This window comes from Dermacentor variabilis, chromosome 9, assembly GCF_050947875.1.
Source record: "Dermacentor variabilis isolate Ectoservices chromosome 9, ASM5094787v1, whole genome shotgun sequence".
NCBI classification, from domain to species: Eukaryota; Metazoa; Arthropoda; class Arachnida; order Ixodida; family Ixodidae; genus Dermacentor; species Dermacentor variabilis.
The window spans coordinates 25,001,293-25,073,147 of record NC_134576.1 but is presented as its reverse complement, the minus strand read 5'-3'; the positions used below and the strand labels follow the sequence as shown (position 1 = coordinate 25,073,147).

At 48.5% G+C, this 71,855-nt stretch overlaps 2 protein-coding genes across 2 annotated transcripts; both read right to left on the bottom strand.

Moving 5' to 3' along the window:
- Positions 1–16,001: 16,001 nt before the first annotated feature.
- Positions 16,002–61,872, bottom strand: LOC142592561 (uncharacterized). Its single transcript, XM_075704079.1, has 4 exons — positions 61,652–61,872; positions 61,160–61,323; positions 60,219–60,318; positions 16,002–18,409 (listed from the first exon to the last, which is right to left on the bottom strand). The coding sequence occupies exons 1-4, from the start codon at positions 61,827–61,829 to the stop codon at positions 16,362–16,364; spliced, it is 2,490 nt and encodes an 829-aa protein (XP_075560194.1). The 5' UTR covers positions 61,830–61,872; the 3' UTR covers positions 16,002–16,361.
- LOC142557874 (uncharacterized) lies at positions 45,850–49,786 on the bottom strand. The gene is made up of 3 exons (XM_075670087.1): positions 49,543–49,786; positions 47,114–47,280; positions 45,850–46,285 (listed from the first exon to the last, which is right to left on the bottom strand). Exons 1-3 carry the CDS (start codon positions 49,726–49,728, stop codon positions 45,850–45,852), a joined length of 789 nt encoding a protein of 262 aa, XP_075526202.1. The 5' UTR covers positions 49,729–49,786.
- Positions 61,873–71,855: the final 9,983 nt, after the last annotated feature.

Genomic DNA, 71,855 nt, shown 5'->3' with positions numbered 1-71,855 from the left:
CGCATTTTGGCTTCACCTTTACGCTTGATCAAGCCCATACAGTTGAGGCATTGGTGAAGTATTCGTAAACTCACCGCAAATAGTTTAATTAGCGAATATCCCCTCCGCCATTTGAGGAATGCAGTAATACTCGATCCGTTATTAGAAAGCTTAAATTTTTGCAGGCCTCTGAGGCCGCCGTGATGTACGTGTCCCAATTAATAATTCTGACCAACTAGGCTTCTTCAAACTTATATGCATAGCTCAGTACACGAGCGCTTGCTTTTTCTTCCGCCCACGCTCATCAGAATACAGCTGCCGTGGCCTCGAATGGAATCCGCCAACTCGGCAGAAGGAAGCCGTAACCACAGAGCTAGCTTACGTGCAGAAGTTCTCAGCCCTGTCATGAACCCTATCGTTGAGATCGCCCCGCTCCTGTGTGCGTACACAGAATGAACAAAGATCACACAACTCGCTACCGCAAGATTTCCTCATCTGCGTTCACCCACTTCCTCACCTCTGATCTTCAACCACTGACCAGAGAGCGCCAAAGCCCGTCCGACTTCTCAAAAAAGAAAAGAAGTTTCGCATTAAAATCGCGGTGAAAATCAACGCAAATTGTACTCCAGAAGAAAGCCGCGGCAGAATGCTGATCCATATCTGACGCTTTACTGCAATCACGTGTACTTATATACACATGGACTGAAATTTCCACTGAAAACGCCGATGCAGCCTCCGCAGTTAAACATGCAAACTGAATTGAGCTCTTCTTTTTTTTTCAGCGCAAGAACACAAACTCGAAGTTCCTTCGCAAGCCAGCGTATCAGAAGAGGACACTTGGCAATATGCCGTTTCAGGCTTTCTGAGGGGGAAAAATGTGCCTTCGCGATATTGTTCATGCCTTGCTGGTGGCGAATTCCGGAGACATCGTGCAGTTTCTGTCAGAGTCTTATCCTTAAGGATGTGGAATGTTCGGTATCGATAACGAAGACACGTATTATTTCGTGGATCATTGTGATGTGATGAGGTCTATTGAGCTGTGTATCACAGAAACAATGCCGAGCAGCATTTCATTTCGAAGTATGCAATGTCTGTTGGCTCCTTCTTAGGGCTATTGTCTTTATACCTCATGTCTATGCTTCTCATTTGGAGGGATGAACTCCGCACACGAAAATTGGGCGTTTGTCCAAAGTTGCTACAACCCTAGCCAACGTTTTCTCGAGCAAGTTTGATCGGATGCTAAATAAGGATGTCACAGGACTGGTCGTACAGTTCTTCCTTTACTTAGATGAGTAGCTCATTTTTGTGGAAGTAGGCCTGTTTCAGCGTTGATTAGTCGGTATACTGAAGCTGTTCAAGGAAAGGGGAGCTTAACTTCACCATCGAGGCTCTAAAAGACGGGGAGCTGCAGTTTCGAGACCTAAGGCTATCACTTCAGGAGCAGCAACTGCGTTGGAGGTACAGTCCCAGAAGCGAAAATCTTTTACTGCCTTACATCTCGGGGCACTCCAAAATCATCAAGGACCGCATTGCGGTTGCTTGCCTGAAAGCTGCAGTGTCTCGAAGGTGCAATGAAGCCATATCGCATAGACTGCAGACCCCTCTATAAAAGCTGTTAAGTGCCGCGTAACCACGTCACGTCATTGCCTGGATGTGCGAAAAATTAATTCGATGGGTAAAGCCGGCGGAAGAGAAAAGCTGTACGCGTAACAGGTCAGATGACAAAGACCGGCCGTGCTGCCTAACGTTCATGGCATCCCTCGCGGTTTGAAAAGCGTGGGCAAAAAAGCGCGGGTCCTAGGTATTGCTTTTCGGCGCCTGAAAAAGGTGGACAAGAACAACCTATAAAGTACGAAGGCGCGCCGGAAACGCAAGTGCCAGCAAGGGTTGCGCTGTGACGCATTCGACCCAGTTCGCGAATTGCAGAACAAGTGCGGCATATAGGCTGCCTTTGTCACGTGGCAAAATCCACAATGGCCAGGCAGGTCGGCGCGTAAACGTCCGCCTGTGGGAGGAGGAGTAATAAACTTGGCCCGTCATTGTAAAGACTGTTTGCGCCAACCGCCGTTTAACGAAAGAGATTCCCGCCAACTCCTTCTTCATATAAAGCTAACACATTTTCTGGCTCTGGAGTCTTTTGTCAGAGGCCCGCTACAACTTGTGCTACGTTATGGCAGTGAACACGAGCAAACAGCTCGTTAGCAATCAAGATCCGACACTGGCACGCAACGTTAGGACACCAATGTCGAGAAGAGCCCTCGTTATTAAAGGTTGCAGCTAAAAAGACGGGCCCCCGGGCGTTCGATGCAACCGGGAATGTAGGACTCCTGTTTAACGAAGTTGAAAAAGTTGTTACGGTTAGTGATGAGGGCAGAAAACGCAGCGATATTCTGCCGGTCGCGATTACGCCTCGTGCATTTCTCAACAGATCTCTTTCGCTGCCTGTCGTGTGTCGCCTTCGCCAGTAAGTGTTGGAGGAAACACGGGCGCTTCTCCTTTGCTCCGCCTGCCCCACGAAACGCAAGGACGGGACTGCGGGACGTGGAAGCACTGGCCGGTCGACCGGAGGGAGGACAGGATCCTGGGTCTGCCGCTGTGTGGAACTAAGGACCTGTCAGCATCCCTAGGTCATTCTAGAATGTCCTTCATTAAGGCCCTCTGGATTCATTTATCCGTCCAAACAAAATGACGAGAACGACCTTAGCGATTCAGTTTCATTGCCTCTCCAGATCATTTGGGTATGCCTTTAGGATGTGCATGGCGAACACATGCATCTCGCACTTCGCTGCAACCGCGTGGTCTTTTCTGCTGTTTACTGACTGAACCCACGTGGCAAATTACCGTACATTGGTGGAGTCACTGGGTCAAATTCGGTGATGGCGTTCCAGTACGAGGCATGGAGCCTCAATACAGGAGGATGTGCTCCTGGGCTAGTTCGTGCTTGCTGAAACACGTGATTTAACTCGTAGGCACAAGCACGAAAACACATCCACGCGCTCGCGCACATTCACCCAGATACTCGAAACTGGCGCTGTTCGGTGTTTGTATGTTCTGGCGTATGTACGTGCTTTTCTTCTGTTTGTTTCCTCGTGTAGCATTAAATTCATTTAAACGGGCATCAGTTATAGCTCAACAAAGTGTGCTTCCGAACACATTTCGGTTATGCAAGTCCTTCATACGTCTCCAGACAAACAACAGGTCTGCCAAGGTAGACATCGCAAAGATAGAAGTATGTGCCACCGTCGAGTTCGTGAAAGTAATATGTCTGCGTTCGCTGGTACTACAGCAAAATTAGTGAAAGAATGAGTAGTATCGCAGCCAGTCACCAGCGCGTCGATCGAAACACTTTGCAGATATTATCATGTCAGATATTATCAATAGACGGGCCAACCTCGTCTATCCTCCAGTGCTCCAAAATCGACGCAAGCGCCGTTGACTATACTGCGCCGCACCGCCTTGGAACGGAAATTCACCGCATTTATCGTTTCCATGCCACCCTGCCTCAGCCGACGCATCGACACAGACACCAACCTTCACGCTTAAAACACGTCACCCCCTCGCTCTCGTCAGTGGGCTTGGCAGCACTCGGACAATGCGGTTCACTGACGCCCGACGCCTTTTCGCATTACAGGTAACAACCAAATGCACTATTTATGCGCGTCGTTGCCGCTGTGCCGCTTTGCTGGCGCTGCCAATGCCAGGCTGCTGCATCACCATTGTTAGCGACTACACGTCTGTCATCCTACAACTTCTTGCTGGCGACGTAGAATCGAACCCAGGCCGTAACAACCGTTTCAGTTCTACGCAGGCATCCTGTGGCATAATTGCAGCATTGGAGGAAATATGCTCGGCTCAGGCGTCTCTTCTAAAGGAAATGAAATCAATTCGAACTAAACTGTCGCAGCACGATAATATTTTTGACGACATTAAAAGGCGACTAACAAAAAATGAAGATGTTTCGTCCGTCTCTGCACTGTAGACCGAAGATAGTTGCATCAGGACAGTGGTCGATGCAAACACAAAAGCCACTTCCGACATATTACAACTAAACGATTCAGAAGATAGGGCTCGTCGTTCCAACCTTGTGTTTTTGGGGTAGCTGATACTGGGCGGAAAACGTGGCAAGAGTCAGGTAACAAGATTGCGGAACTTTGTACTTCTAAGCTTAGCATCAAGTTAGACCCTTTAGATATCGAGCGCGTTCATAGAATTGGCAATACAGCTCAAATGGAAACAGACCTATAATTGTCAAATTAGCACATTTCAAAGTAAAACAACGTATTCCTTCAAATGCTAACCAACTAAGAAGGTCCAACCACAGCATATCAGAAGACAACTCAGCTAACACTCGCATGCACGTAAACAACTAATCGAGTTCGGCAAGTCGCAGCAGAAGCCTTCTAAACTTCGGTATGATAAACTAATCATGGAGAACAGAAATTAAAAGTATGATAACACTACAAATAGAGTTATGTCGACTTCATAGCTACTATCACTCACTACCGCAAACCAGATAACATCTCTGTATCATTTGTTTATGCTAACATTAGAAGCTTGTTGCCCAAACGCGAAGCACTCTGTATCCTCATCGATTCTTCTGATTGTAAGCTTCTCCTAGTAACAGAAAATTCCAGCGTCGATAACGCAGAGCTTAATTCATTCCTCCCTCATTTTTAGGCGGGATCGTATAGGCCAACGCGGAGAGATGTTCTGATAGCTGCTCATCGCACCCTCTGTTTCTCCATTGGCAATATCACTTCAGCTCTAGAAATTTTATTCGTATTGTGTAATTCTTCGTACCTTCAAATTATTATCGGTGTATGCTATCTACCCCCGACTCAGATGCTTCCTTCACTATTCACTTCCACGAGGCGCTGCAAACTGCTACGACGTCATTTAGTTATGCGCCACTACTCCTCTTAGGTGACTAACTTTCCTGATATAACATGGCCTGAACCAGCCATAACACTGTCTAAGAATAAACTCTAATGTTCTTTTCTTAACACGTGCCTCACATTCGGTTTGACGCAGCTAGTATCTACGCCAACGCGAAAAGACGAACGGTGCTCTAACATACTCGACCTTATCTTAACATCCCATCCCGACAGGGTTTCTTCTGTAACACATCTACCAGAACTAATTGACCACTCAGTACCGTATGCAGAATTATCCTGGGAACTTCCGCAGAGTAAAAAAAGAATAAATAAGAAAATATGTTTACTATAAAGGTGATTCCATCAGTACTAACAATGCACTAACCGAATTTTACAGCTGGTGCATTACATATTTCCCGAAGCTCACAGTGCACGCCAACCGGACGCTTTTCAAAAATAAAATAATCGAAATCACCGAGACTTAGATACCAACTATCACCTTAACCGAGCGACCGTCGTCGCCATGGTTCAACAGCACATTAAAACGACTAAACAATAAAAAAAGATTATTTCGCAAAGCCAAGCATTCCAACACCACTCCTGTCTGGGAAAAATATTACGGCAGTGAAAAGGCGTTTGATTCTTTGGCCGCAACAGCTAAATGAACCTTCTACTTAACAACACTCCCTAACAGGCTGCAAAACAATCCCAAACAATTCTGCAAATGCACTAGCCCAAATAATCGTGAACCATTATTATTATATGATAACGACACGGAAGAGAAGACAGAGTTTAGTACTTCAGATACGTTATGGTCGTGAACATGGTTCCCGACCATGTTCCCGACCATAAAGTATCCGAAGTACTAAACTCTTCTCTTCCGTGTTCACTTCTGAACCTAACACTGACCTTCCAGACTGTCCTTACCTCAACCACCCAACCATGCCAGACACAACGCTTGAGGCATACGTGGTATCACCAAGCTAATAGAATCCCTCAGATAAACATCCTCGGCCGGCATCGATGGAATCAATTCCAAAATGCTTAAGAACAATGCGCACATCTCTAGTGTATTTTTGTGCCGTATCTTTCAGCGATAATTATCATCTGAAGTGGTGCCGCAAGACTGGAAAATAGGTAAGATAATTCCAGTACCAAAAAAAGGATCATCGTCATCGTGCCACAACTACCGTCCTATTTCCCTCACCAGTGTTTGCTCCAAAAACTGATTTATTCTCATATTGTAAAGTATCTAAAATCCGCTAATTTCTTTAATCCTAATCAACATGGCTTTCAGAAAAGCATGTCCTGCGAGACTCAACTAGCTCTCTTCGTTAATGACATCAGCTCATATCTTGATCCAAACGTACCCCATGGATGCCTTCTTCCTAGATTTCCAAAAAGGCTGTCGACAAGGTTCCTCATGAACGGCTCTTCCTAAAACTATCGCGTCTTAATCTTAACCATTGGGTTCTCCAATGGATAGGCAACTTTCTGACTAACCGTCAGCAGTTCGTTTGCGCTAACCAATGCTTGTCTAACTTATCACCCATTCGTTACCTCCGGCGTGCCGCAAGGCACAGTCCTGGAGTTACTGCTCTTCTTAATATACATTAACGACTTACCGAGAGGTTGTTCTTCCAAAATTCGTTTATTTGCTGATGATTGCGTACTCTATCGTCCTATTACTAATTCTCGCGCTCTCCAGTCCGAACTTAACGTCATTGAAACTTGGTGTAACAATTAACTAATGTCTCTCAACGCCAAAAAAAAAAAAAACGTCACTACTTACTTTCCACCTTCGCCAATCATTTATTTCAGCTAATTACGTTATCACCATTTCTGAAATATGTGCTGTGACTTCTTAGAAGTACTTAAGAATTAACTTGTCCAGTAACCTCGGTTGGTCCTCACACATTTGCAGCATTAGCAATGATGCCACTCGTGTACTATGCTACCTGCGTCGTAATCTACGTCTTGTTCGCCCCTCAGTAAAACTACTCGCATATTTCATTTTTGTTCGACTCAAACTGGAATACGCATGCTCAAGGTGGAATACGCATGCTCAGTGTAGGACCCATGCCAATATAACCTGGTAACAACACTGTAATCCATACAGAATCGTGCAGCAAGGTTCATTCATTCTGACTACTCCTATCACACAAGCGTCACTAAACTTAAGTCTTCTCTGAACCTTCCAACATTCGAGCACCACCGCAAAACAGCAAGAATGTGCCTCATTTACAAATGTTATCACTCGCTGCTTTACCAGACCGACATGACGCCTGCGCATCGCTCTTCATCCCGTCACAGCCATTCAAAGGCTGGTTATCCCCCTCCAGCTTGCACCATCGATCATCTTAACTCTTTCTTCGTTCAAACAGCGAAAGACTGGAATCATCTACCTGCTGAAGCGGTGCACCACTCCAGTCGTTCATCGTTCGAGGCATTCATTGAAAAGGTGACCTAAATATGCCCACCCCTCATGTAAAACCCCAAATTGGGTATTTGAGGTATGAATAAATAAAATCATATATGGAAGCGTAAGTTCGTTCCTCTGGTCGTAGCATGGCCGCAGTGCTACATAAATATACAGAATCTGTCAGCTTATGCCAGGTCAAACGCCTTTATGACAAATATGCGCGTAATTAAACCGGATTGTTAAAAAAATTATGGGGACGTGCCAAAACCACTTTCCGATTACGAGGCACGCAGTAGTGGAGGACTCCGGAAATTTCGATCACCTGGGGTTCTTCAACGTGCGCCTAAATCTAAGTACACGGGTGTTTTCGCCTCCATCGAAATGCGGCCGCCGTGGCCGGGATTCGATCCCGCGACCTCGTGCTCACCAGCCCAACACCATAGCCACTGAGCAACCACGGCGGGTCCGGAATGTTTCGGCGCCTTGGAAATGTGTGTGCATGCGTGAGCGCAAGTACATGCGCGGATGCAGTATATAGACGTGAGCACCATAGAACCAACCGGTGAGCGCAACAAAGAGGTTGCGTTGTTTTAGGGATAACGTCGACGCGACTGCTGTTCCTGAATGCGGAATAAGGCTGCAGCACGCACACCCTGAAAATGACGCGGTGCCCTCTGTGACGTAGCAATCCCGGAACGTCGCGCTCCACATGCCGGTCAGGTAAAGGGAGCGGAGCCACGTCGGGCTCGGTGGGTCTTTGCAGAGGAGTCTCTTGTGGAGCGTCGAATGCACTTTTGCCGCAAAATTCAAGCGCCCGCCTCCAGCGATGAAGTTACGGTGTTCGCGTCAAGTGCCCCACAAATACGCTCTCGCCGCCTTCAGGGATCCCTTTTCCCCTACCTTGTGCTGCTTCTGGTAGGATGGACACGTGTGTACGGGCAAGTTGCATGCCCTGTTATGGGCCTTCGCTTCTCTTAAGGAAGACATCGGTCACGCTTTTCGTGATTACTTCCATTGCATAATATATAGTCTGGACGAGGTACAGCCTAGTCGCTCATGCATACAAGCACGCCCTTTCGCGGTAAGGTAGCTCCCCCTAGTCTCGGCGTGCGGACGGGACGAATGACTCATTGCGAGTCGATTAACTTTCTTGCACAATATCCCTTCTTAAGGTTTCACGATAGTACTAGGCGGCATTTCGCTTAATGTATGACCACGCTACTTGGAACTTCAGTTATATTGACTTTGGTTAATTCGGCCGACTGTATTATTCGACTGACTTCATAAGCCCCAGAAATTGGATGCATCCCTCTAGTCCGACCAGTCCTTCACCGGAGATAACGTTGCACAAGAGCGCCGGCGTATAATTGACGTAAATCGACAGCGCGAACACGTGGGCAACTTGTGGCCACACGCATCCGGAACAGATATGCGCGCCGGTGACCCGCGAAAGTGATGGCCGGTGAAAGCAAATTACTGAAGCACCCGAGTCGGTTCGGTGCTCCGAGTCGCCCACGTGAACGGCGTAAAGGTCGCCGTTCTCTGGTGCTCACCTCATCGTCGCTCTCCAGCAAGGACGACCTCCCTCGGGCGACGCTGGCGATGGGGGCGACCGCGCGGTTATATCCGAGCACCGTGGAAGCGCACTGATCACACCGCACATCCAGACACGAGAACACTCCAGAAGATCCTGTACCACTGACTCGCGGGGTTCTGACGCACCTCCTGGAACCGCCGCCGACGGCTCCGGCAGCCTCTTCGTAAACTCACCGTGCCGTGGCAATGGAGCAGGTCCGAAACAATTCAAGCTGCGACGACACCCACTGCCGATTCACACACACGCACGGAAAGCAGGCGCGACTGTGGAAGAGCACCGCCGGCAGCGTATTCTGTCCTCCCCTCAGCGTTGCCGGAGCAGCGCCGAACCGAGTCCTCCGCTGCCCCCGGACGACCGAAGAAGACGAAGTGCTGGTCGGCCTTCGGAGAGGGCGGGGAGAGTGGGTGGCTGGCGGCCCCCGCGGCTTTCCACAGGAGCTAGTGGCGGCCTGCAGAGTCAGAATTCCGAGGCACCAGCGGCGCCGAGGAACCGCCAGCAGAACTACGGGCCGGAAAAAGGGTGGCCCGCTCAGGGCGCAAGGGGGGGAGGGGGGGTGCTTGCTCACCGGAGCACCGCTATTTTGGTTCCCTATACAACTCGGGCGCGAACGTCTTCTTCTCCCGCACCTCTTGACGCTCGAGTCACCCCTGTTGGCGAGAAGGCGCCCCTCTCCTCCTCCGCCTATTTGGGAGCACTGCCGGCGCCCGAGTACGGACACGACGGAAAGGCAACGACAGAAGAGAACGCAGTGTACACTGGGACTCAGTCCTAAACTTGTTGCGGGATGCACTGCTCTCAACGAGATGCATTATTATTGTACGCTGATCTATGTGTGTGTTATTTTTTATCCCGTGTATGCCGTTTCATGTATCATTGCATTCAGCCGTAGTAGCATGCAAATCGTTCCGCCAGGCAAACCTCTGGAGTTTTTATTAAAGTATATCCATATCTCCTCTTTCACTCGCACTCTCTCTCTCTCTCTAAGGTTCGGCCTGATGCTGGAGGAGCTGGTCCAAGGAAGCACGATCCAAGGAAGCCTCAGACCGGCACGTCCACTCTTTCCGAAGCCCATGGATGCACGGACGCGCCACGGGTCGGCTCCGCCATCTTCTGGTGATGAGCGAAACTGAGGCAGATTGAAAAAGAGGACAGCTTCCTGCGCTTCCAGCCACGTTGGCCAAGTCGGCGAAACAGTCGCAGGGGCACGGGCCGCCCTGCGTGTGACTTAACATGGCAAGTTCCAAGTGGGGGGTGATGCCGCTCGGTCGCCGAGTCTCGTAGAAACGTTGTGTCGACTGAGAGAGAGAGAGAAGAAAGGAAAGGCAGTGTCGAATTAATTACATTAAAAAGGATGGAACTGTTTTTGTTCTTTAGCAAAGCAACACGGGACCGGGGAGGTGGGGGTCCAGTTCCTTGCTGCTTCCAAGTGAAGTGAGGGTCTATGCCTTTCTTCCAAATCGCTGTTTGGGAGCAAGAAACAACAATAAAAGAAACCCTGATGTTTCAACATCCTACTGAATCTGGTATGTCTGGAGGAGGAGTAAAGAGAGAAGGCAGGATGATAACCAGAAATGCGTCTGGTTGGCTACACTACCCTGGCGCACGGGAGGGAATAGAAAGATGAGATAGAGATAGGGAAAGGAAAGACGCGGTGAGCTCGCGCGCGCGCGCGGAGGGCCTGAGCAAGTCAAAGGCGTCTAAATAAAACGGAAAGTTATACAGATGCTTGGCTTGGCAGAACAACGACGACCGGACTGTACCAGAGACAAAAGAAAGGCGCCCTGAGGAGCTACGTAGGTGATCAAAGAAGGTGGCGTCCTGTTTCTAGCAATTAGGCACCGCTGGCCTCCTTGAAGCCCTAAGCTTAGGTTCAACGAGAGCAGGGGAAGTAAACATGTCCGCAATAGAGATTAGTAAGAGGCGATTGGGAGATTGGTGGAAGAAAAGTAGGGAAACGACAGAAAATGGAGACGTACGCACAAAAGCAAAGTTTGCAAGAGGTGGTCAGAAAATTTGGTTGGGAGAATTCATATTGGTTTTTTTTTCTTTACTTGTTTTTAACCTAGGTAGGACATTAGGCAGTATAACAGCAAGAGCTTGGTGGCGCAACCCAACGCCCCGTTCCAAATGGGACGCTCATAACATCCATCCATCCATACATTGGTTGGCTCTCGAGAAAAAAAAAAATTCAGCAGATACTTACCGGAAGACTTGGTGCTTGTGGACAACCACCGTCCACTGCTGGATAGAATATAGGTGGTGAACCGTGTGAGCAAAAAAAAAAAAGAAAAAAAAACACGACAAATCAGTCGAGTGGCAACTGCTTTGACAGTATGTTCCTGGATAGATAAATGAAGCAGTCTTCGAAACTTCTTTTTCTTTTAGAGAAAACCGTGCGGCAAGCTCCATTTTCGACACCACTGACAAAATTCAATTCCTTATAGTCAGCTTATTCACAAATGTAAGGAAATGCATTTTGCACAACATAATTAAATGCGGCAGCATTTTTTTAGTACATCTACTAAGTTCTTTAATCTGGCTCGCTATACGAAGCCGTGCTGAAGTAGTCATAAGAGGTTAGGCAGAAACTTTTCTCAGAGTTGTCTAAGTGTTCGCAAGCACGGTGCAACTTGCTCATCTCCACGCAGCCCGGTGTCATCGCCAATGTTACGAAACCTGATCCGACCAGTACACACGACAGCGCTGCGGCGCCATGAACTGCTGCCGACGGCGGCGCACAGTGAATTGATGACGCAAGCAAACTACTGCACGTCGCGGCGCCAGGTGCGCTGCAGATTCGCGGTCCCTAAAACCCCTTGATACTGAAAGTAGCGACACTCTCCTCCACTCCCGCGCTTTCCTCCTCGATTCTCCTCGCCCACCGGCTGTGCGCGCTGCGCACGGCACGCTTCGCAGGCCGTCGCGCGCTCGCCGGCCCGATGCATTAGCTGGCACCCGTGATCGCACCTAACTTCGTGATTTTTTTCTCGCTCTATTATTAAACGAAAGCACTAGAAAGGGATGCAATGTGCTTGACTCTACCATGACCCACATTTATCACCTTCTCGTTTGAGCAATGAAAGCGCTAAACGTGCGCGTTTGCGGCATGAATTAACAATCGCAGCGTACTGTATATAGCCCACATTGGCTTTGATATCTTTATACTGGTCACGTCAACAGGGCAGAGCTTTTTTAACGCAGTATTTAATTTAAATTTGTACATTCTTTAATATTTTTCGACACAGTGACGCTCCGTTAAATGCAATTTCAACTAGCGCTGCATTTTCGCGGAAGTACTATTTAAGACACTATATTTTTGCAGTCGAGCCAGGCAGAGATTGCGATAATTTAGTTGGATGTCATTGCGTGCGTGAAGCTTCAGAAGCAGGACAGTGGCCGCAAAAATGATGCGAAATTGCTTTAACGTGATTATGGATATTTTTCTTTGGGGGGGGGGCAGGGAGGAGGGGTTCAGTCCTAAAAGGCTTGGGGCCTCGGTGTAATGCATATGCCGCGCATTTAATACCTGGGCTATAGAAATTTCATTCCTGCTTGAAAGAGAACAATTTTTTTCTAGTTTTTCGTGCTCTCAAGAGAGATATATTTTTATTGACTACTGTAGAAGTGAGCGTAGCCAAGGGTTGGCTTGAAATTTATGAATGATTGCTGACGGCAACGGACGACTAGATTAAGAGATGGGAAGGGGATGCTGTCTCTGTGACTTATTCAGTGTAGCCCATCGAATGCATTCAATTAGTGCCTCAGACGCCCGCGGTGATGCAATATTCAGCGCTGTAAAGGACGATAAGAAAGGATTTAGCCATTCTGTGACTGGGTCGGTTTCAAGGAAACAATTCGTACTATTTTAGAAACACAGAGCTTAAGAATCTGACGTTATTTTGATAGCATCACTAAATATAAATTGTAAAGATTTCACCTATGGCGAATGAAAGTCAGCCTTAAAAGGCATCTCTGCTGACTCGCTCCTCACGTGCCGCTAGACCTCGGAATCGCGGTAGACTTTCACAGTCGCGGCGGTCACACAAAAGCCTTCATCGCTCTAAAGATCCATAGCAGGCAAGAAGATGCGCAAAGCTTATTTGCGCGAAGTTTTGGTCCTCCTTTGCACATTATTCTTCCAATCTGTAGCATTAATGACTCTGCCAGATGTCATTCCTTTTGCAATTTGCCAATAAAGCTGTTTCGTAAGAGCTGGAAAAGGTGCCAGCCGCAGCCATTACCATAGGTCTGAGAGGGCGGCAGGGTTTTGCCAGTTTTTTCAGCTACTTACTGAAAACATCGTGCCACCCCAACGCAAATTTCAGACGCAGAGTACAGGTCTGGAGCATAGAATACACAGCCGCTGTGACACACCAGCACATATCTGGCCAGATGCAATTTTTATTGCAGGTGACTCCTGAAACGTTACACGGAAAACACAAAAAACATCCAGGATGGCACACACTTCGGAAAATAAAAATATTTATATAAACCCCTGGTTAGAAGTAGCATAAGCTCGAACCCAGTAACATGAAACATTGCATGGTGTTAGCCTCCACACGATATGCGTGAAAAAGGAACAAATATTATTCAGAGTAGCGCACCAGATGCAACATTAAAATTTTACAACATAACATAACTGAAGGAAACGAAGCAGCTGGTTTGTATGCTCACAAAGTTTTGGGCAGGTGGTACAACAAAAAGCCGCGCGATAACACTCATGTACAGCAAATGAAATAAACAAGATTATCACGCCAAGAATTAGAATATATATACAAATACGACATATATTACTAGAATACATTCAGGCAACACAGAAAAGCATTCAAGTCGGTGAAGAAATGAAAGCGTCATATGAATATAATATTAGGTCCCTTAAAGTAGAAATGCAACGAATCGGCCCAAGGACAGCGAATGCGCGTAAATCCTTGTAGATGCTGCCTTTATTACTTGTAGAAGCCTGGCTGATGACACGCGCCGTATTGCTGCCATATGCACCAGTAGCAAAGGTTCAAATATTTTACCGTATTCTGGATACCGCAGCATGCATGCCGACACTTTTGCTTCCACACTTGCTACTGGTAACGGTAAGTGCCCTCACAGAAGCCTCTGTTCGAACAAATATTTGCATTCGCACTCTTAAGCACTCTTGAGTTTATGCACCAATCAATGCACAGTACCTCGCAGAGGACAGTGTGATTCGTCGGAGTGAAGTCCTTACGTCCGATGTTGTGAATGCACTTTTTTCTGCGACTAATGTCGTTCTTCCCTCGAGGAATCGTGAAAAGCATGAAGGCATTTTCACGCCGGGTTTTGGACTGAAATGCGCAGCAACGCGGCATAACGCGGTGCGAAATGCAGAGTTCGAATTAGCTGAATAAAGCTCGACCCGCGACAGATGAACACGGCCTGCCCATGGCGCCGAAGAAAAACAACAACACAAGCAAAGCGACGCTTTCGCGCGCGTTTCCAAGGCGACGGCTGGGGCCAGTCGGAGCGGCCAATCATCGGTCAGAAAAGGGCCGAGTGGAGAGGCGGGAGAGGAGGATGTGCGAGGGTCGGCGGCGCGGCGGCAAAGTTCACAGAATGGCGCTACTTTCAAATTATCAAGGGGCTTTAGCGGTCCCCATTCTTAAATTAAATTATGGGATTTAACGTGCCGAAACCACTTTCTGATTATGAGGCACGCCGTAGTGGGGGACTCCGGAAATTTCGACCACTTGGGGTTCTTTAACGCGCACCTAAATCCCGCGACCTCGCGCTCGGCAGCCCAGCACTAAGCAACCACGGCGGCCGGTTGAAAGCAATCTGCGGTGGGGCCTCAGTGCGCCGACAGCTGCGTGCGCTGCGCGTTCTCGCATTGAAGCGAGCGGCAGCACGAAGGGGAGTTCGCCAGCTGCTGCGGGCGCCATCTTGAAATCGATCGTCTGACGGCACGGATGGACAGTTATCTCGTTGGGCAAGCGTAGAAATGCGTACGCATTAAAAAAGATCTGATTAGCTTGATTCGAAGCACGAAGCCCACGACTGTGATACGAGTAAAGTTCGCTGACATAAGCAACCTTGCAAGCTTTGAACGCAACCACGTTGGAATCCAGGCGCCATATGCATGACAATCGCGCTGGCATAGTTTATTCATGGTTATATTGCGCTTAGTTTTACACTGACGATATTAAGTGAAGGACAGGACGTGGACGTACGTAGCGCAAACTACCAACTGTTTAATACTGTTAAAGAACGCACTTATACACAAGGAGATATGACAAGGTGACGACATGTGACCATAGTTCGGGCTAGGCATGCATCCTTCCCTTGCGCCCGTTCCGGAGTGCACCCGTTCCGAAATTTCCGGAGTCCCCCACTACGGCGTGCCCCGTAATCAGAAAGTGGTTTTGGCGCGTAAAACCCCATAATTCATTTTTTTTAGTGCCCCGAGAGAGTGAAATACTGCAGTGTAATACAATATCGAGCGTGGGCTTTGAAACTTGGAAGACTTCGTTATCTTCCGCCTGCTTGGCGCTGCAGTCAACGGGAAGGAGTCACTTTTCTTAGACGTTCCGAGACGACGTTCGAAAACTGAGTGGCCCGTGGTAACAAGACATTCGGGCAAAGAACTGGTTACTGGAGCCAACGACATCATCTCATTTTGGCTTTTTAGCAGGGAATAGCTAGGCACTAGACTAGATGCGCGAATACTAAGGTCGCTAATAACCTAAAAAGTACATATTACTATACTAGACATAACGAATGCATTGGTGGGTTATACTATCTTGTTCAGATTCATTTCAGACTCACTTGTCCCGTGGTGACTGAAAATACTCTAATGGCGCATCATTATCGCGCACTTTTGCTGGTGCTATTCATAACTGTTCTGTCACAAGATGTGATCCGTCAATTCGACCGACAGTTTCAGACTTCGGGCAAACACGAAGTACATAACTTGATCGTCTGATATGACATCCTTCTTTATCGAGATGTATATGTAATTACTTTCGTGACTTTTCAAAGTCGACGTATGTAATGAAAACAATGACCATAATCATATATTATAGCAGTAAAGAATTGGTATAAGTAGCCACAGAAAAAAACGTGTCAGAAGCAGCATGCAAACTCATTTCCTTAACGCACTAGAGGAAATATATGTAACACCACAGTTAAGCCATATCAGATAACGAAAGACAGAAATGCCATATCAGTTGTACTAAAGCAATTCTTACAAAGCAGGAAAAATAGGTGATGACAGAAATTCACTACATACAGACACCGTAACATAGGCCGGCTAAGGACTAGCGCTAAACAGAGGTTCCTGCATAACCGCGGGTGCTCTGGAAGATTGCCGTGCTCCACAGTGTGATCCTCACTCAGCACTGTAAAGTATATCGCTAACAAAATCAGTCCGGCGAGAAACTGGGTGCGTCGAGAACGGCTATAACCAGGTTCGGTTTTGTACATTCACATTGCTTCCATTATTAGGCAATTCTTGTGCCTTCTACGATAAGGGGGCGCATTGTCCCCCCTTGTTGACTGTACATCCGAAGGCCTCGTAGAACTCGGGCGTGCTGAGGACGGGCACGAGGCAGGCGAGTCGCGACTCGCTGGTGTCGTTCTGCGCACTGACGCCGCACGACAGCAGACAGAACCTGCGGAAGAAAGTGCGCTGCGCCTTTCTCAGCACGTCGCCGAAGTTGCTCGCGTAGGGGTCGTAGCCGTAGTAGTGGTCCCTGACCGCCCTGTGGGCGACCTTGACCGAATACGCCAAGATGAACAGCTCGAGCAGCCGGCTATCCGGTAGCGCGTCGAACTGCGAGGCGATCGCAGTCGGCTTCGACTCCCTCATGCAGCGACCGAAGGCACCCACGTGCTGGTCGTACCAATCATGGAGGTCGTCCTCGGACGGCTCGTTAGCGTGGAACACTTGCGTGGCCAATAGAACGCCCACGGTGCCCATGTTGAACTCCCTGGGAACTTGGCCCGAATACAGAACTGGCGGGCGTCGCAGGGACGCGGGAAGGAAGACCTCGTTCAGCAGCCGCGAGTAGACGACGTCGTTGGTGAACTCGTGGCGGCCGAAGGTCGCCTGTCCCACGGAAGGCGGGTCATCGAGGCGTCTTAGGGCCTCGCGTGTCTTCAGGACGACGTGAATTCGGGGAAAGTCGGCAGGCGAGGAGTCGGCGGCCTCGTGCGGCTGCCAGCCCGACTCGTTGGGCCACACGCTGACCGTGGTCTTTAGGGCGCGCAGGTTGACGCTGCCGAGGAAGGAGGCCGCTTTCTTCTCGTCGCCTTCGCTTATGCCCAGCGTCAGGGGGTGCTTAGCGAAAACGTCCCGAATGCTGACGAAAACGGTGCCAGCTCTCGATGGGTCCGATGTCGTGGTGGCCGTCAAGTTGTGGAACACGTTTGACACCAACGGTGGTAAAATTTCCTGCGCCATTCGCAAACACGTCCTTGTCACTTGGCTCAATGGAACGATGTAAAAGCGCCCAATCTCCATTGCAACGTGGAGCAAGATGTATATGACTCCCAAGTCGGTCTTCTTGCGGAGCTCATCTGCGGCCTTTTTCACCCTGTCCGCCTGGGAGACGAGCACGAGTGACGCCTTCTTCAGCCGCGAGTTTTCCGGCAATAGGGAGTTCACGAACCGCAGCCAGTCACGGCCCCCGATGCACCGCGTCGCGAACTCGTCCTTCGAATCGCCGCTCATTTCCTCGTCCCTCGCGTAGCTGCTTTCCGGCGCGAGAGCCTCGTCGAATTTCAGCAGGCGCAGCACGGTGTCGTTGGCGTCGAGCTTCCGAACGTTCGGGGTGTTTGCGAACGCGTGATCGAAAAGCCGCGCCACGAACTCGCGCCCGGTCGCGCCGTCGGTCGGCTGGGCCAGCTTCTCGCTGAACGATTTCCCGCGCGACACGTGCAGGGCCAAGTCGCCCAGGTAGGTGACGACGCTCGCGGTGAACAGGGTGGAGATTCCTTTTCGAAGCGACAGCCGGACAGCGCGTCGCAGGACGGACACGGCGTCGGTGGTTCCCAGGATGTCCGTCTCGTCGGCGATGGCCTCCGCGAGAGGCGCGTCGGCGAGAGGCTTGGACGAAGTGGTGAACGCGTAGCAAGAGTGGAACGTGGTCGCCAGTTGCGCGAGGCCCGGGTGCTTTCCCTGGTCCTTGCTCTTGCGGCTGCGCAGAACCCGCTGAACGGAAATGAGCATGTCGTCGAGAGCCCGCGCCGTGATGACGGCGCCGCCGAAGGTCTTGTCGCCCGCTTTGCCGCACACGTGTAGGTACAAGTCGTCGCACGGGCTGACGTGAGGGTCCACGAGCGATATCATGTCTTCGACGGCCAACTTGCACTCGACGCTGGAGCAGTGCTCTATTACGTGCTTCCGAGAGTGCAGCACGTAAACAGCGAGGAAAATGCCCAGCGACACGGCCGCCACGATGGCGAACAGGACCAGCACGCTCGTTGTTCGCCACCCGAGCCTGCGGTCGGATGACGAGCTCTTGGTGAAATTGGTGGGCGTGATCGCTTGAAGGGTTGTTGCGCCAACTGCGACGGGAGGAGCGGCACGTTGCGCATGAGTAGACTCCGTGACAGTAAGAAAAGAAGAGAAAAAACATAGGACATCCTTCGCAGCACCTTTTTGACGGGTCAAATGATTAGATTTGACAGACTCCTCTGACGGGAAAGCGTAGGAATAATGCTACACTGCTTCTTACACCTATGAATGAATCCATACAATGTCAGTTAAAAGCCGGCTTAAAGAAATTTACTTTAAGCGGGTGGAACGTATTTTGTAGGGGTTTGCGAATATCAGAATCTTTAAAATGAAAAATCAGATGTTGCATTATTCTATTTGATCCTTAGATCGAATAATCATTATTCGCAAATGCGAATATTTTTCGAAAAGCTTTCCAATTGTTATTGCCAGCTCTGCCCGATTACTCATGAAACTGAAGAGGTGGGAGGGAGGTGAATCAGGTAGGCTGTACCAGGGATGCAGCCGCAGTGAGGCAACTGAAAAGTCTTGTGTGTGCTGCAGACGGCGTGCGGGTACAGAAATAGGGGACACCAAATAAAGCCACAGGTTACATTTATTCATGCATTAAAAGGTTTACCTGCGTAGCTTAATCTCTTGCAGCTAGGGGGCGCCTCACGGTCCAATTTTGCAATCGTGCTCGCTCCCTACTTGTAGTGGGGCCGTTTGTCTTGAAGAGAGTGTTTGGACACTAAGGTAAAGAAATGATCACTACTGGTGGCGCCTAACACGGTCGCGCGCCACTCGAGCCGGCCGCATTCGTGTGTTCTTGGGGCTCCTGCACCTCCTTGCACTCTCAGACAAAGGTGCACCCTTTGGCATGTATATCTGCCACAGAACAATAATCGTCACCTGCCTTCCTTGCATTTCCTTTCTTAAAACGCCACGCCCGCTACTTTTCTGTCGGGAATGCTATGTCATGCTGATAACGCACATGCCGTTCGTTACTGGGAAGTACCGGGCTCGCAGCGTTCAAGAAAGGAAATGCGGACAAGGCAGATGGCGTTTATTGTTGTGTGTCAAGACACAACCCAAAGGGTGTAATTTTGTTTTAGAGTGCAATTTACTGCGCTTGCGATCCCTATGAAGACGGACACATTCCAACATGATCAAAGGGGCTGGCGATCACTCGGTCTTACGACCCAAGTCACGTAAAGCTATTTCTGCACCGTACGTGTCGAACACAGGGAAGGCATAGCCGAGGAATCGTTAAATCTCCGCCGCAAATTTTAACGGCTGATAAGCACAAGTACGAGTTGGATAAATTATACCTGCTACGACATAGTGAGTTCTCTGAAACGTGACCATTCCAGCTCGGGTGGACAAACGTATTGCCGAGCTATACGCCTCTCCGAAAGCCGGGCTCGAGGTTAAATTTAGCTCCGATTGCGTCAGCCGTGGAGCTACAGCGGCGCCATCCGTGCACGCGACACGACGGTGTAATGGCTCCTTTGCTCTGCACGACGGTTACCACGCTAGGGCGCCATGCTGGCACGGCATAAGCGACAACGCTGTAACATGTTTTCGTTGCGAGGTTTAAGCGAGCGACCTCCTCTGGCCAATTTTGAAGACGTTTCACGAAAAAAAAATGACGCATATTTCATGCTTATCACAGTAGGCATGAAGAACGGGAAATTACATCACATGGCGCGCACGATAGCGGTAGTCTCACTCCATGGCGTTTTCACGAAAAGGTGGCTTCCAAATGTATGGGACAACCTTAATTGTATGTATACCGCGACAGGCGAAAGCAAGGATGCATGACTGGCAATGGTGAAGCAGAAAAAGTGCGACGGTGATTATGGTGATCGAGAGACAATGATTGGTGTTGCCATGGCTACTGATTTACCAGTATATAGGTATACGGATTCCTTTCACATTTTTAGTGATTCATTGATGAAGCTTCGGAATATAATGATTTCTAGCGTGTTCGAAAAAAAGACATTGGAACCTACTACTATTTGACAATTTCCTAGTTTTTCGACTTCTTTCTACCAAATCGACTACCTTTTCAATAGATAACTGTTAAAGCGCGATCACTTGGACTTCACATGAGCATACAGCGATATGTGCCGATCGCTTGTGTTTCGTTTGAGGCTTAAAGGGACTGACAACCAATTTTCATGGTACTCACTTTTTTTAAAAAAGTGCAATAGAAAGGTTATCGGCCAGAGCGTTTAATCATGAAGTAGTAACGCGGAAAACGCCGTGGAACATTTTTTATCAGAATTTTTCGATCTGCAGTGAGGATGAAGTCGTTCAGTAGAAGCATGCTGAAATGCGTGATAGCTAGGTGAGCGCGATAGCCATTATAGGCCGGCACTAATGCGGCCAATAGACAAGACAAGACAATAGACAAGTGCGGCCGTAGGTGTGAGAGAGCATTATTTTGTTTATCAAGTCGATGTTCCTGCGATTCATGTTTTCAAAGTGTTAAAGTATTTCTGCGATAATAGATACGTGTTTTTGCGGTTTACTGTCAAACTACTTTGGTATTTGACTGGTCAAAACGAAACCAAGCGCATCGAAAACGAAACGACGCTTTTACGCGTGATACGCGGTTCCTGCAGCTGTAGCTAAGCTTGCGCTTGTGATTTCCGATGTCGTCTCTCGAAGACCGAGCTGGAACAAAAAGATTGGATCTCGCATGCGCGCTCAGAATTTCGATCCTTACGAAAAAGCACCCGAACGCCATGCTTCGATGGACGAAAGCGGAAGCGACAAATCCGACTTGCACGATAGACCACCGTCCCCGCCACCAGCAGCGCGCCTTGAGAACGCCGACTGGTAAATGCTCGCTCACACAGGCCGACCCGACAACGATTTCGGTATGCCGACTGTAGGTGACAGCGTTTTTTCCCTCGTGTCGGCACCTGTCTCACACTACCGACGCCGACAATCTGCTGACGGTCGGCAGAGAGCTCGGCGTCGACACAGTGTGCTAGAGGCGCCGAGACGAAGGTAAAAAAACGCACCCACTTATGGTAAAACTGATCGATGGCATCTTGTGTCGCAGGGAGACTGCAGTATATCAGTTTGCCCTTACACGTCGCCAGTGTCGTCACCTGCATATATACGTGCCTCTAAATAAAGAGCGGCTAGTTCCGTTGCGACCGTGACTGTCTTCGCGGTTCCTCTGCGGCTTCCGCCGAAATGCAACAATGGCGACGAGGGTGCGACCTTTTCGAGGGGCGTAACCGCGCCCGCAACTTTTCTACGCCATGAGCTGTATTGGACTTGCTCCGCCGCCCCCATTCCTACCTGTACCCGTCCGCCCTCCTTCCCTGGCCGCAATGACACCGTATGTTCGAGAACTTCCTGCTGGAATCGGGAGCATCCGACTTCAAGCCCGAACGTTGCAAGGCCCTGCTTATACACAGCCTCGGCGTTGAGGGTCAACGTGTCTTCTCCAGCCTACTGCTTACATCGGATGCCGCCCAGAGCGGTAAGTTAGCTGCCGGCGGTAAACGTAGTGATGGTAGCGGGGACGCAGCTCAGCCTTCCGTTTACAGCGAAGCTGTCGAAACCTTAAAGCAACATTTCACAATCACAAGCAATGTCTTCGCAGAAAGGCACCGGTTTCGCTGTCGTACTCAACAACCGGTGTTTGGATCCGGACCGCTGGTACGATCTGTTGGGAACTCGGCGCTGACGCCCGTGGTTGTACCTGGGTCGCAAGCCCCAAGGGTAGCGTTGGCCTGGCGGCCTGGGGTACAACTGGAAGCATCCGAAGGTCCCGGCAAAGCATGAGTCGACTGGTAACAACGAAACAACTTGTTTATTTTAACATCGCAAAGAGTTGGCGGTCAGGTTTGACCGAAGTAGAGAGACGGGAGAGCACTTCACTCAACTGAAGAAATCGGAGCCCTCCTTTTGGCGTCCGGGGGCAGCTGTTTTTATACTCTCGCAGTTGAGGGCAAGAAGGAACCCCTCAAAAGACGAGCACGTGAATGTACAATGGGCTAATGGTGACGCACACTGTCGTGGCGCTGCGCACGATCTCGTAGCACCCTGTCGTGGCGCTGCGCACGATCTCGTAGCACCCCGTCGTGGCGCTGCGCACGATCTCGTAGCATCCTGTCGTGGCGCTGCCGGTCGGACACAATGACTGTAACGAGAAGATGGTCCCTGCTTTGGCATCGCCTGTTTCGGGCATAATGACTGGAACGAGATCCCTGCTTTGGCATCGCCTGTTTCGGGCCCAATAACTGGAATGAGATCCCTGCTTTGGCATCGCCTGTTTCGGGCACAATGACTGGAACGAGATCCCTGCTTTGGCATCGCCTGTTTCGGGCCCAATAACTGGAACGAGATCCCTGCTTTGGCCTCGCCTGTTTCGGGCACAATGACTGGAATGCGAGGAGGATCCCTAGGCGGTCGCATCGCCGCAGACGCGCCTGGAAACACCTGGCGATGAGTGTTGCGGCGACGACGATCGGGCCAAAATGTCTGCCGCCCCGCCGCAGTCGCGCCGGCAAAACCACGTGTCGCAGGCGAAACGCAACAGACCGCCCCGCCGGGGGAAGGAGATCCCGATGGACAGGGGACTGCATCCGCTGTCCGGAGGGATGTCGCTCGATGATGCTCATAACCGAAGTCGGGCGTCCCTTGACGTTTCTTGAGCGCAGCGCACAGAGAAGGCCTCGTTCTCTCGTTCAGGTTCGCACGGGACACTGCAAAGTGACTTCGGGAGAGTTCACATTTTTGTTCTCGTTCCCGGCAAGCGTTAGAACTACGCTGAAAACTCAACCGCTCAGTCAGCAAGCACGGCACAACCCTCACTAAGCCCTGCCAGGCTCTTTCCCCTTTTTATACCACTGCCTAGTTCCTTACAGTAGTCTAGCATCACTCAGAACGCGTCCACAAATTGAAAAATTGCACTAGAAAGCATATCATCACTTTGAAACACTAAACAAAAGCAATATGTTAAAAAAAATCCTGCCTCAGGAAGAAAAACATCAGTAACAAACAATTTTGAGGCTGATTCCTACGTTAGGGGCTTCGACTTAAGCCATCGGCGTTACCGTTGAGACTCCCCTTTTTGTAACGCACCTCAAAGGAATATTGTTGTAAAGCGAGGCTCCAGCGCAGGAGGCGGCCATTTTTGGGAGAGATGGTCTGCAGCCATTGGAGAGGGCAGTGATCCGTCTCAATGATAAACCTCGAGCCGGCTAGATAGCATGACAATTTCTGAACGGCCCACACGAGACACGCACACTCTTTCTCGGTGGCGCTATACGCCTGCTCACGACTGGTCAGCTTACGACTAGCATACAGGACGGGGTGTTCTACTTCTCCATTTTCCCGTTGGCACAGTACAACGCCCATGCCTCGCTCACTAGCATCGCACTGAACAATGAACCCTGTTGTATAGTCTGGCGATCGTAGCACAGGCTGGCTTGTTAGGGCACTCTTTAGGGCGCTAAAAGCTCTTTCCTTTGTCTCGTCCCAGACGACTGTTTGAGGCTCTGTTTTTCTTAGAGCATCCGTCAGGGGAGCCGCGATATCAGAGTACCTAGGGATGTACCTCTGATAGTAGCCGGCGACACCCAAGAACGACCGAATATCGGTCTTGGTGCGCGGTTGCGGAAAGTCTCGCACAGCGGCCACTTTTATTTCAGAGGGGCGGCGACGACCCTGACCAATCACGTGACCGAGGTAGACAACCTCGGCCTGTGCTAACTGGCACTTAGGAGCCTTGACTGTCAAGCCCGCTTCGCGCAGGCGGGTTAGCACTGCCCGCAAGTGTGTCATATGCTCAGACCAGGATGCGGAGAATATCGCTACGTCGTCTAGATACGGTAAAGCGAATTCTTGCTGTCCCCGCAACACTTTATCCATGAGGCTTGAAAAACAGTATGGCGCGTTCTTCAAACCAAAACTCAACACTTTAGGACGGAATGTTCCCATTGGTGAAATGAACGCCGCATACCTACTAGCCTCTTCTGTAAGTGGAACCTGCCAATAACCCCTGACAAGATCTAGGGTGGAAATAAACTGAGCGCTACTAACTTTCTCAAGGCGCTCCTCGATGTTAGGGATCGGATAAATTTGATCCTTAGTGATGGAATTAAGCCTGCGGTAGTCGACGCAAGGACGAGGTTCCTTGCCCGGTACCTCAACTAAAATCAAAGGGGAGGTATAGTCACTCTCACCTGCCTCAATAACACCGAGCTGTAGCATTTTCTTTACCTCAGCCTCCATAATATCGCTCTGGCGGGGTGACACCCGATACGCCTTGGATCGTACTGGCTCTGTGGAGGTAAGTTCTATATCATGAGTAAGTACAGAAGTCCTACCAGGCCTCTCAGAGAACAGACCTTGAAACTCTTGTAATAGCTGGTGTAGTTCGGTTTTCTGCTCGGGCGACAGCGGTGCTTTACTGATAAGGTCACTAATGACTTGACCGGTGTCTTCCCTGTTCGTCACTGAGCCTAGTCCCGGAAGCTCGACCGGAAGCTCTTCAGGAACGTTTACCATCATGCACACCACTGCTTCCCTTTGTCTATAAGGTTTGAGCAGATTACAGTGGTAAACTTGCTGTGCTTTCCGCTTTCCTGGCAGACTTACCACGTAGTTAACGTTCGACAGTTTCTGAACAATTCGCGCTGGGCCCTCCCACTGCACGTCTAGTTTGTTGTTTAGCGATGTGCGCAATATCATGACCTCATCGCCAACCTCAAAACGACGGGCCCTGGCTGTCCGATCATAATAAACCTTGGCCCTCTGCTGGGCCTTTGTCATTGCTTCACCTGACAACTCCTGTGCCCTTCTTAAGCGTTCGAGGAGCTTAAGTACGTACTCCACCACGACTGGGTCGTCGCCCCTACCTTCCCATGATTCTCGAAGCATGCGAAGCGGAGATCGAAGCGAGCGACCGTACACCAGTTCAGCTGGCGAAAACCCCGTAGCTGCATGCGGCGCGGTTCTTAACGCAAACATCACCCCAGGCAGACACAGCTCCCAGTCAGTTTGATGTTCAAAACACAAGGCTCTCAACACGCGCTTCATGACGGAGTGGAGCTTCTCAACGGAGTTCGACTGTGGGTGGTACACTGAGCTGTGTAACAGCTTTACCCCACACCTTTCGAGAAAAGTTGTCGTCAAAGCGCTAGTAAACACTGTGCCCTGATCTGATTGAATTTCTGCAGGAAAACCAACTCGCGCAAATATGGACAGTAGTGCATTAACTATCTCAACTGAGCTGAGTTCTTTAAGCGGCACTGCTTCAGGGAACTTTGTCGCTGGGCAGATCACAGTCAAAATGTGTCTGTACCCCGTGGCTGTTACCGGCAGAGGTCCCACAGTATCAATAACGAGCCGTCTAAAAGGCTCCGTTATGATAGGTACCAATTTCAACGGCGCCCTTGATTTGTCCCCTGGTTTGCCCACCCGCTGACAAGTGTCACATGTCCTCACGAAATGGTCTGCGTCCCGAAAACACCCTGGCCAATAGTACTCTTGCAAGAGACGGTCCTTAGTTTTCTTAACTCCTAGGTGTCCGGACCACGAACCCCCATGTGACAAGCGCAACAGATCCTGACGATAGCATTGAGGCACGACCAGCTGATCGAACTCCACTCCTCGGCGGTCTAGATACTTCCGGTACAGGACTCCACCTCTTTCCACAAAACGCGCAGTTTTCCTGGCGATACCTTCTTTGACATTGCAGCGCACGTTTTCCAGGCTGCCATCCTTTTTTTGCTCGGCTATCAAAGCCGTCCGGCTGACTTTTAGCAACCTATCAAGTCCGTCTGACGTCGGCGCGATGAGCAAATCAGTAGATAGCTCTTCTAACTTTCCCGCGTCGGGCGTTTCCTCTCCAGTATCTGGCGCCTTTAACGTTACAGACTCAAGTTTATTCAGTTCGGGCGTGCTCGGAATATCAGCTTGCTGCGCCTCTGACCCTTTTTCGTTGTTTGATAACGTCGGCCCCGCAACTACCGCCTTTGCAGCGAGCTCCCGAACCTTCGATCTGGTTAAGGCCTGAACACTAGCTTCACCAAACAAAAGCCCCTTCTCGCGCAGGAGGTGATCGGACCTGTTTGAAAATAGGTACGGGTACTGGGGTGGCAGCATAGATGACACTGCCGCCTCTGTCTCAAGCGCTCCGAAAGGTCCTTCAATAAGCACCTTTGCTACTGGCAGACACACGCTATGAGCTTCCACGGCTTGCTTGATCCACGCGCACTCGCCCGTGAACATATGGGGTTCTACGTAAGATGGGTGAACTACATCCATCGTAGCTGCGGAATCGCGAAGCACTCGGCACTCTTTCCCGTTCACGAGGAGGTCTCGCATGTAAGGCTCGAGAAGCTTCATGTTCTCGTCAGTGCTGCCTATTGAAAAAAACACAACTTTTGGTGTTGTTTCCGGACACTGCGCCGAAAAGTGACCCGGCTTCTGGCACGTATAACACAAGCGCGCTCGCCTCATCTCGAACCGCTTTCTGCGTTTGGCTTCGGCTGCCGCCGTCTCCTTAGGTTCGGTCGCACTGCTTCCACTCGCATCCGCACTACGCGTGTTCCCCTTTGCTCTCATGGGTGTGAACTTCGGCCTCTCAAACTTCGAGCCAAATTCACCCTTTTGACCGTCCTTAGCTCCGCGAGCTCGACGCGTCACAAACTCCTCGGCTAGCTCAGCGGCTCTAGCCACCGTACTCACGTCTGGCCTATCCAAGACCCAGTATCGCACGTTCTCCGGTAACCGACTATAAAACTGTTCTAGCCCGAAGCACTGCAGAACTTTATCGTGGTCACCAAACGCTTTCTCTTCTTTGAGCCACTCCTGCATGTTCGACATAAGCCTATACGCAAACTCTGTATATGACTCACTTTTGCCTTTCTCATTTTCCCGAAACTTCCGACGGAACGCTTCCGCAGACAGCCGGTACTTTTTTAGCAGACTCGATTTTACTTTGTCGAAATCCTCTGCCTCCTCTCTATCCAAGCGAGCGACTACGTCGGCCGCCTCGCCGGGTAACAAAGTGAGCAAGCGCTGTGGCCACGTTTCCCGAGAGAACCCCTGCTTCTCGCACGTTCGCTCAAAGTTAACCAGGAACAAACCAATGTCCTCTCCAAGCTTAAACGGCCGCATCAGGTCAGTCATTTTGAACAATACGCGTTCTCCTGCACCGTGTGCCTGACTTCCATTACGAGCGCGTTCCATTTCTACCTCAAGACGCTTCATTTCCAAAGCGTGTTGACGGTCACGCTCTTGTTGCTCTCGCTCTTTCTGTTCTTTACGTTCACGCTCTTCTTTTTCTTTTGCAGTCTCCCTCTCTTCAATAGTCTCAAGGCATTCCGACAGCTCGTCATCCTCAGCCTCTAACTCAAGAATAGCCTTTAGCAGTTCTGGTTTTCTTAGTTTGTCTGAGACATCCAGACCCAACTCTCTTGCAAGCTCCAACAATTTCGGTTTGCGCAACGACTTCAAATCCATGGCTGCTCTGAATGCTGCTTTCTCTACTGCTTACTATTGTCTTGCCGCAAACTAACCCGGCAGCAACGACAACCACAATTACCAGCTCTGTTTCTGACACTAACAAAAAGCCTGGCAAAGCTCAGAAGAAGAAAGTCCCGCACTCACCAAACCTCGCAGGCAGGAATTCCGCGCAGTCGTTCCGCTGCAGGCAACCAGTCGTCACACAGGGCTCGTTGCACTGCTCCCGGATCGTCGTTGAGCTGCTCAGCATACAGTCAACTGCATCTCTTTGCTGCTGGCCTCCGTTGTCGCGATCCCGCCGCTGGCAGACCGTTGTTTGAAGTCGTAGGCGATCTCACCGCTGCCAACCAGATGTTTGAAGTCGTAGGCGATCTCACCGCTGGCACCAGATGTTTCGGATCCGGACCGCTGGTACGATCTGTTGGGAACTCGGCGCTGACGCCCGTGGTTGTACCTGGGTCGCAAGCCCCAAGGGTAGCGTTGGCCTGGCGGCCTGGGGTACAACTGGAAGCATCCGAAGGTCCCGGCAAAGCATGAGTCGACTGGTAACAACGAAACAACTTGTTTATTTTAACATCGCAAAGAGTTGGCGGTCAGGTTTGACCGAAGTAGAGAGACGGGAGAGCACTTCACTCAACTGAAGAAATCGGAGCCCTCCTTTTGGCGTCCGGGGGCAGCTGTTTTTATACTCTCGCAGTTGAGGGCAAGAAGGAACCCCTCAAAAGACGAGCACGTGAATGTACAATGGGCTAATGGTGACGCACACTGTCGTGGCGCTGCGCACGATCTCGTAGCACCCTGTCGTGGCGCTGCGCACGATCTCGTAGCACCCCGTCGTGGCGCTGCGCACGATCTCGTAGCATCCTGTCGTGGCGCTGCCGGTCGGACACAATGACTGTAACGAGAAGATGGTCCCTGCTTTGGCATCGCCTGTTTCGGGCATAATGACTGGAACGAGATCCCTGCTTTGGCATCGCCTGTTTCGGGCCCAATAACTGGAATGAGATCCCTGCTTTGGCATCGCCTGTTTCGGGCACAATGACTGGAACGAGATCCCTGCACTGTAAACACAAATGAGCCCATATGGGCGTTTTAACAGTTGATATGCCATTTTTTCCCCCTAGCCTAAAATGAGTACTCCCACGAGAAGAAGTAAAATAAGCTAGAACCATTATTATACCCCCGACCCTATTTGAAGGGCCATTGCGGTTGTAAAATGGGGGTTTTTAAGGAATAACGGTGGCGTACGGGAAAGTGGGAGTGTTGAAATACACCCATATCTGAGACGAGCCAAATAGAGAAAAGAATAACTCAGCCGTGACCAACAAGGCAGTGAGCCGCAGCGACAATTTGAGTAGGTTTATTTCTGCAGTCAGATTCGAAATATCCCGCGCGATGTGTGTCGGCGCTGTTTTTCTGTTCGGAGTAGCCGCGCCTTGGCGCTGCACAGGACGCCGAAAGTCGGAACGTCGGAACTACGCGCGGAGGAGCACAAGCCTTCGGAGCGCGCGCGCGTGCGTTGAAAGCCGCAAAGGAGCAGCCATTGTCAGCGACGGCGCATTCTTCTACCGTGGTTGTTGTTTCTCACAGCTTTGAACCCCCAAGACTCCACGGTAAGTGACTTTGAACGATTATTACACGTTATATGAGTGTGCATGTGTTCAAAGTGAGGAGACGCGCTGATATGACTTATTGAAGGTCTCAGTACAACATGTCGCGACAGGTGGCCGTCCAGAACCATTTTGCACGATCACTGTGTTTCTTCGAGCTTTGTCGTAATCGAGGCGACTTGAGTGCTTAGAGTCAAGCGGGTGTACTTTAAAAAGGGTATTTTACATGATGACGGACTTTGCCGCGTCTTTAATTGTGTGGATGTGAGCATTCGACATGTTCCCCGAAGCGCAAGCCACTACCATAATAGTTACGTGCAGTGCGACGTGAGCTAAGCTTCGCCGCCTAACCGCGGCCTGAAAAATGTGGCGGCTGGTTAAGGGTTTACTGCGTTGCGCGTGTGTGAGTGTTTGTACAGCGATCATTTGAGCGAGAACCGGCGGCGCTTCTTTGTGCGCGGTATCTGCTAGCTGGCGCGTACGTGGCGCCAATCCCCTAGCTCGTGCGATTGTGTGCAGTAGGTCGCTCACTAAACGCGCATTGTGCAGATTTGCCAGTACGCTCCGTGCTATCGTCTGTGTCTCTTCGCGCCCACATCGCTGATTGTGCAGGCAGCGCGCGACTGCGGCGCGTAGCATGTAGAGCCTGCGCCCGTCGACTTTGATCTGCGGGCGTGAAATGTCGGCTGCGCGTTTGTGGTATTAAAAGCGTGTGGTGAGTTTCCAACGGCACTGCGGGTCAACGCCGCGTGAGCTGCCGGTCAGAGTATAAGAACCTCTTTATTGTTAGCGTACTGCTTGGCGGTAACAGGTGTCCTGCTTGGGTTCAGATTACTGGATACGCCGTCACTTGAACGGAGACGGCCGGAGCAGGTGAGGATCAGTGGCGCCGGCACCTCGGCGGCCAGAAAACGATGCCTGTGCCGTGACGAGATATATCAATTTACGCGAGAGAATTGCCGGCGATGGCTCATGCGGGCGCGTCGCTCCATGGCTGTGTTCTTTGCTGAGGCCGCCACTACGCCTGCCGTGCACCATACTACGATATATCTATATAGTCGATGCTTGTGCAATGTTGTTATTCAACAGCTGGCGCTGTGCACTGGATACCTGGACTTGTTTAATGTTTAATTACTTTGCTGCTGTGCCATTGCGTATTGGGTACAGATATTCAGTTTTGAATTCTAGGTGCCAAATCAGGATCATATCAGATCATATCATATCAACTCAGGATCATATCACACATCACAGCGTCATCCTATATTGCACAAGTATTAATAACAAAATTTCTGCTGCTGGTGAAAAATTAAGGCAGACCGATCAACCTGTATCTGTGAGAAAAATGTGCTTGAAGTCCACCATTATCTATTATAAAGAGGTACTACCTTGGTGTTTAATGTCAGTAACACTCATAAGTTATGCATCCTTTTGTGTGAAGTAATTTGTCTTAGAAGCCATTCATTGTAAGGGATCAGTAAACATCTCATAGCGTAAGTAGTGCATAAGTGCATGATTTGGGCAAAGCTTTTAGTTTGTAAAGAGCAAAGCCATTAAGATATAAAATTTTGGCAAGCTTAGTTTAACAATAAGCTGACCAATATACAAAACCTAATGTAGCAGCAGTTGTTCTCCAAGATAAACTTGCCACCAGATTTTTTGTGTTCTGTGTTATCATTGTAGTGTCAAATATTTCTCTTTTATTTCAGGACTGCGGCTGCGGCCGTTTCATTGCCAGCTGTGAGGATGAAGCAGCTTCATAGCCGGAGATCAGACGTCTCCCATCAGTTTCCCTTTTCAGCAATAGAGGCCTTGGTATGCTCTTACCTAGAGTTTACTTTTTTTACCCTGTATGTTTTAAGTGCAATGGCTAGTTTAGTGGCATCACTTAGAGTGATTGGTGTGACACCTGTTCCATGGGACATATGCAGGTTATGCCATGTAACTTTAGCAAACTTAAAAAAATATGCAAATGCCACCTAGCTGCAGAGAACCTAGGTAATGTTGTTTCCTGTCTCTTGGAAATACTTGGATTTGCTGCATTTTGCCTAATTACCTAATTAGCCTTGATCAATTAATAAACTTATCAAATATTATAATTAGATAAAGAGTTTCAATTATAAAATTGTAGAGCAACGTGAAAATTTCCCAGTACAGCTTTCTGTGGCTCAATATGTGCTACATAATGTTTTTAGGAGCATGAAAGAAGCCTGAGAATCTCGCAAAGTGCCTTGAGTGTGTGTGACAGCGCCTGTGTTGTGTTCTTCCTTCAGTCCTCGTCTTTTGCGCTGTACAATCATGTCGACCTCGAGTGGCCAGTCCTGTGGCAGTTTTGCATATATTTGAGTGCTTGCCCTGTATAGGCATGTGTGTTCAAGTAAGAAAAAAAATACTGAAGGAGCCCAAAGTGATGTATTTCAGGACAAGTGTATGATGTAAATTACTATGTAACAATAAAATAAGAAACTGAAACAAGACTTCACAGTAGAGGTATGCAGGTGTGTGCATCAGCATAATGACGAAAACTTCGTGCAAGTTTAGAAAAATATTAATTAGATTGGTTTCTGTCATTCTTTTCTATGACATAATTATTGCAAAAATATGCTCTCTACTATTGCACGACTAAAGATACAGTTCAAATACATCATTTGCTAGCACCTTCACATTCATAGCAACATAGAGAGGAATGGTTAAAAATTTGCTTTGCTTCTCTGACCTTCATTTTAGGTCCTTCTCATGTTTGCTGAGCTTCTTAAAGTATCTTAGACACCTTCCAGGGTTTACAGGCAACTTGAGTACATTATGCCAGATTGTGGAGAAGCCGCAGAGGTCGCAGCATCTATAGTGGTGTCCGGTAAATGCAAGTTTCTTGCATGATGCATTATGCTCAGTACCAATTAGATTAAGTTATCATTTTAGCAAAAATCATTGTTTTACAGACATATATCAATGTATGTCCAAAGAACTGCACTGTTTATAAGAGTTGCTCATTCTCTAAGTGTACTGTCGGTGTTGTAAAATGCATGTTTGTTGGACGGCATAGTGTTTGGCCTTCAGCTGAAGGTAGTAGTGGCCCATTTGCATGCGCATAAAGCTGCAGTAAGCCAAATGTGAAAAGATAAGGGCTAATACTAGCAAAATTTACACGTAAGCAAACTGTTTGATGTGATCCCTAGGAAAGTATGCAAAAATATAATGTGCTTATATGATAAACAGTACCTATGTTTTAGGCGCATGGCTTTCTAGCGCCAGATTCCATAACAGTTCATTATTTAACACTTTAAAACTATTTGCCCTGTTTATGTCTAACTGCTCTAAATTCGAAAATTTTTATTGATTGCACTGTGAAAGTTTTGACCGTGACTTAGGTCACTGCCAGAATTAAATTTATAGTTGTGGCCGTCCTATGTGTGATAACAAAAAACCATTTTGGAACCAGGTGACTGTTATGCAGTATGCTAAGTGTGTGTATTAGAACAGTCACTTATATTTTCATTGTAACCATGGATCAAGTATGTATGTACACATCTCGAAGCCATAGACTGTGTAATCTTAATTGAAGGTGTTATTGTGTGGAGTAGGTTTTTTTGTAAGCATTGTCTAGAATTTGCGCTACATTAAGGTGTAGTGAAGCCAAGCAAAATATATTTTTAAGACAAAATGGCTGAAGTACATCCTTAAGTCTTAAGCGCATTTAGACGACTTTACAGCATGTAGTGAAACAAGAATGGGAACTGAGGTGCTTAATTTTTGTTCATTATTACCATATGGCACCAGCATGCGATGAAGACAAAAGAGGGAGAGGAGTGAAGTGCACCAAAGGGCAACCCGCTCCTTATGGGAGCTGCATTCACATCTGCATGATGCATGCAATCTTTGAGTTATAGCAGCAGCTATCCACCTGTTCACTTTGTTGCACATTTGCATTGTTTATGTACTAAGTCTGGCCCTGGAAGTGTTAGGCAGTGCCACTCATGCATTGGTGCTGCATGCAACACATGCTTCTAACCACAGATGTCATGTATTATGTGAACCTAAGTTCTTTTGAATTCATGTAACCCACAAAAGTTCCATCTGAAAGGACGTGCCATACTTGCCACCATTGCCATGGGTAGCACTGGCTGACAGTCACAGGGCAAGATGTTAACCTTGCTCAGCTATTATGGAAAACTATTTTACATACAAATGTGGTAATTAGTATATATGCCAAAAGCCTCACAGAATAAAATTTTTTACCTGCATCTTACAATGATTGTTATTTTGCTTTAACTCAGGATGCCTTTCCACCTGCGTTGCATCCTGTGGCTGACCACTCCAACGATCTTGGCAGAATCTTTACACAGGTGTGTTTTTATTTTATTCTCAGTAGTGATATTTTGTAGTTTACGTTCGATATAAATGCACAGATCGAATGAAAAACAGCTTAAAAGATGAGCTCACAGGCACTGTATCCAAACGTTCTTTAGGAAGGAAAATCTTTGTTACAAGTTGTCATTATAGCAACATAAGAGAGTGTGCTCGTCAAACCACCAGTTCCTAGCAAGCAACAGCATTATACCATGGAAGAAGGCAAAACATAGGGACTGCATTAAGACGTTTTGGAGGCTTAAACTATTTATTGGGTTACTCTGTCTAATTGCTTGAACTGAACTGACATGTCCTGCAAAACAGTTTGTATTCACATTTGATACAATCTGCAGCAAAATGTGAACAAAGGGCTGCAATACTCTAAGGGCCTACTATTGAAGTAGCAACCAGTCTTCCCAGTGTACTGCAGCCTCAGGAAAATGATATGTGGTACACTGAACCACATGCACACACAACAAATTTTAATCCATAAGCATCTGTACACTGTGCTTGTGCAGTACTGGGCAACTGGCTGTTTGTTCATGACTGAAACAACTACGTACTTCAAGACTGTATTGGGAAGCCACCATCTTTTTCAGTCAGTGTAACAGTCCATAAACATATGGATTTCCATGAACATTTTGTCTGCCACGCTTTTCTTTGTCGTTTTTTTGCACTCCTGCTTTGATGGCTGCGAGACACTTCAGGCTGGCTGAAGAGACAGTGGTAGCCTAGTAGGTGGCCTCGCAAAGTTATCTTGATTTTTAAGAGCCAACTTGCTTTGGACAATGTTGAATAACACATCAAAAGGCACGGGAATATTGACAAGGTTAGAATGACTTTGAAAGAAGTTTATGAGAGTTCATTTTTAACTCTGATCTGTCTGCTGAGACCAAATCATGTCAGCTTTTAATGAAGCAATGTTCAGGTTGGAAAACTGCAAGGCTGTGTGGATACTCAATATACTCAAACACCATCATTGCTTCATATAGCTGAAGTTGCTCCATGACATCAAGGCGGAAGCAAATGACATGGCAAAGGAAAGGTTGGCGGAATAAGGACTCTTGGTGGCAATTATCTAGGTTCAAAGGCTATCACACTGAGTAAGAAAATGTGTTCCTGATACAGCGTCAACATAGTGTTAATGCTGAACAAACTGGCACCATCTGCTTAGTCCTACACAAGCATGTGCACAGAAAGGGATGCCTGTTGGCCTTGAGGGCCACCACTGCAGGGATCAGCTGCTATCGCTATGACATAGAATGTGACATCAGATAATTATAGTTCACACCTTTGCTGCAGCTCGCTGGCTGGGTGATTGAAGCCTTGATTGTAAGGTTGAAAAGTTTCAATCACAAGGTGGCAATTTAGTTGCCAACTCTTACAGCATGGTTCACTACTCAGTGCTGCAGTGCTGGACATATTCAACCAAGCCTGGTGCGAATTCTCATGACTACCCATGTTCAAGCTGCCGCTGGATACTTCGTTGATAAAGTCACTGAATATGAAATTTGGTCATCGAAAGAGTCATGAAAACGATGCACACGAGGCTTGTAGCGTGCTCACTTGGTATGGCATCAGTCAAAACACCCTGTGTAGAGATGCTGGCAGAAGTGCAGCAGAAGTGTGGATTGAGGAGACAAAAATATAAGCTGTTCAAGTTCCACATATAACAGACCGATAATAAATCGTCGTTCAGCAAAAACTCTGGTAAAAAGGGCAAGCCGCACTCCCCATGACGAACTCTATAAAAACAGTACTGTTATTGCAGCAAAATTGCCTATAACTCTTTTGTGAAAGATCATGCCGACTGAATAACCAATATAAAAGCATCAAGTTGCTCCAATAAAAGCCTTTGTTACGCTACACACCAGACTGGGATGTAAGGTCTAGGTTGTTTGTAGCCAAGATGCCCACAAGCAATGCTTAAAACATGCAAACACTTGCAATTAACTGTGATTAAACTGATTAACACTTCACAGCTGGTATCACAATGTTGTTTTCTATGCCACAGAAAGATTCCAGCACGTGGGGGCCACAATTCTCCTAGAGGCCAATACAGACACAGGGTGCCAGCAAGCATGGACTAAAGATTTTTCCATATGCATTGATGTAGTCTACCAGATTTGGTTTTCTTGGGGGCACAGTCATATTTGGGGTAACAATTTTCTGCCTGAATATTCATCGCAGGGAGCACTGCAGCCAGCTAAAGCGAGTTTCTTGTTCACACCTTGCCACACGTGTAGACTTGGCCCATTTTTCTAGGCACATTTTTTGGATTCAAGAAAGAACACAGAGTAACTTAAGAACTTTATTCCTTCTAGATTTAAGGCGTGGGCCAGGTGTTAACCATTGTTTAAAAAATTTCACCAAACCGGGAAAGATTCTTTCTTGAAAGTCTTCTCATATCAGCTTGATACAGTCCCTGGCTTAGTATGGGTGCATGTGCAGTGGCTTCTTTTTTGGTCTGTTTAAAAGGTCGTTTTCCTTTTGAGTGTTTCAGTTGCAAGGAAATCACAAATATATTTTCATTTCAGCAACCCTTGTGACATTACAGAATTTCTTTACATATTGCAACCAAGCTTATTTTTTAAACAAATGCCTTTCTTTCAGCATCAAAAAACATCTTAGATGAAACAAGGCAAAAATGGCTGCTTATACATTTGTACGATATTCCATCTGAGAGGGGTGAAAAGTAATAAAATGTTCTACTTTCATAATTTTTCTACCATGTGTACAAAATTTCTTAATAGGAATGAAGCAAATTCACTTTTTGCACTAGCCTATTACAGAAACAAAAATGACGAACAGCTTTTAGGGGGCCCTCAGAGGAGCCCAGTCCGTGCGTGTCTTCTTTTCTAGCGCAGCCGTCACTGCACATGGCTGTGCGTACAGCTGAGCACATCTGCAGCCTGCGCACCCTGTTCTATAGGTGAACTGCTGCGTGTGGAAAGGGTGGACGTGTTGATATGGCATGGTATTATGTGCACAGTCTTCCCACGTGTTTAGTACTGGGGGTTGCATAATCTGTAGTTTCGGAGATGCATTGAAGTGAGAGACAGACAAAGCGTTCGCCTCCACTGCCAGCACTTTTCATGATGGTGTCGTCCCACTGCGCGTGGCAGTATCAAAGAGGACAGAGTGGATGCAAAGCAAGGCTAGGTTTACTTCATACTACCTATGCGAAGGTATCGTTGACACACCGTGAAACCATATCTTTGGTCGCAGACTCTCAAATTCAAAATTTTTTTTTCTAATTCAGATTTGATTTTTCTGACTGCGGCCCTTTTCGTGGGAAAACAATCCATTTGCAAATGTACTTATTTGACGAAAAGGTGGAATCACAGTACAACAAACCAAATTGCTGACTTTAGTGGATTCGTTATGTTGGGGTTCCTTTGTACATGCCTCCAGAAAAAGCCGACCATCGTCTGCTCACACTCCGCCGTGTCTGCCCGTGTAGGAATAAACTTAATTTTGGTTGGCCACGATGCTTATCGGTGTAGTAGCTGTCGTGTGTCCACCCATACATATTTTGTCGGCGACCCGAAAACCTCAAAGGACAACTGTATTTTGCTTATGTGCATTCACTAATCAAATAAGTATGTGTTTGCTATGATCCCCATAATATTGAGTTAGCTGGTATGCTTGAAAATGTTCAAAATATGGCAGTTAGATTGGTAATAGGAAGTCATACTAAAAGGCTTTGTATTACAGATAGTAAGAGTAAGCTGCAGTGGCAGGATTTAAAAGACTAGGAAATCTCTTCAGTTAAAGTTATTTCACAGCATATACTGTTCCAAACATGTAGAGATAGAGAAATTCATATCATGCTATCATCATACCTCACAAGAGAGAGATTAGACTAAACAGGTTTATTAATTTCCTTTTACTTATAGGTGATGCCTCACATTTGTTTTTTCCTTAGACCAAAGTGACTGCAAGGTTTTTCCGCCTGCAAATGTTTGCATAGTTCTCAAAGATAATTCCCTCCCTGCTTTGTCTGCTTGATTTGAATGTAAGTTACATTACACAGAATGTATACCCCCCTGCAATGCCAGGACAGGCGAAGCAGGTACTAAATGAATAACCACAAAAGGATTTTGGAGCGAGCAAAAATGGCATGTGCAATAAAGATATGCGTAGATGTCCCGTTGGTGTTGCTGTCAAACAAGAAATTGTGATATCGAGAGACTGAGCAAAATAATTAAATGTGTGCTTGCCAAACTATAGCTGTCATTTGCACCTTGATTGTGACTTAGCTTCCAAAAGAAGTTTTCTTTGTTTTGTCTTGTTCTTTTTCTGTTAAAATGTACTTTTTTCTTTGTTTACTTTTGTTTGGGTTTTTGTAGCTATATCATGTGCACATGTGACCAATAATGCCGTCTGGAAGTAAGTGGTGGCTGGCATTTCTCACTGCCTGTCGTTTGTTCAATGTGTGTACTAAAGTCAATAGAGCACCAACCAGTATAAACCAGTGTATTGAATTTGTTTTCTTGTTTTAGTACGAATGATCTGACTGGTTATGTGCCCAAATAAACAATTAGATTATGAAAACAAAGTTCATCAGAACATGTCATGCGTTTTACTTATAGTTACCCTATTTCAACTGCAGAACCCACATGTTCAGGCATGTAGATTTAAGCAGAACAAGTCATTTTGCGATTCTTAGTTCTGAACAGGTAAGAGCAGTGCTAAGGACACAAAGTGAGTCCACATAGATAAATGGCATGGTGCACTGTGCACTGACTGATAATTGATATGTTTTTGCAACAGACAAGCAAATAAATATCCAGTAACGCCTTGTCAAAGGCACGAAAGCACATAAAGAGGCAGGGGGTGGTCACATGCAAATGTGCCATGGTTGTAGGTTTGTTAACAAGCATGCCACTTTCCTGTAACTTCAAAAAACAGGTGCTGTACTGACGCATTCGTCTTTTTTTGCTGTTGTTATTTTGTGGGATTTGGTTAGTTTCTGGGTTAATGGTTACTGCTTTCGCTAACATGTTGCACTTGTGAAATTCGGGCCGTCATCTGCACTGTTTACAGTGTATGTACCCTAATGGTCACATTATAGTGGTGCTTAATCGTGAAGGCTCATTCAAATATAGACGTGTCTGCTCTACATATGCTTTTCTTCATGCCAAAGGAATAAGATATACTATGTTTGTGTCAGAAGGAAAGAAACTGAGACTGGTGTCTATTATTGCACATAAATCTACGCTTAGTTGCGTTAACATTTTCGCATAATTTCAACAACTTATTTGGGGCATTTCTGTAACATTCACTCTGGCTTATCCACTTAGGTGTAAGGAATAAAGGCAAAAAAGCAAAGCATTGCAGTGGATCTAACTTAATGCTCTTGATTCTTGTTACCTTCTTGGCAGCTTTCTTTTTGGAAAAGCATATGTACAAAAGCATGTTTGGACCAAATAGGCTGCTGTTTGCGAGGCTTTGCAAGCACCACTATAACGTGACAAAAGCAGTGTGTGGCCATTGGTTGTGCAAATTCTGGTGTAATGACACCACAAAAAGTAAACGAAGAAAGATATGTACGCAAATGACACAAGCACCGGATCTCACTTCAAGCTTTAAAATAAGGAAGCAGGCAATATTTAATAAAAGGTGGAGACATGATGTGATAATACCTGTTAAAAGAAATTCTTTATGCAGTGCAACTAATGGATCAGTGATACATTTGTCGTTCTTTTTAAATGTTGCAAGCCACAATTACCTTTCATGTTGTCAGGTCGTAATACCTGGCTACAACTCAAGTTTTGTGGAACACAGGACTGCAGTCACATTCTTTGCAGTATCTAACATTGTGTGAGGGAGGGTTGTTTCACACAGATGACTCATACTCCCTCAATCTCCCTCATTTCGCATTAATAGAGCATCCCATCTGTCCGATGTAGGCACGGCCTTATGATGGCAGCAGACTACACAACGCTTGCGGCCTAGCTCACTAGATGCATATTGTGCTTCAAGCCACAGCCAACCTTTTCCTTTTTTTGGCTTCTGCCTTTTGTTACAGCACAAAACTCTCCTAGCAAGGGCCTGAGAAAACAATGATTTGTGCAACTAAATTAGGCATGAATATGGAATATAATGAATGAGATGATGAAGTAAAAAAGTGGTTGCAGTTGTTTCGTATGCGTTTGTAATTTTCATGGGTAATTGTGTAGCTGGTTCCTACGTGCAAATTTTTTTTTCTGTATGAGACGTGGAGAGATTTGCTCTGATGAGAAAAAAAGACTGAAGCCAGGAAAACAAATCAATTTGTTTGTTGCGTGCAGCACAATTTGCAGGCGGTGCACTGTGCAACGGAGGTTATGTACAGTCTGCCATTCCCATCCAGTCATGCTTGCATTGCATAGACACACATTGTAATAATTTGAGATTGAGGCTAATAAAGTTTGTGTGCAACAACTCTCATCCGCACATTGTGATGCACTGCAAAATAGATTGGTTCGTTCCTGTGTTCTTCAAAACTCGTAGCCAGAAATTATGAGCAGACGTACATAAGATAATTAAGCTTTGGAAGATTAGCACGAATAGGACAAATGCATCAGTCATTCTCAGTTACATTGCACGAAGAATTTGTTTTTGAAATAATGACGTCACTTCATGTCACTACGTGTTGTATGTGATGTCTGTTTTGTTATTAAAGCCAGAGTTGAGGATAGGCGCTTGTGCCCTGCATGTCTTTGTCTTCGTTTGCTTCTGTGGTGTCATTACACCAGAATAAATCCATGGCAGGAGCTGCCAGTCCATGCAGTTATACTACATTGGGCTCAGTACGGCTGGCGGCCTCAATGTGAGGAGTTCGAAGTAGCAGTAAGTACTTCAGAAGGGCAGAATTTTGTGTCAGTTGGGGGTGCATATTACAGTATGGTGAAGCAATAGATGGAACAGTGTGAGGCGAGACAGGCAGGAAAGTGCTACAGACAACTGTGAAAGTTTACTGGAAAGTTTCACTGCAGCAGGACAATGCGTGCATTATCCTGGTGCAGCAAAATTTGCCAATTTTCATAGTTGTCAGTAACACTTGCCCATCTACATTACACTTCACCGTACCCTAATAGCAGTAACAACAGCAATAAACTGACCTGAGCAATAATCAAAGCCCACAGAATTGCCAAATTGTAAGAGAAATGTTTCAGTGCAACACGTTTTGCTAACTGACAAGTAAATCTGCAAACCAATGATCAAGTGTATTTTTCATGCACATACATTATTTTGTAGAACTGCTTCCTGCTTTGGTTTTTTTATGGCTTTTAGGAAGCATTTTAAGGTACGTAACTGTTTGTCTGTTCTAAAATTAAATCTGTTGTCTGCCAGTACTATGTGTCATTACTGTATAAGCCCTTACTTTGCCAGTGTCCTTCGCACTGTTCGCAACTCAATATGAATAACCAGATAACCATTTTTTAATTTTCAGATTATGAAGAGAATACTCTTAATATGTATATCATGAGAAAAATTTTCTCAATTTTAGGAAGAAGTCCGGCTGGCCCCAAGCCTGGTGTGAAATGAAGAAGTGGCACTCCACATCAATTCATGTTTACTTATCGTCATAGCCAGTCTGTTAGCTTAATTTTTGGTTCTTCCTATTGAATTCCCCAAAAAAGGTACCAACTCTCATTCATTGAAAAGAAATTTTTGCACTTGGGGACGCAGCCATGCACAAAGCCTTTGAGCTCATTAATATCTTTATTTTTGAAAGAAAGTGCAACACCTGCGTGGAGCAATAGGTTGAATAAGGCGAGGGTAAATGAAAACAATGGCGACATTAGTCATCAACAGTTGTCCAACAAAGGAAGTCTCATGCTGGAGCCAACATCTTTGCAAGGGAACCAAATGGCTCCAGCCCGAGACATTTGTTGTTCAACCTGGCAAGTCTCCTTGTCGAAGTATTTCCTCTAGCCTGAGACCTATATCCGTTCCACCACCCTCGACCAACAATACACCTATACATTTGGCAACCCATGGCAAGGTAACAAATTCACATTCAAAGAGAAGGTAGTGTGCACCCTGGAAAGTAGCATGAACAGTATTTTATTTACTTAATGAAATGCAGGTTTGCTATCCAATTACTTTACTTTGATCCCCATTTTATAATTGGACAGCATGGATCCTCATGGAGAATAATAATTCGAAGCTCACACAATTTTGCTCCTTTATGTCCGTTAAATCCGTCCTGGTTGCTATACTATCAGCCCTGTCTGAAATTGCATTGCAGTGTTTTGAGTATGCATCCCACTTAAAGAATAGTTACACTTCTACCTCAGAATGTCTGCTACTGCGTTGCAGCCTCAATTTTATGTCCAGGTGGTGACTGTGATGCCATGTGCATTTTAAATAAGACCAATATGCTATTTGAAGTGCAAATAAATGCAATACCAAATGACCTCAGCTCGGGGGATGACACAATTGGAGGCCAATGTGATAAGGAGGATTTGATTTCTGAAAGCAAGGCACTTAAACGTGAGAAAGCATGACTAATTTCGTCTAAAGATGCTGCTATTAGATATGATCAGGGAAGGTACTTGTTCGTGGCTGCATTTGCAACATGTTACATTGCTGGCTTTATATATTGCACTGGGTACAGTGAAATGTTGCTGCTTGCACAATATTCAACTAAACATTGTAGCCATGCCAAAGTGTCCATGCAGAACACAACTCATCCACTATTATGGTCTACAGTGGAATCTCGATAAACGAAAATCGCTTAAGCGAAACTGCCGCTTAAACAGGACACCATCCTGGTAGTTGGTTGGCTCTCTGGAATGTCTCTCAGAAATAGAACACCTGGTAAATGGAACCAATTTCCCTGACCCCTTGAGGCTCCATTTAAAGAGCGCCCACTGTAAAAATATAGGGGGGATCCTGTTTGGAAGTTTCGCAAATCTAGTCGCAAACAAAACCGCATTTCAGTGGGAGCGAAATGCAAAAGCACCCGTGTACTTAGGCTTAGGTGCATGTTAAAGAACCTCAGGTTGTCTAAATTAATCTGGGGTTACTCGCTATGGCATGTCTCATAATCAGAAGGTGGGTTCTGGTTCGTAAAATACGATAATTTTTAATAGCTTGCTCTGAAATGCAGCCCAATAACTACACTAAATTATGTAGCTTGTTTGTGTGATGAGTCCCAATTTCTTAATTTAGTACTTTGACATTTATCATATTTGTGTGCTAGTCCATGCAAAATGCCGCTGATCGGCCTCATTATACAAGCGACTGTTAATTTGGAATGGCTTATTCAAGCAACTTAAACTTACAGCACAAACATCTAAGACGGACCACAAAAGGAAGATACGACACACACTGGCGCTAACTTCTTTATTTCTTCGTTGTCGATGCAATATAAACCCTAGGCCACACAACCGCGCAGGCACTCAGATTACATTACAGAGATCTGCCAAATTATCACGTACGCAAACGTAGGAAGTCAAATTCAGATGGGTGCAGGGACAAAGATATCTCACTGATGCAATTATCGCCTTGCCTTTTTATGTGGTAGGCCTCTAAGGCAAGCCACGCATGCTCATTCTTGCTTTTGCCAAGAATTGACGTCCCATCAAGTTGTGCCTCACAATTGTGCAAGAGTTTATATGCGCACCAAGGGGCGCTCCTCTATCTACATTTCTGTTTACTTTTGCTCATGTTCCTCGAGTCGTTCATTGACGCAATGCCCTATCTAGCCAAGCTATGTCTTACCACATGAGAGTGGAATGGTATAAACTGTGCCGACAGCGCGCGACACGTATAAAGCAACATGCCGAATTTGGCATCCTCCTCTGCTCTCTCTGCAGATGTGGAAGCATAGCTTTAAAAGCTTGTTTGGCGCAGAAAATGCCAAAGGAACACTCTGCCTGCAAGCAACTTTCTTGAGTTGATAGATGACCTTATGTGTTTAAGGGACCACGCAGGGAACATGCGCAAAAAGTAAACAAAAATGTAGATAGAGGAGTGCACCTTGTTGCGCATATAAACCCTTGCAACAGTTGTGAGACACGACTTGATGGCACGTTGATTCTTGGCAAAAGCAAGAATGAGCATGTGCGGCTTGCCTTAGAAGCCTACCACATAAAAAGTCAAGGTGATAATTGCATCAATGACATATCTTTGTCCCTGCACCCATCTGAATTTGACTTGCTACGTTTGCATATGTGATAATTTGGTAGATCTCTGTAATGTAATCTGGGCGCCTGTGCAGTTGTGTGGCCTAGGGTTTATATGTGCATAGACGATGAAGAAATAAAGAAGCCAGTTAGCGCCAGTGTGTGTCGTATCTGGCTTTTGTAGTCTGTCTTAGGTGTTTGCGCTGTAAGTTTAAGTTCAGAATTATGTTGTTGAATTATGAAGTATTACTGTTAGTCAAGCAAGCTCAATATGTAGTCTGTGCAAAAGTGTGGAGTGTCAGTACAAAGTAACAATTCAAACACATGGCTCTGTAGTTACAGTTCAGTATGAAACGAGGTAAGATTTCTTAGCATTTTTTTCATTTACTAATTTCATTGTGTTAGGACATGTAGAATACTAGTAACTGGCATGCTTACAATGTACATTGTTCTTTTTTAAAATCCAGAAAATTGTTTTACTGGGGCAGAAATTTGCTTTCTTTTGGGCCCGGAAGTAAACATACTATGTTTCTTACATTTGATGTCTAATAAATTTTCTTCACTGTCAGTGTGTGTCTCGTGCATTTTTCCTTTCAGTAAGTAGCACCTGCTCTCGAAGGCGTTTGCTGGCCTCGGAGGCACTGCCGATAAGCTAGGACGACTGTATAAAAGCTTTGCAAGGAGGGGGCCTGTGATCAGCGAAAGGAAAGAAATGAAGACGTGCGGTGACGGGTTCATTCGCCATTGGACCACGTGTGCGCGTGACTTGGTCGATTCAGCGGTGGCCCTGTGCCGTCAATTGGACCACGTGTGGCGAGCCCGTGGCGAAATGCTTCGTGGCGGTACGCCGCGCCTATGCAGCAGCAGACGGAATACCGCAGGCCAAAGTGTCGGACGCCGGCGTTCGCTCCGAGCAGGTGCGACGCCTGCTCGGGTGGCAGCTCACGGACGGCCGAGTTCCCTTGAGCCTTGATCGCCAGCGTTCGACATTTCGGCCTGCGGTGTTCCGTCTGGTGCTGCGTAAGCGCGCGACCCGCGCCACCAAGCATTTCGCTACGTGCTTGCCGCACCTAAACTAAAATGCCTTTAATTCCTTCACAAAACTCCCATTGTACCTCCCAGTCAAATGGGGGTGAAGTGAGCGTATTACGGTACCCCCGTTGTGTGCCCAAATAATGCCCATCAATGGGAGTTTTATCGTACGCCCTTTCAGTGGGAGCAAAAAGATGTACAAAAGGGCATGCGCTAGAGGACAAGCAAAAAATGCCCATCTGGGTGTTTTTTTGTTTACAGTGTGCTTTGGCATCGCCTGTTTCGGGCCCAATAACTGGAACGAGATCCCTGCTTTGGCCTCGCCTGTTTCGGGCACAATGACTGGAATGCGAGGAGGATCCCTAGGCGGTCGCATCGCCGCAGACGCGCCTGGAAACACCTGGCGATGAGTGTTGCGGCGACGACGATCGGGCCAAAATGTCTGCCGCCCCGCCGCAGTCGCGCCGGCAAAACCACGTGTCGCAGGCGAAACGCAACACCGGGGGAGTCTGTACAAGAGTAAGTTGCTGCACTACGTGCTCTCGCCGTAGCATGTTCGTATGTGTCTCTGGAAGACTCGCTTCGTGACCAGTTCGTGGAAGGGGTCGCGTCCCAGCACCTTCGCGAACGCCTTCTTGAGGGCTCGACCCTCTCGTTCCCCCGAGCAGTCGCATTAGCTTCACAAGTCGAACAGGCCAATGAGGACTGAAGTAACCACGTACTCCCAAGAAGATCAACCGAGCAAAGAACGTTTATTACGGGTATCGCGTGCAATATATAGCACACAGCAAGAAAGAGGGGAAGGGACAAATAGAGAGTAAGGGAAGGAAGTGATTACAGCAGGTGCGCCCTGCTTCATAGGCACGTGCGGTGCCATGACGATACAACAGTCTCCTCTTAGGGAGAGAACCTGTCAGGGAGACGTCTCGAACGGGTTGACCTTCGTAGTTCCAGGGTTGTGGTCTCATCCGTCGTATTCGCACTGGCGGTCTTGTCGACGGCTCTGTCGCCTCTGGCTGAGAGACGCGGCTGCACTTGCTCGGAGGCCTGCACCACCACATGCTGTTGCACTTGGTCCAAGTGTCGTCGCATTAGTTCACCCTCCGGTCCCTCGGCAGTCACCATACGAGACCCCTCTGTGGTTTGGACACGTGCTTGAGTCCATGGGTCTCTGAGGCAACCGTAGTTTCGCACCCTAATTGGTTTATTCTTCTGCAAGAAATCATGGGCAAAAGGGTAACTGTAACGCGATGTTTCTGACGGCAACAAGTTATCTAAATCTAATCGGGAGCGTAGCTCACGCCCTATCAGCAGCATAGCCGGCGTTTTTCCGCCCGACAGCGACATTCGTCGGTAGTTGTGCAAGATCCTGGCCAGCCGCGTTTGCATTGATCCTTCCCTGTTTTTCTGCAGGCTTTGTTTTATGGTACGCACCGCTCGTTCCGATTGAGGGTGATATGGTGCAGTGCGCATGTGCTTTATTCCATTCACCGTAGTGAAAGTCTGGAATTCCCGGCTTCAAAAACTGCGGCCCATTATCTGTGACGATCGTGCGCGGCAACCCAAAAGTGCTAAAGAGGGTGCGCAGGGTATCTACGGCCGTCCCAGTTGCGCAAGTTCGCAAGGCACACCTTCCATCCACTTACTGTGGGAATCGACCACAATTAATAGCATGTAGCCATCCACCGGACCCGCAACATCAATGTGCAGACGAGACCACGGCTGCCTGGTTTCCGGCCACGGGACTGGTACCTGGCGTGGAGGCATCGGTGCAGCTTGAACACACAAGTGGCACGTCTTACCGAGGTGCTCAATCTGTTTATCAATGCCAGGATACCAAAGCAGCGAGCGAGCTAGTCTCTTCATCACGGTGATTCCTTGATGTGTCTCATGAATCAGCTGCAACACTGCGTTCCTAGCTGCTTTAGGCACGACGACTTGGTGGCCCCAAAACACCAGGCCTTCTCTCAGTTAGCTCGTCCCTCCGGACTAGGTACGGCTTCAGAGTGACTTGCTTCGCGTTTAAATGCCGAGGCCAGCCTTCCTGCACCCACTTCCGCACCACAAGTAACTCCTCATCTTCGGCCGTATAGCGGGCCAGTTGTTTGGCTGACGACACTACTGTCCAAACAGGCGGTGAGAGGTACGTACTCAGTCATCAGCGCCGTCCTCGTCTCCGGACACTTCCTCGGAAGGAGCTGCCCGTGGCAGGCGGCTGAGTGCATCAGCCGGAACATTCGCCTTGCCTTCCTTGAACTTGATGTAGGAGTAGGTGCTCAACTGGAGGGCCCACCGTTGTATGCGGGCGGCCGCCATGGCTCGAACCGGCTTATCTGGATTGAAAATACTGACTAATGGCTTGTGATCAGTCAGAAGTGTGAATTCCCTACCGAACAAATATGCCCGGAATTCCGCCACTCCAAACACTAATGCCGGGGCTTCCTTTTCAAGCTGCAAATTCTTCCGCTCTGCGTCTGTGAGTATGCGGGAGCGGAAGCCAATGGGTTGCCTCATCCCCTCAGCTGTGCCGTGAGAAAGGACGGCTCGAATGCCGACTGATGAAGCGTCACATTCTAGTACCAACGGTTTGTCCGGGCCGTAATGGGCAAGAAATTCTGCTTTACTTATCAGTGCTTTGACCTCTTGGAACGCCTGCTGCTGGGCAATACCCCACTTCCACTCCGTCCTGGCGCGCAATAGTTCGTACAGAGGTGCCAGGATCGTGGCTGCCTGCGGTAGAAACTTTCGGTAATAGATGACCAGACCCAAAAATGACCTTAACTCGGGCACTCCCGTGGGTGTGCCGACCTCCAGAATAGCCTCAAGATTTTCCCTTTTGGCATGCACGCCCTTATCGTTGATTTTGTAACCCAAAAAATCTACTTCACTCTCACGAAATCTTGACTTCTCCCGATTCAGCCGCACCCCGAACTCGCGGAACCTTCCCAGAACTCGGCGTAAAGTGGCGGCGTCATTCCGCTTTTCTGCAATGATTACGTCGTCCAAATAGACCTGTACTCCGGGCAGTCCTTGCAAAATTGTTTCCATGCGTTGCTGAAATAGCGCTGGCGCAGAGGCTACTCCGAACGGAAGGCGTGTGAAGGAAAAAAGGCCCTTCTGTGTATTCACCGTCGTGAGCAGTTGCGATTCTTCGTCTAACGCAATTTGATTGTAGGCGTCCCGGAGATCGATAGTCGTAAAAACTTCACCGCCATCTAACGTCGCCATGATGTCCTCTATGCACGGGAGAGGATACTGGATCGTATGGCAGGATGGGTTAACAGTAGTTTCGAAATCGCCGCATAAACGAATGTTCCCGTTACGCTTTACCGCCGCCACCACGGGTGCCGCCCACTCCGAGTGTGCGACCGGGGCAAGAATTCCATTTTCAACTAACCGATCAATTTCGACCTCCACTTTTGAGCGCAACGCGTACGGCACCGGCCGCGCCTTACAGAACCGAGGAACAGCATCATCCCGCAATGGCAAACAGGCAGATGGTCCCTTTATGAGCCCTAACTCGGGTCGAAACACGTCGGAAAATTCTTCTAACCAGACTTGAACGCCATTTCCAACTTCACGAATGGCTGCACTCTCACCTTCCTGCGTTGCGCTGAGCACCGGCTCCCCAAGAAGGTCCAGCGATGTCATGACGTCCCGGCCACACAGGTTCGGCCCGGAACAACTCAGCACCGCTAATGTGGCTTTCGTAGTCTTCGAACCCAAGGAAACGTCGAGCTGTAACTGGCCACGCACCGGCAGTGGTCCAAGGAAGCATGACAACTTGAGCGGCGATTCTTGCAGTTTCGGCCAGGCATCTTGATGCTGTACCTAGGTGGGCCAAGTGATGATTGAAACCGGGGACGTGTCCAGCTGCCACGTGTCCAGCTGCATCTTGATCGCTATTCCATGCCAAAGTAGAGTGCACATTATTGCCTTTACGGTGTGAATGTTTCCAACGAAATTATCTGCCATTTCAACGAGGAACGGAGCTTCTGATCCCCGATCGTTGCAGTTTCCTGCACGGCATTAATTTGCTGGTGTGGCCACGTTAACGGTTCCCTCGTTCTGCTGTCTGCTTGTCCGGAACACATCTTGCGAACGTGACCGCGCTCCTGGCACCGGTAGCACTTCGCCAAGTGGAACCGGCAGGTTCTGGGGTCGTGCCCTGTTTTTCCACACCTGAAGCATGGTGGCCGACTTTCACGTCGTGCATACATGTTTCTTAACATGTGTACGCCTTCGTCCTCAGGCGCAATCTTCAACGTCTTCACGTTTTCTTCCGCCATTTCCACTGCTAAGGCGATTTCCTCTGCTTCGCTTCTTGTTAAGGGTGCCTTCGAAAGCAGTTGAAGACGTACCGAGTTGTCTTGCAAGCAACAAACTATACGGTCCCGGAGCATCCTGTCAAGTGAAGTGCCGAAGTTGCAGGTATCCGCCAATTGCCGAATGGCTACAAGGAAATCTGAGTGGCTCTCCTGGCATCTGGTTGCGTGAGAAAAATTTGTAGGATTGGGCTATTTCATTCGGGCTGGGCGAAAAATGCTTCTGCAGTACGTCGAGGGCTTCATTGTACGACAGCTCGCTCACCTTTGTTGGCGCGCAGCGTCCACTAACGACGGCCACCGTGTGAGTGCCCAGCCCTGCTACGAGCAATGCTCGCTTCTTTTCTTCCGTGATGCCGTTGCCTTCGAAGAAAGCTTCTAGCCGCACTAGATATGCCGGCCAGTGGTCCGTAGCTTCCTCGAACTGCGGTGGGCTTGCGTATCCGGCCATGGCTACCGGGGTGTTGCTGGTGGGGCGGCAGGCTTAACCCATCCTCGTCGCCACTGAAGTAACCACGTACTCCCAAGAAGATCAACCGAGCAAAGAACGTTTATTACGGGTATCGCGTGCAATATATAGCACACAGCAAGAAAGAGGCGAAGGGACAAATAGAGAGTAAGGGAAGAAAGTGATTACAGCAGGTGTGCCCAGCTTCATAGGCACGTGCGGTGCCATGACGATACAACAGGGACATTCGAGAATTTGCTTCCGGAAACGTGCAGCGCCCATCAGGGCACTCTCCCTTGGAGCTGTACGACCACAGAGGCACTGGAACCCGCCACCCTCCTTCGCGTAACGACGCGCCCCTGCGTGCACCTCGTACTGCAGCACGACAGCCGCAAACTTGCCTCGTATCTGCGCCCATACAACTAATCGTCTCACTGCTATCGCTCTGGTTCGCGCCAGCACCGTGCCGCATCACCCCGCTGCCCAGCCCAAGGTCAACGTTGCTATCACTGTTGTCTCGTTGGTCACTTCAGCGCGGTACGCAACAAGAAGTGACGGGCCGTCGCGGTTCGTGAGCTTAGCGACCAGACATTGCCCGGCAATGAAACTGACAATGAAGCTGTGAGCATTCTATGTGTGACGGCGTCGCAGGCGCGCCGGGATTCTAGTCGCCGTAGCAGTTGGTCACGCGACCTTAACATTCCTTGTAAACTCGGGATTTCAGTCTCCTTTTTAGCGAGTGATCTTGATAAACATTTTGCCGGACAGCTGCTGTCCGCGTCCCGTGTGAAGCCGTTAGATTATCCAAAAAAGCCTGTTCCAGTGTGAGGATGCTTTCTTTCGAAAGTCGCATACAAGGAACGCAAGACGTCCATTCTGTTTTACGTTGTCTCGCAAGGCACATAGCTTCTGGATGTCGACGCCATTACGGCTCTTAACTTCCAGATTGATGGCTCGTCCCTCCGCTGCCCATGGGATCTACGTCAACTAACAGTGCTACCAACGTACAAGTTCCAGTTCAGGAACCAGTTTCACCTGCACGTCTTCCAGCACAGTTGCGCAATGAATTTCCATGTCTTTTCGACTCCACCCTCGGCCTAGCCAGTGGGTTTGTCCACCGTGTCAAAGTACGGCTCTCGATTCCGCCCGCTGTACCAAAATGTCGCCGCCTTCCTCTTTCACTCCGAGCTCCGGTATCTGAGGAACTTCGTCGGCTAGAGCAGCTGGGTGGGATAGAGCGCCTTAACGCTTCAGAATGGGTGTCTCCGATTGTTGTTCTTCAAAAGGATAAGGGCATTCGTGTCTGTGTCGACTTAGGAGAGCCTAATAAAGCTGTCGTGACGGATAGCTTCCTTCTTCCACACACCGAAGAACTTCTCCACAGTCGCGATGGGGCAACGTATTTTTCCAATCTAGACCTCGCATCGGCCTACTACAAGGTTTTGCTCGATCCTGAAAGTTGTGACTTGACCGCTTTCATAACTCACGATGGCCTCTTCTGCTTCAAACGCGTGTGCTTCGGGTTGGCATCCGCCCCCGCTGCATTTCAACAAATGTCGAAAATCCTTCAAGGATATTCTGGTGTTTTGTTCTATATCGACGACATCATTGTTTTCGGGAAGAGCGAACAGGAACACTTGGCCAACCTGACCGCTGTACTGCGGGGCATTAAGGAAGCAGGGCTCAAGTTGAATGACAAGTGCGCATTTGGCGTACAGGGACTTTCCTTCTTGGGACACAGGATCACACCGCAAGGCATCTCTCCTTTCCCGGAGAGAATTGCTTCCATTATGAATACTCCAGCGCCCGCTGATAGTACTAGTCTACATGCGCTCTTTCCTCGTACTGATTCAGTATTATGCCGCGTTCGTTTCCAGGCTTGCTGACGTGGTAGAACCAATGCGAGCTCTTATCCGGAAGAACCAGCCATTAATATGGAATGATGCTGTAGACGCCAGTTTTGCCCAGGTGAGGTTTCCGCTCTTCCAGCAAAGTTCAAGCACGTGCTTGATGCGTCCCTTCCGGTTGTAGTGTCCACTGACGCCAGTGGCGTAGCCAGAAATTTCGTTCGGGGGGGGGGGGGGGAGGGGAGCTCAAGTTGCAACTCGGCCTCCTCCTTAAAAGGAAGCTTTAGCTGAGGTGCTCCAATCTAAATACATGTAGCCTCCTCCTTAAAAGGAAGCTTTAGCTGAGGTACTCCAATCTAAATACATGTAGAAGGAGAATTCGTATTTCTCGGCAACCACTTCACCAAATTTGACGAGGTTTGTAGCATTTTTTAAAAAAACTGATATTCTAGTGACTGTTTATTTCAAATTTTTCATTTAGGTTGTCAATCCGATATTGAAAATTGGCAAAAATCGCAATTTCAGAAAACGAAACTATCAAGTTTAAAACTCTGTAACTCAACAATGAAAAACGATATCACAATTCCGTGAATTGCATCTAACAGTACATCTACAGCGGACAAAATTGATGTGTTACACATGAATGGTAAAAAATTTAGTATGTAAATACGGCTTTTGCAGAACCCTTGTACAGAACGTACCCAATTGACGTAAGATACAATTTGACACACCAAATTTGTCCGCTTTGATTGTTATAGTAGATGCCGTTTACACAACGGCGATAACTTTTCTTGATGCAGAGCTATTAGTTTGTAAACGTCGTTCTTTTCTTTTTTGAACTTTCGATTTTTTCAAAATATTTTAAACAAAATTCAGACCCTAAATCGAAATTCCGCTTTCAACAGACACTAGAATTCAATTTTCCCTCTCAAATGCAACAAATTTCATTAAAAGCGATTTAGGGGTTACCTTAGAAAAACGTTTCCGCGTTTTACATGTACTTAAATAGGCCGCGTTGGAGCTGGGCCCGAGCTAAAGCTTCCTCTTAAACAATTTGTCGAGCGATCAAATACATGAATAATAACTACATTGCCATTGCCAAAGATGCTGCAAACGAATTATTGAACGCTACGCACTGTCAAAGCAAGTCAATTATTTACTTTTTAATAAAAGAATATACTCGTATGTGCCAAAAGTTGCGCCCAAAATAACTGATATCAATGCTTCCATGTTGTTTGTCGATTTATAAGTAAAGAAAACATCACATGAACTTTAGAACTACATCAGTTCGAAACCTGCAAATCAGTGCATGCCGCTGATATGAAAAGTGTAAAGGCCATGAAATGAACAAGTTGAGGACAAACGTGTTAATGAAACTCTGCCGTTCAAGAGCTCTGTTTACATTTTTGTACACATACAACGACCAGTGAAAAATCTCAATGACGCTGTCATTTGTTCCAATGTATTATGCAGGAGCAGCTGTCATCAGTCGTGTATCGTGAGCAATTGCACCGAAATTATAGTCGTAACAGAGAGCACGTATAAAAAGCAGGAGTTCTGCAAAATATACAAGGGCGATTTAAATGAAAGTGAGCCAGTGCGAATATATGACAAACGGGGTGCTTTATTTAAGAGTAGTCTCATGAGCATTTAGAAAGTTGTCCCATTGACTAACGAGTCGCGTGATTCCCGTCTTGGGACTCCTTGAGCTGCTGCTTCAAAAAGTCTGCAACCGACTCTTTCACGTCATCGTCCGGCACAAATCTGGTTCGCTTGAGTTGTTTTTTCAGTTGCTCCAAAATGTGAAGGTCGCAAGGCGACAGGTCTAAGCTGCATGGCGAATATTGCAGTGTTTCCCACTTGAACTTTGTATTTTTATGCTACCCACATTAGCGACGTAGGGACGGGCATTGTCGTGGAACAAAATGACCTCATTCGTCAATTTTCCACGTCGTTTGTTCTTCATTGCGACACGCAGCCGATCTGGCGTTTCACGATATCAGAAACAATTGATAGTCTCTGAAGCTTTAGCAAATTGTATCAGTTGTGGCCCCTGACGATCAAAAATATGTCAGCACCTTTATGGCGGAAACTAAGGCCTTTGCTTTTTTGGGGGTGGTGAATACGAATGTTTCCACTGTAAGCTTTGCCGTCGCGCATCATGCTCGTAGTAGTGGCACCATGGCTCGTCCCCGATCACTATTGCAGACAAGAAGTCGTCACCCTGACTGTGATACCGGATCAGATGAGTCAAGACAGCGCCAAACCTCTCCGTCCTCTGGCGGTGGTTCAAAATCTTGGGCATCCATTGCGCACACAAGAGCCGATAACCAAGATGTTCATGAATTATAGCGTGAACCGAACCGTGACTGATGATGACACGCTCTGACAGTTCATCGATGTTTATCCTCCGTTCTTGTCTTATCAGCTCATCAACCTTTGCAATTTTTGCGGGGGTGATTGCATGGTGGCTTTGGCCCGGCCTTGGATCGCCTTTGCAACTTCCACGTCCTTCTTTGAACCGCTTGTTCCAACGCTTCACAGTGGCCAATGAAATCCAATGTTCAACGTACACGGCAGCCATACGGCCACAAATTTCTGTTTAGGAAACACCTTCAGCTGTCGAAACCTCACGGCACCACGCTGCTCAAGTTACGGAGCGTCCATTACATCACGCAACCGTGTTCAACCCAGTGTATGAGGGCATTAAAGAACATTTATCCTCACACCTGCTTGTCACTTTTATAAATAAGAGATGCCTCTGTGCCACGTGCATGCCTCGCAGATAATGAACCGAACCATTATTGCGCAGGGTGGGTTGGCTCAGTTTAATTTGACTCGCCCTCGTACATCAAAAATGCGAAGATCCAATGGAATATACAAATTCGGAGATACAGCTTGATATAAGGCAGAAAAGTGTCACCGGAAACAAAGTTCACTGCACCTATACACAAAACCTCGCCACAAGATATTGAAATATACGTATAAGTCTCCAATAAATCTACATATCTAAGGAAAAAAAAAATCACTTTACAGAATGCGTCAAACAAGGCAAACAAACATGTTGCTTAATCGCAGATTCACAGACCCCTGGATCCCGCCCCCATTCCATCCTCGATGTATCGCGCTCGACGGAAGGCGGCATGCTTCCTTCTCGCTTTTTTACTTTGCACACACAAGACTGAGCCGCCATCGTTGGTTCTCCCACGCCGCCCCCCTTCCTACGCTTTCACTCGCACATACAGCATGCGGCGCGTGGTCACGATGTTATCGCCCTCGGACTTCAACGGGACATGAAGACCACGGCGACGGCAGGAATGCGCCTGGAGTTCGATATAATTTCTATCGCAATAATATAGTAAGAGTATCCGGTAACTGAAGCGTCCCGTGGCCCATTACTTCCTGCAAAAAAAGTAACAAAGTCGATCTTTCACCATGCGCCGCGACCATGTCTTTCTGTCTTTTGTGGGGCGGCAACACGGAACTGAAAAAAAAAAAAGAAACGCGAAGGAAAGCATGTTGGCCACAATCGAATGCCTACTTTGGGCACCTAGTTTGGCTACCGAAGGAATATCGAAAAAAACGTGAAACGCTTGGTCCACCGACAACCATTCGCATATTGCTCTGTATCCTACACCGGCGAGACAAGATTTTCCAGAGAGATTGCGCTCAAGCGAACGCGGTGCAATCCGTCGAGTCCCCACAGCGATGGCGGCGAGCGACCATTGTTTCTTTTTCTGATCTGCTAGATAGAAAGCGTCCAAAACTCTGCCAGGCGAAAATCTACTCGGCCAGAGAAAACCGAACGCGCACCGAAGTGCGCCGCGCTGGGGTCGGGGCAACACCAGAAAAACGCATGCGCTCTGGCTGGCTCTGGCAGCCCGCGGGTGGGGTAGCGAGAACAAAAAAAATTGAAGAGGCTCAGTGTGTCCTCGCGAATAAAAGTTGTGGTCTCCGCCTATATAGCGGTGCTCCGCCGGGAGTCACCTAGACCAACCACCGCGCGGGTCCGAGGATCCGAGCCCTTCAGGGGGACGATCAGCTCAGCCGCGTGTGTTTCGTGTACCCGAAGCGGACGCTCGTTCGGTCTCCTCTGGGAGCGAAACAGAGCGCCGCAAGGAGAAGGCCCGGAGTACAAGGAAGGCGTTTAATATACGACCACCTTGGCGTTCAGGATATCTGCTACACCCGTATCGGCGCGGGGCTCGTGAGCCGACGCTCCCGCAAGTCAAGGGGTGACACTCAGTATCTCAAAAACGCGGTAGCACGCCGCTATACGGGAGGACGGCTCCCAACGACCGTGCTACCAGGGCAACGTTCTTTCAGCTCGGGGTAGCCTCCGAGGGCGACTCGGCGCAGTACGACCGCGCACGTCAAGTGAGCCGCGTCTCTTTGGCGTAGCCTTCAGAACAGGAGCAGCGAATAGGTACGCAACCGCCTCGGGTCGAGGACCTTCGGCGAGACCGGCCAACCAAAGGGATGACCGGGAGAATCGGAAGTCAGTACGCACCGTTTCGCTGTCCGAGAGCTTCTCCCCGCGTTGCCGCTCCTCTGTCGACTTGAGTCGCCAGGCGAGAGGGAACGCGGGTTCCCACCCAAACAGACCAATCGGGTGAGCCCCTGGACCGTTCGGGAGCGGACGGCAGCAAGTGTTTTACGGTCCCGCTGCCGTTCGGCGCCCTCGGAGGAATGAGAGAGAGGGAAAGCGGTGGACCGCGCGCGCGAAGTTCGAAAGCGACCTCGCCGCGCTCGGGTCCTATGCCCAAAATGTGCTGCGCTATGGCGCTGCAACGAAATGGGCTACGCAGTCCCCACAAAGTCAAAATAGAAACAATAAATAAGAACGTAGTTACATTTGCTGGCTTTACTGTCTTGACATAAATTCTTTCGTGTAAGCGAAAAAAAAATGTTGATATTTTTTTTGTGACATGACGGCACAAATGAACCGCCACAACGCTTCGTCTCATAGGACCTCGCTGTGTGCTTTGTCAACTTGTCTGACAGTATGTTGATTTGGCTTGCCTCGTTGTATGTTTCGATGTACGACGTTAGAAAAATCAATGCACCTTTGGCATAAAATGTTTATAACTTATTAAACTCACAAAGTTCCGCAATTGAAGATCTAAAAATGCCAATGCAGCTTTCACATCAAAAGTTTATAAGAACTTTAAACCCATTAAGTTTCGGAGTTGACATCCATGCACTCCGCAGATTCCGCGGCCTCCGCGAGATGCCGTGGCGAGCCCGTTCGCCATCAACACGCCCTTGAAATTTTGTGCTCGGAACAGTCTGCTTGCGTTATGTGACTCCCGGTGCATGGGCGTTTCCGCGAAATCGAGCCCAAGTTCGCATTATTCGCGGTGAAAATTTTTTTTCGAGCGTCAAAAATACATTCTAGAGAAAATCGAGAGTGACTTCCGGCGCCGGGGGTTGCTTTGGTCGGCGGTGCATGGACAGCACGAAAAAATTTCGGGGGGGCCTGAAGCCACATAAGCCCCCCCCCCCCTCCCCTGGCTACGCCCCTGACTGACGCGTCCGACTGCGGACTGGGTGATGTTCTCGAGCAGGTGGATGGCTACAGGCTGCTAAATGTTGCCTTTGCTTCCCGCACACTTTCACCTGCAGAGAAGAAATACGGAGTTGGAGAGCGTGATGTGCTGGCATGTGTTTGGGCCTGTAAGCATTGGCATGCATACTTTTGGGGACGGCATTTTACGTTGCGCACGGACCACCAAGCTTTGGTCTCGCTGCTCCCTTCTCAAGGCACTGGGCGCCGCCCCCGTCGCATTGCACGCTGGTCGGAACGGCTGCTTCGCTACAATTATAAAGTATCGGAAGGGGTCTAAAAATCAGGTGGCCGATGCCCTTTCCCACCTTCCAGTTCCGTCTCCGCAGGAAAATCTCATTTGATGAGGTTGTGTCCTTTGTTGAGTTACCGTGTCTCACCAAAGATCAGTTTCAACAGGCCCTTCGTCAAGACTTCATGTTAGAACAAGTCAAGATCTATGTCGCCACATCTTGGCCAGCACATAAGACGCTCTCGGGCGAACTTCAGCCCTTCTTCTTGGTACGTGAAGAATTGTCACTCGTCGACAATCTGCTCCTGCGCGGCGAACGAATCGTCGTTCCCTTAAGTCTCTCACGCCGCAGGTAACCGCTGCTGCCCATGAAGCTCACCCTGGTATAGTTCGAACAAAAGCTCGACTACGAGAACGGTTCTGGTGGCCAGGCGTGGACAGTCAAGTGGAGCTTTCCATCCAGAACTGCAGCATATGCCAGACGGCTGACAAAAGTACCCAGATTGCTGCTACCCCCTAGCAGCCAGTACACCTGCCAGAGCGTCCTGGCACAGGCTATAGAGAGCCCCCCATGACTGCAGATACGCCATTACGCTCATCGACTGTTTTTCCAAATGGCCAGATGTTAAATTCTGCAGTGAAGTTTCATCCCGCACCGTCATAAACATTTTGCTTCACGTGTTCTCCTGTGAAGGCTATCCGGACGTAGTTGTCTGCGACAATAGGCCCCAGTTCTTATTTATGGAGTTCATTGAGTTCCTCAAAGATCGCGCCATCCGCCTTGTACACTCTCCCGTTTACTACCCCTAAGCGAACGGACTTGTCGAGCGGTTTAACCGGGTCTTCAAGAATTTTGTGCAGGTCGCCATGCTGGAACAGCGTCCGCTTCGCCAAGCAGTAACCGAATATTTGGGCATATATCGCTGCACGCCACATGCCGCTACCGGAGTTGCACCGTCTGTTCTCCTACACGGACGGTGACCGAGAACACGCTTTGACGTTGTGGGTCACCCGTCACCAGCTTTCTTCAGCAATCATGTTTCCGAACTTCATCGTCTGCGCCAACGAGTTAAGAGCAAGCAAAACAAAGAGTACACAGACCATCGCAGGGCCGCGAAGAAGACAAGTGTCTGTTGGTGATTACGTAAGAATTAAAAAAAAAACTGGAATATCGGTTAAGGGAGACCTCTCGTTTAGCCACCCGAGGAACGTAATCCGTCGGCAAGGTCCATCAACGTTTCGGCATGATGATGGACGAACCTGGAACGCGTCGCAGCTATCCAGGGTACCCGCAGCTTCAGCCACATGGAATCTGCAGCATAATGCTGTTTCCGAACCCGTGACTCCGTCGTTGGCACCTCAGCAACACAACGATTACGCCTCAACAGCTTGACCAGAAGCCTCACCAGCTACGCCCACGCTACAAGCTTCAGCGCCAGCTGTGTCGGATGACCGTGTGCTTCAACGTCGGGTCCAATCACCGAGGAACAGAAGGCCTCCAGATCGATACCGGGACCACATGTAGCTTGTGTGCTACGTGCAGACGGGTGCAGAGCCAGAGAACTTGAGTGCTGCATGAACTGTGTGCAGACGGTTGCGTGTCTCTGCGAGCGTTCTTTTTTTTTTTGCATTGCCTGTCCTGGGCCGTGCTGTATAGTTATTCCATACAGCATTATAGTGATGAACACGTGACATGTATGGTTGAAGATATTTGTAATTTTTTGTAAATACTGTATAGCAATACTAATATACTAATTATTAGTTATCGTGTTCTTGCAAGTAAGGAGGGGAATATGTCTATCAGTTTCTGTTTGCCCTTACACGCAGCCAGTGGCGCCAGTGTCGCCACCTGTATATGTACATGCCTCTGAATAAAGAGGGGCTAGTTCCGCTGCGGCCATGACTGTCTTCGTGGTTCCTCTGCGGCTTCCGCCGAAATACAACAGAGACCATAAAACTCTGGTTACACTTGTAGACTCGTGCTATACTCGCGCGCGTACTACAGCATGTGCGCCGCCATGCATGTGGGACGATGCGAGCACCGCTCGTTAGCGTGGGCTTTCTTTACTTCGTAATACGCATAGAATAAAGCAAGTGTCTAATAATATGCTAACTGCAATTTAAAGCAGTAATTATACCGTACTTAGTGACAGTCGACTTAAGCAAATTAATCTCTTTACTACATTTCGAAGTATCAAGATTTCACCGCCAGGCCTCGCCACTTACTGGTTTTTCTGGCTTCTCTGCCAATTTAAAATTATATCTCCTACTTAAATCTTGAACAGCATGCTGGATTCTACCACTATAAATCATGGTCATTTCATTTCCATCAACGTCTCGCACAACACATTCCGACCAGTTGTCAGTCCCTTTAAGCACAGTCCAAAATACAATGAACACTCCAAACTTCAGGTACCAGAAATCATCTGAGGCACTTGCATCACTGCTTCCAAGGTTGGAAGATGGCTTCTTTTTAATAGTTACGGTGTTCGCGATTCCCTGTGCGTCGAATGAACCCCAACGCAAACCGCTATTCTTAGAACGTGCCTGAACCCGAACAAAACCTAAACAAAAAAGAAAATGATAACGGTTACCACCTCGCCACACCGGGGACTCAATAGATAAGCCATTCGTCCAAATAGTCAACACGAACACATGATTTGTTCACGTTGTGAAATCGTACCGACAAGCCCAGCTCTCACTCATAATGAAGCCAGATCCAAATAGCGTCGCGATAAGAATTAGTACGGTCGTGTAATGTATTTTTGACGTCTTCTCTCTTAGCGTCTGCACGTACGTTGTGCGCGATGCTTGGAATGCAAACGGTAGTATAGTGTAGAGTACTTACAGCGGACTGATGACTTCCTGCTGGTTCCGGTGGCGGTGTTTTCGCTTGTTGGTGCGCAAGCCTCGGAGGTCTCTCCTAGCTCGGCGCCTGGCTTCGCGTCCTGCGTTGCGAATAAGCTCGCTGCCGGTTTTCCGCTGCACGCGACGGGCTCCCACGTGCGCCTTTTCTACGCCCCGCGCAGCGACTAAACGGCCGTCCCATTAACGAGGTCGCAGATTGGATTCCCGGCCGCGTCTCGGTGGAGGCCAGAGCAAGGACGCCCGCGTGCTCTTTAGATTTAGCTGCCGACGTGGTTAAAGAACACCACGTGGTAACACTATTCCTGAGATGGAATAGTATTACCGCTGAGAATATTATGAGAAGTCAACACATAGATACGCAATAAAGTGGATGGGGAAACGGCGTCGCGGTATAGCTCAATCGGTGAGCATCGCGCGCGTAGTGCGAAGACGTGGGATCGTTCCCCACCTGCGGCAGGTCGTTTTTTTCATCCACTTTCATTTCCATTAAATTATAATTTCTTCAACTGAATTAATAAGTAAAAGTCATTTCCCCTATGTTGTCCTTGATGTCTTTGTTTGTTGGCTTCTCATGATATGAGCTATATTATATAGCCACACGTGGCAGACGATCCCATATTTACCCGTGCGACGCTCTACCTCAGCGGTCGAATCGAGCTAGTCGGTACGTCTGGGAACACGAAGTGCGCGAAAAAATAAATCATTGCGCGTCTGTGCGTTCCCCTCGGTCCAGCGTTCCGATAGTCCACCATCGAGACACCGTCCGCCTCCTCGGGTATTTGAGCGTGTGTACAGGTTCGCCCTGGGAGCGTCGGGGGGCGCCACCGACAGTTAATTACCGCTGTGCTTTGCCTGGTTTTGTTGTCCGTCGGCTTCGCACAGCTCAAGCTGGGGTGCCGTGCACTTTAACCATCACTGTACCTTGTTCGCGCAGGCAGGCGTTTGCAACCTCTTGACTGGCATGGACAAGGACAGCCTCCGGACCACGCGACGGAAGGCCGAGGAACGCCTGGTCGCCGACGATGAAAAGCGCTCGCCCTCTTGCGGCCGCTGGCGCTCCGTCGACGCCGGAGTTTTCTCTGTGTCTGCAATAACGTGCCGACAAATGCAACGGATTATTTCAAAACGCGACCATTTCCTTTCTTACGACAGCCATGCCCCGCGGTTCTCGCAATTGCTCTTTTCGTTCGAGCGAATAGCTTTCCTCGACCCTTTCGCCGCCCTTTCTCGTGGTGGTCAAAGGGCGCGTGCTCTTCCGCAACCGAGATGCTGGGCGCATTCGTCGGCGCAACTACACGCACGCGGTTTTCGAGCGACGAGCTTGGCCGTCGCGGAGGGCGCATCGCCGGCGTCGCTTGTCGCGACGCCAGTTTCTGCAGAAAACTTCGCTTGTCGCCCGCAACTCTGACTTACCTCGGTTGCCGCGCGATCGCGCAGCAACATGGTAGCAACCAGCACACCTGCTTCGATCTGAAGCCGCTCTTGCTGCTTGCCCTCCGTCGCGATAGCAAGAAATAAGCAGCACGGTAGTCGCACTCCACGCCGACGCTCGGGCCGCTGGAGGCGACGCATGTGATAGAGCGGTTCGCATCCACCGATAGTACGGATAGGCCGGTAGAAGGATGCGTTCTCCAGGCAATGAAACGACAAACACTAGCTAGATATCCTCGCCGCAATAAATATGTGCATTCAGGCCGATTATATTTTTAAACATCGACAGTCATCCGGCTTCTAGACAGTTTTCCTTTTTATGTTACGAATCATATGTCGTCGTCTTCTCAACCTTAGTATTGTTTCTCTGTAATAAGATTTTTATTACGGCATTAGTACAGAGCGAAAAAGAAATTAAGGTCCAAACGGTCTAAATCCAAGAAAACTAAACGAACAAGTGTACAGAGCTACGTAAATAATTTAGCACGATCATTTATTTCTACGAACGAGTTTCGGTTTCGGCAGTAGCACGCGCCGTGAGGCCATAATAGATTACTGAGGCTGTGGCGCACTAGCGCAGCTAGAGAAATATTCCTACAGCATCCATCTCACTACGAACGTCAATGATAATGTTAATGCGATTAGCACTGAAGCCGTGTAGCAGTCCACCGTATTGCCGCCACTAAAACGCGTCACGTATGGGGCGCGTATGCAGCGGGTTCATCCTTCGCGCTTCCCACTGAACACGCTGCGCCATCTAACGGCGCCGCCGAGAAATCTGCGCGTGGAACCATGGCCTCTGAGAGTGCACACGCTGGTAGGTTTCGCCCCGGCAGTCACATTCAGTGAACTCGATCCCAGAATTGTTGACTCGTTTGCTGCACATCCAGTAGCACATATACTCAATGAGCCAAGTTAGCGAGAGGTTGATTGAAGAGCGGCACATGCCCGGTGCATCACGGGGCAGCTCGCTAAAGCGTTGCTGTGAAAGACGAAAAGCGGCGCATGCGCAGTGCGCATGCGCAAGCCTGCTAATGCGTCGGCTTGCTGTTCTCGTCTCAAAAACTCAAGGTGTATTTTTCGTTATTTCAGAGCGGCACATTCCCACTGGCACACAAGCGGTTACCTAAATTGTCGTCAAAGACGTTCATTTAAGAGCGCCACACACTTACTGGTAGCTACCCAGTACTCCAAGTAGCCGTCAAAGCGCTTTTCAAACAGCAGTACCTGCCCAATCCCGCATCTACAGTGACCCACGTCGGTATGAAAAAGGTTCGCTCAAGAGCGACACTTTTCATATTGCCGCGTACTCACTGACCTAACTTGAAGAAAAGAGCGCTACGAAGACGCGGACTAAAAGAAGAACATGTACGACGGACATGTTCTTCTTTTAGTCCGCGTCTTCGTAGCGCTCTTTTCTTCAAGTATCGCCCACATAAAGCTTCAAACTCGCCCACATAAAGCTTCTGCTGCTTCACTGACCTAACTTTGTCCGATAGTTAGTTTCGAACCCGGTTGCCTCAGCACAGCAGCCCGATGGGCTCCCTATTCGATCACTGACTACCCAGCGACTCAGCTGGACGGGAAAATGGTTAGACACAAACACACACACAAATACATAGGTAGCCTCAGAAAAGTGTGTGAAACACGCAAAGAGTGCTAATGCATTAAAAATTAAAGAACTTGAGAATAAATAGGCGCCAGGACGCATTTTGCATCTCGTAGACCTTGGCCATCATTTCTAATCCTGTAAGTGATCACACAGCAGCGCAACATCATTTTTTGCACGCATCACACAAGCCGCAGCAACCGTAACCGAGCACCTGCTGAAGGCCTCCCCGACGAACGAGAAGGAGAGAGATTCTTGTTTGGGAAGTAGGAACACGCGGGTAAAGTGCAGCGCAGTAACTGTCTCTCAGATGAGGGCACCTCAACCGCGCTGCACAGGGGGGGCTTTAGGGGGGGCACGTTGCAAGCGCCGCGGCGCGGAGAGAGAGCCGGCCACGCCCACCGCTGAGCTTACGCTCTCTGCGCGCGAATGGGACGGCCGGAGCAATAAGCTGCCAGCGCGACTAATCTCGGAGGCCACAGTCAAGATTCGGTCAATATATATGTCGGGGTTTCGATTCCGCCAAGCATCGGAAAAATTTTAAGGGGTTCTTCTTCTTCTTTTTTTTTTTTTTGCCGTTGAAGAGCGACACAGACACACACCCAGTAACCGAAGCAGGCGTCAAAGTGGTTCATTGAAGCGCGGCACATAGACACATAGGCAGTGACTCATATTGGCGTTAAATATTGAAGAGCGACACATACACAATGGCAAATACCCAGTTTCCCAAGTTATCTGGACTGTTCGTTTCGAACCCTGTAACTCAGCACAGCAGCCCGATGCTGTACCCGTTAGTGATCCAAATCCGCTGGAAAATAGAGACCCAGATAGACAGATCGGTAGGCAGGAAATCCCTTTAAAATGCGCGAAGTTCCCAAACAATGCTAACCGCATTAAATGTTACCATGCTTCGCCTTTCAACAGTCAACTTTGGTGTAGTCAACTCTACTGTCGCCTTGGCCACGCCTCAGCTGTCAGGCGTTGGCTGATTGAGCAAAATCAGAAGAGCTGATTTCCTGCTTGAGTACTACGTCACCCGATTTTGCGCAACCAGCCAATCAGCGCGCGCCTGATGGCGGTACTATTGCCGAGGTGACACTGTCGCGGAAAGTGATCGTCGCAGAATACGTCCCCAGAAGGCGAACTTTCCTCACCACGTTCCCCGCTGTGCGTGTCACACTGGGGTGATTCAGCCACAGACGCCAGATGCGCTCTCATCTATAGCGCCCTGCTGCGCCACCAATCACACGTCTCACTCTTAAATTAGGTTTAACAGGTGTTCTTCTTTGTTTCTTATTGCTCGCGTTTCATTATCGCGGCCGCGTCTCGATGGGGGCAAAATGCGAGAACACGTGCGTACTAAGATTTAGGTACGGCGCGCGTCATAATCAGACCGTTGTTTTGGCACGTAAAACCCCATGATTATTTTTTTTTCGCGTTCTATTTCGGCGTGGCACTGCATCAACGCAGCCAATCAATCTAACGCTCAGTGGAAGGCCGGAGCACAACTGCTTTAAACTGCAATCGACGCTCATACCGAGGAGGCCGCCATCGGAACATCATGATTACACTGCTGCCAGATACATTGCGTAGGGCCGTAGGATGCATATGCCGCGTGGGCATATTGACACGTGTACTTGTTTATCTTTATCAGGTGACCGAGTTTTACCGTCTAACAGATGCTATCGCTCAGCGCAGGACGCGCCTGCATGCATCGGAAGTGTCTCGAATGTTATCGATGGTTCTTTCCGCTGTCTGTTGTCACCGAACCTTGTGTAATCTGAGTGCATGTATGCGCGACGCGAATAGAGTAGTACATATTGTTGCAGGAAGAAAGCAGGCCCACGAGTGTAAAATAATGTATATTTACAACTGGCGTACACGGCGTTCAGGCAACTGCCAGACTTCGTCTTCGTCTAGTTCAATTCAACTTCTTCGTTCCCTTCACCGTAACATCACCCTCCCGGTGCAGTAGTTCCGTCCCGGTGCAAGTTATAGAGCCTCACGTAATGGGGGGACATAGGGCTTGAGCCTGGCGACGTGAGCAACATCGCTGGTGACGTTGGGATGCACTGAAGGCTGACCGACTGGGGCGATATCGTATGTCACGTCGGACAGTTGGCGTAAGATCTCGTACGGACCAGAATAACGGGAAAGTAGTTTTTCCGACAAGCCGATGCGACGTGAAGGCGTCCAAAGAAGGACAAGGGAACCAGGTGAAAAATGGTAGTCTCGGTGCCGAAGGTCGTAGCGTCGCTTTTGAGAAGCTTGCGAGACTGTGAGGCGATGACGGGCGACATCTCGGGCCTGGGCGGCTAAGTCAATAGCATCGCGAGCGTAACCAGTGCTGGGTGATTGTACTGCGGAGGGTCAAAGGGCAAGGTGGGGTCGCGGCCAAACAAAAGGTAAAATGGTGAAAATCCGGCAGTGTTGTGACGGGACGAGTTGTATGCGAAAGTGATGTATGGTAAAGCGACGTCCCAGTCACGGTGATCGTCGGAAACGTACGTGGTCAGCATTTCAGTTAGCGCGCGGTTGAGTCGCTCGGTGAGACCGTTCGTTTGAGGGTGGTACGCGGTAGCAATCTGGTGTTCTGTAGAGCAGGAGCGGAGCAGATCATCGACGACCTTCGCTAAAAAGTAGCGGCCGCTATCCGTCAGCAACTGGCGAGGGGCGCCGTGGTGCAGGATGACGTCGTATAGTAATAAGTCGGCGACATCTGTAGCGCAACTGGTTAGTAGCGCTCGTGCGATGGCATATCTCGTGGCATAATCCGCTGCCACAGCAATCCATCTGCTTCCTTTGATAGAAATTGGAAAGGTCCCAAAGAGGTCTAGGCCCACACGGAAGAAAGGCTCTGTAGGGATATCAATTGGTTGAAGCAAACCAGCGGGAGGCATAGCAGGCGTCTTCCGGCGCTGACACAGGTCGCAAGAAGCGACATAACGGCGCACAGAGCGATAAATGCCGGGCCAGAAGAAGCGGCGCCGCAGGCGGTCGTATGTACGAGTGACGCCCAGATGTCCAGCAGTAGGAGCGTCGTGAAGTTGCTGGAGCAGGGCTAGTCGAAGGTGCTTGGGAACGACTAGGAGGAGCTCCGGGCCGTCAGGACGAACGCTACGACGGTATAAAGTTCCATCGCGCAACGTGAACATCCGGAGGGACTGATCATTGGGCGAGCAGCTTAGGCGTTCCATAAGTGTTCGAAGAACAGAATCTTTGCGCTGCTCGTCGCCAATATGGAGGAAGCCGGAGAGGGATAGAACACTGATGTCCGAGTCTGCATCGGTATCGTCCGGTTGATCCACGGGATTGCCGAACAGGCAGTCAGCGTCTTTATGCAGGCGCCCTGACTTATACATAATAGAAGATGTATATTCTTGTAGACGCGATGCCCAGCGTGCAAGTCGTCCAGTTGGGTCCTTCAAAGAGGACAGCCAGCAGAGGGCGTGACGATCGGTTACGACGCAGAAGCTCCGACCGAAAAGGTGCGGCCGGGATTTCGCGACCGCCCATACGAGCGCGAGACATTCTCTCTCAGTAATGGAGTAATTTCGCTTGGGCGTGGAAAGAAGGAGGCTAGCGTAAGCGATGACACGGTCTTGGCCCTGTTGACGTTGAGCGAGGACAGCGCTGACGCCATTACCACTTGCGTCAGTTCGTACTTCAGTGGGCGCAGAAGGGTCAAAGTGTGACCGAATTGGGGAAGTTGTAAGCCGTTCAATCAGGGTAGAAAAGGCTTTCTCCTGCAGTGGTCCCCAAGAGAAAGAGATGTCTTTCTTAAGAAGGTCAGTGAGAGGGTGAGCGATGTCGGCAAAATTTTTCACAAATCGCCGGGAATAAGAGCATAAGCCCACAAAACTACGGACATCGTTTGTTGAACAAGGTACAGGAAAATTTCGCACGGCGTGAACTTTTTGTGGATCAGGTTGGATTCCGGGTGCGTTTACGAGATGGCCGAGCATGTTAATTTCATGGCGACCGAAATGGCACTTGGAGGAGTTTAGCTGAAGGCCAGCCCTGCGAAACACGAAGAGTATGGTTGTGAGGCGCCGCAAGTGGCTCTCAAAGTTCGGCGAAAATACAATAACATCATCGATGTAACAGAGGCATGTAGGACACTTCAAGCAGCGCAAAAGATAGTCCATCATGCGCTCGAATGTAGCTGGCGCATTGCATAATCCAAAGGGCATGGCTTTAAATTGGTGCAGACAGTCCGGTGTGACGTAGGCGGTTTTCTCGTGGTCCATCTCATCGACGCTAATCTGTCAATAGCCGGAGCGGAGGTCAATTGATGAAAAGTATTGGGATCCGTGAAGGCAGTCAAGAGCGTCATCAATGCGCGGCAGGGGATAAACATCCTTCTTTGTTATCCTGTTGAGGTGACGGTAGTCAACGCAGAAGCGCCACGAGTTGTCTTTTTTCTTTACTAAGACAACCGGTGATGCCCACGGGTTACTGGAAAATTCAATGATGTCCTTGTCCATCATCCTGTCTACCTCTTTCTGTATGATGGCCCTTTCTGTTGCAGAGACACGATATGGCCGCCTATGAATGGAGCTGGCGTCACCGGTGTTGATGCGATGCGTGACTACAGATGTCTGGCCAAGTGGACGGTCGTCCAAATCAAAGATGTCCCGAAAAGATGACAGGAGGTGACGAAGAGCTGTTGTTTGCTCGGAAGGAAGGTCAGGGGCGGTCATCTTAGAAACATCGTCCGCAGGCGTCGAGTACGGAGGAGTGGGTGACAAAGGTCCGTTGGTACTGAGGAAGGATTCAGAGGTCAAGGAAGAAATCTCAAGTTCTTCCAAAGGAGTGATATGCGCTATGGCAATACCGTGTGGCAGCACATGCGACGAAAATCAAAAATTGAGGATAGGCACGCGAGCCCAGTTTTCGCGGATCCGAATTAAGGTGCTCGGTAGGGCAATACTGCGCGACAAAACCACGTCAGTAAGCGGCGACACGACGTACTCGCCATCAGGTACGGGAGGACAGGGCGTCAGGAGGACATTTGTAGCCGCCTGTGGAGACAGCCATGCAAACTCAGCAGAACATAAGCGGTGGGAAGCACAAGTTGTTGCGTCAGCAGGAAGCGGCAGATCCAACTGTACAACACCTGCGGAGCAGTCACTTTGGGCAGAGTGTTTCGAAAGGAAGTCGAGGCCGAGAATTAGGCCGTATGGACACTGTTCAAGGACGATAAATAGAACAACGGTATAATGGCCCCCAATGGTCACACGCGCTGTGCGCATTCCAAGGACAGGTGAAGTACTCCCATCGGCGACTCGCACAGTGCACGGTACGGCGGGTGTCAGAACCTTTTTTGAGCCTTCGGCGGAGAGCAGCGCTCATAACTGAAAGCTGCGCTCCTGTATCAACGAGAGATCTGACAGGAACGTCATCAACTTCAATGTCCAGTAGGTTTCCACATGTAGGCAAGGTCAACAGAGGATTTGTGGGCCGGGTCGGAGTTGCAGCTTCACGTCCGGGAGCTGCACCGCCTAGTTTCCCGAAGCGAAGCGACCGGTTGCAGAAGGGGACGAAGAGCGGTGAACGAGAGGCGAACGGGACCTACGACCTTGCGGAGATGGGGAGCGGCTGGATCTTGGTGGAGCACTGTCGGCGTTGATGTTCCTAGTCGGCGTATAGGGCGAGAAAGTACGATTGTCTGGTACTTGGCGGTAGTGAATCGGAGACAACCACCGAGGAGACGTCGACCAGTTGTTGCGGCAATGACGGGCGATGTGTCCAATACCGGAACAATTAAAACACATAGGTTTATCATCCGCTGCGCGCCAGTCAGCTGGGTTGCGACGGAGTGGCGGAAAGCTTTGCGTCTGGGGGCGAGCGGCCGGAGTAATCTGGTAGGTGTTTGTATGGCGGACCGAGCAGAGAGATGGAATGCCCAAGCTTGCTATTTCCTCACGAACGACCGCTTGTATAAGAGAGATAGCGGACACGCTTTCACGACAGTCGGAACGAACTGGAGCCGGAGCCATGGCCTCAAGCTCACGGCGAACGATGCGCGTGATATCTTCCGGTCCTGTGGGCTGAACGAACCGCGGAGGGTCTTCGCAAGATGAGTCGCGGTGGTATTGGGCAATCGGTCAAAAGTTTGAGCGACGCGGCGGCCCTTCGCTTGTTCGAAGCGCCGGCACTCCTTTATAATTGCATACACAGTGGCACAGTCATTACACATCAGGAGATTGAAGGCATCGTCTGCAATACCTTTCAGTATGTGACCAATCTTGTCTGCCTCGGTCATGTTGTTATCAGCCTTGCGACAGAGGGCCAGCACATCCTGTATGTAGACGACATAGGATTCTGTGGACGTCTGAGCGCGACACGCAAGTTCTTTTTTTGCTGCCAGCTGACGACCGACAGGTCTGCCAAACAGGTCTCGCATTTTTTCTTTTCAGACATCCCAGCTCGTTAGGCCAGCTTCGTGTGTGTCGTACCATTGCCTCGCAGTTCCTCCTAGATAAAATATCACGTTTTCTAGCATCATTGTTGGATCCCACCTGTTGTTGTCGCACACTCGTTCGTACATCGTAAGCCAGTCCTCGACGTCGGCGTTGTCCGTGCCACAGAATGTCCCCGGATCCCGCGGATGAGTGAGGATGACCGTTGGCACGGGCTGCTGAGGCGTTCTCGCTTGTGTCGGTTGATTTGCCATTGTGGCGGCAGGTAGATGACGACCGCTGCGAAGTTTCGTGATTGTACCCCGCACCTTCCACCAAAATGTTGCAGGAAGAAAGCAGGCCCACGAGTGTAAAATAATGTATATTTACAACTGGCGTATATGGCGTTAAGGCAACTGCCAGACTTCGTCTTCGTCTAGTCCAATGCAACTTCTTCGTTCGTTTCACCGTAACAATATTCTTGGCTTCTAGCGCGACAGACTGTAAGACAGGACGAGCGCTGACTCTCAACAAAATCTTTATTGAAACTATCAGCATATATGTAAGTGAGTGCAAATACCGCAGGATACGAACACGACCAGGTGCAAAAGACTTATCAGTTAAACAGATCAAGAGGTAGTGAAGCCATAAAAAAAAAACAAGAGGCACTACTTGAGATTGATACACGTGCTGAGAAGATTGAAATTCGCTTTCTAACAGAGATATTGATGATTTTGAGGCACCTGCCGCTCTGTCCAATGTAAGTCTTCCCGCACATGAGTGGAATCTGATAAACTATACCAGTGTTACAAGGCACTAAAGGGGACACATGCCTAACGCTGAAATCATTTTTTTTCTTTTGCCCACGCTGTGCATGTTTTTTTTAATTTATCATAGGGCACATCGAACACAATTCGCGGGGGGGGGGGGGGCGAGAAAACCGTATTTACATCTTATCTACTGGCCACATTCCGTAAACCGTGTGACAACCTTTGTACATAGGGCACCACAGCAAACCTTTTTCATTTTTCTTTTTTTCTTTCTTTTTTTCTTGTTTCTTAGCACCACTTTTTACCCATTTCGAAAGCTTGTCACAGGCTAATAATAACAAACGAACAGGATAACCAGCCTTCTCGAGCCTGTCTATCTGTTGCAAAAACTGTTCTATACTGCGTGGACATGACTCAACAATGGCAGACCTAAGTGATGAGTACGCTATCCCCAGTTTTACAAGTTTGGAATGGCAAGAAGAAAATTCAAGCAGTGTTTTTTTCCCTCGGCGAATAGTAACAACACATGTTCCTGTTGGAACGTTATGCACAGATCTAAAAACTAGAATTTATTTTTCTGGATAAGCTGAAGCGTGAGTGAAACCAAGACCCCGACATTCCCTAAATACTTTGAGAATATCTGTAGTTTTCTTGGAGTAGTTATGGCTTGAATAAAACACCACGTAATCATCTATATGTCGAAAGGTAGGCACAGCAAATTCCTTTGGATTGTTTTGTAGCTTTCTATTGACATGACTTAGATAAATATCACTCAAAACCGGCGCAACTTTTGAACCAATGCAAACTCCTGATTTTTGTGCATACATAGAACTACCCCATTTTAAAAAGGTGTTCTCTAGGTAAAACAACAAAAATTCTGAAAAAGATTGCAATGGCAACTCACAGTGTTGTCTTCTAGTCTGTGTGTGTATCATTTCGTGCTACAAACCAAGAATATGTTACCATACCAACTCTTCCCACTTTCTAGCCTTTTCCTTTGTAGAGTAGTACTTTAAAGAAGACACGCGGGCACCAGCGATTCTGGAACTTTTGATGACTCATGTGTAAAAGCCGACGCGCTTGCCCCGCACATCATATTTCTACGATCGCCGACTGTGTTCGCCGCTGTTGTTCTGCTTCGAGTGTAGCCTGTATTTGTTGGCACAGGTTCGCCAAATAAAGAGTTAGTTTTGTCATTCACAGTTTTTCTACTGTGTTCTTTACCGTCACTACTACGTGACATCTGGTGGAGGTGCTTTGCGTTCGTGTATCAGTCGGCCCCACAAAGCTGTGATACAAGCCCGAACTCGGAAGACAACACCAACATCACCAAGGACCAGCGAGGTAGCCGTAGGCTGCCAGGACTGTCCCCGGAGCAGACTTTGCCTGAGAAGACCAGGAAG

Excerpts from the sequence above, each read along its gene's own strand:
- LOC142592561 (XM_075704079.1), bottom strand. The coding sequence starts at position 61,829 with ATGCGAACCGCTCTATCACATGCGTCGCCTCCAGCGGCCCGAGCGTCG. Across the intron at positions 60,319-61,159 it reads CGCCTGCCTGCGCGAACAAG|GACGCGAAGCCAGGCGCCGA; the intron begins GTACAGTGATGG and ends TTCGCAACGCAG. Across the intron at positions 18,410-60,218 it reads CAGGAAGTCATCAGTCCGCT|TTGGCGCAACAACCCTTCAA; the intron begins GTAAGTACTCTA and ends CTCCCGTCGCAG.
- LOC142557874 (XM_075670087.1), bottom strand. The coding sequence starts at position 49,728 with ATGGCCGGATACGCAAGCCCACCGCAGTTCGAGGAAGCTACGGACCAC. Across the intron at positions 47,281-49,542 it reads GACGCTGCGCGCCAACAAAG|CCGGTTCGAGCCATGGCGGC; the intron begins GTGAGCGAGCTG and ends AATCCAGATAAG. Across the intron at positions 46,286-47,113 it reads TCCGGAGACGAGGACGGCGC|CGGAAAAACGCCGGCTATGC; the intron begins TGATGACTGAGT and ends GTCGCTGTCGGG.